General features: G+C 43.8%; 1 protein-coding gene across 1 annotated transcript; it reads right to left on the bottom strand.

Annotated features, from left to right (window-relative positions):
• Positions 1 to 18,348: 18,348 nt before the first annotated feature.
• Positions 18,349 to 64,506, bottom strand: LOC145398300 (protein SSUH2 homolog). Its single transcript, XM_080271188.1, has 7 exons — positions 64,029 to 64,506; positions 61,466 to 61,668; positions 25,566 to 25,727; positions 23,383 to 23,469; positions 21,766 to 21,965; positions 20,800 to 21,007; positions 18,349 to 19,009 (listed from the first exon to the last, which is right to left on the bottom strand). Exons 1-7 carry the CDS (start codon positions 64,504 to 64,506, stop codon positions 18,860 to 18,862), a joined length of 1,488 nt encoding a protein of 495 aa, XP_080127314.1. The 3' UTR covers positions 18,349 to 18,859.
• Between the last annotated feature and the right edge of the window lie 4,149 nt (positions 64,507 to 68,655).

Below are 68,655 nucleotides of genomic sequence, written 5' to 3'. Positions count from 1 at the left end.
GGGGATGGGGAGGGAGAGGAGGAAGAGAAGAAGGGAAAAGGGGAGGGAGAGGAGGAGGAGGAGGAGGAGGAAGTGCAGGAGGGGGAGGATGTGAGGGTATACGGAACAGGAGAAGGTGCAGGAGGAGCGGGAGGAGAAGGTGCGGGAAGAGGAGGAGGAGGAGGAGGAGGAGGAGGAGGAAGTGCAGGAGGGTTAGGATGAGAGGGTATACGGAACAGGAGGAGGAGGACGAGGAGGTGCAGGAGGAGGAAGAGGAGGAAGAGGAGGAGGAGGAGGAGGAGGTGCAGGAGGAGGGGGAGGTGCAGGAGGAAGTGCAGGAGGAGGAGGAGGAGGCTCATGTGAAATGTGAAGAGGGAACAGCAGGCCTAAGTAGCCCTCGTGCTGTCCACCCTCGTCCTTTTGAGGGACAGGGAGGAAACTGAGTACAAAGGAGCACTAAGGAAAGCAAACAGCAACAGACACGCTGTTATGGAGACGGTTGTGACTGTGATATTGGTATCTAATTTATGAGCTGAAGGAAACAAAGCAGGAAGACAGAATAAGTGAAAATGGAAAGATGTTTGTGTATCCAGACAGCTTCACTATCAAGACATTTCGGTGCCATCACGTGAAGGCGTCCCTCTACTTTGCATTCGAAAAATCTCTTCAGAAAGTCTATTCAGAGCTAAATAAAATCGTACGTATTACTCCACTCCACTCACTTTAACTTGGCGCAAAATTTCCATGTCTCCATCTTAAATGTTGAGCTGTGACCAGAGATTAACACGAGAGTATGTTGGTAAATATTATCACAAACGACACAGTATACCAATAGTGGCAGTAATTATCTATGATTATCAATACTCTCTCTCTCACACACACAAACACACACACACACACACACACACACACACACACACATACACCACTACCAAATTACTACTAAAACAATAATTGCCTCTCTCTCTCTCTCTCTCTCTCGCTCTCTCTCTCTCTCTCTTTCAAACAAACGACTCCCAAAAATCTGTCTCCAAAATCTCCCTCTCCAAAAATCTCTCCATTACTTAATAAAATCGTCTGGAAGGTGTATAGAAAAATAATCAGACTGAAGGGGTTAATGAAGGCCACATCTAACCCCCCCAGTGCGAAAAGTCTCCCCTAAGCTGAGAGAGAGAGAGAGAGAGAGAGAGAGAGAGAGAGAGAGAGAGAGAGAGAGAGAGAGAGAGAATGTAGAATGTGGAAAATTACTCGCTAAGAAGGACGAGTTAGGAAGCATACATGAAATCTCACTGGCCCTCATTAGGTTGATTCGTGGCACCTCTTCCTTCGCCATTTATTTTGCATTTCACACTTTCACATTGACATAGCTGGTAACAGACATACGGATACTTGGGTGCAATGTATAAAATAATTCGCAAAGGAAGAGGTGTTGAGTACGAAGATAACACCTGGTTTTATTCTTGCTACCTACATGCCGATACTAAGGTGCAATATATGGGATAATTCGCATAGGAAGAGGTGTTACGTACGAGGCCTCCCTTCTCAATATAAAGCCTGGTTTTGTTCTTGCTACCTACATGCGGATTCTAAGGTGCAATATATGGCATAATTCTCGAAGGAAGAGGTGTTACGTACTAAGCCCATTCTCTTAAAAATTATACTACAGCTCTACCCTACACTCTTTCCACAGCACCTCTTCGTGACTAGTACACTATATTCTAGTGTCAGTAAGTATGCAAAATAGATGACAATTTTGGGCCAAGTTAGAAGAGTATGGCAGTGAAGGGGTTAATGAAAGCTATGGTTCGTATTCTCCTAACATCTCTTCCTTAACGATTTATGTTCCAAGCTACTCATTAACATCCCTTAGTTTGTTTCTTATGTCTTCAGTATCGACATAGATGGCATAACACATAGCTAATGTCGCTTTTTTGTTTTTGTTTTTTCAGATAGCGTTTTCAGAGCCTGGATGTTATTAACCCTTTCATGGTCTAGACAGCTCTTAATACTGTTCTGTGGAAAGGTACTGAATGGTGAGTTGGAGGGAAGGAAACCTGATGGCATAGGACGGAGACATGCATGGAAATTTGTTCACCCCCCTCCCCTTACTAAAGTGTCTGGCTATTGAAAGATATATAGACATAAATTAATGTACTTTTATACGTTCCATAATCGGACGATGAATTTATGAAAAAAGTATGGCAGTAGCAAGAAAAAATGTCACGGTACTGAGAGGGACAAGTCCGGTAAATGTTTTATTACATTGTACTGATTTACTTTTGTTTTAGACTGAGAATGCGAAAACATTTTTCACCAAAGCGGAACTACGAGCGACCGGTCACCATATCTGCAACAACCACCATCGTTAAATCAACCATAACTTATGCCAACCACCGTCACTACGCCAGCCATCATTCTCATCAACCAGAGGTAATAGACTGGCTCCTGGCCTTTGGTTTCTTTTTCCTTGCATAAAAAAAAATATATATGGTGTTAGTCGCGAAGAATGCTATGGAAAGTATGCAATACTGTCTCCCGCTGATGTTATGAGAAATAATCCACAAAAAACAAACCTGTGCCAAGTTACGGTGGATGAACTATATCATTTGAGGATTAGACTTTGAATGAGGAAACGAAAGGCCACTAAGTAAAGGTTTTTGTCTTCAGATGTAAATACCATTTGGTCATTAACCATATAACATTACTTCATCTGACACACGCCCCTGCATCCCAAGTCACCCCTCCACCCTTACCAGATCACAAGCCAATCTCCTCCTTAGTCCCTTCAAAGCTGTATTTCCTATATTCTTGCTGCCACCTGACTGTTTTAAGCTTAACGGAGGGGTCTCGTGTTAAAAGGGTTAATGAAGAATATATTTCCTCCTGTCAGAAATCTCTCCTCGTCTGCTTGTCTTTTCCACTACCAATAAGGTGTCCCAACCCACCATTATAAACTTTCGCACATTAATTCTTGCCACCACCACCTGACTGTCATTTCAACTTAGTCACCAGTAAGTCGTTCATAGCAGTCACTTCATGCCACCATCAGACGTTATATTTCAACTTCGGAGGTCATTCCTCCAGAGGTGTTTAGGTGGTCGCCATTTGCCCATTAACTAGTACGTTTTCATGATTTATGCTGCTGCCAGGCGATTTCATTGAGCTTAATAATAACCCTTACTCTGAAAGTTGTTTACCCAGTTACCATTACCTGATGTAACTTAATGTGGTCACGCAAAGAATAGTTATCCGTCTCCGCATTATCGGCGAGTAGTGCTCTTTTTCCCTATATTCTCTTCCCTACCAGATTTCTGTGTTGAGTCTGACTTTAGAAATGATAATTAGTGATCAAACCTTTACCAACACTTTAGGAGCATAGGGGCCCGTGGCCAGAATACTTATTTCCGACATGTAAGGAGTGATTAATCGCTCGTCCCTAAGTGGCTCTGTAAACACTAAATCTTGAACATTCCTCGGATGTAAAGTCTTGTGGGTCATGTGTTGACATGTGGAGATGCATGGCGTATAGAACTACTGGGCCTTGGAAACAGGCTAGCCCGTACCGAGAGTAGGACATGCACGTGCACACGCACATACAATATGAAAAAAAAAAAAAAAATGGGAGTGCCCTAAGATTAAGACACAAAGCGTCTAGCTGGTTATATGGTTACAGCCCAACGTACATGATTTCCTAGGTAACAGCAGTCAGTTTGACTCTTCACTTATTTTTAGTAAACTGAAGGCTGCATTATATCAAAAATATATTTTGCTTCAGCTCTCTTCTTCAGCAGACTCCTCCCTAAGCAGAGGACGTCTGATGGCAATAAGAATTAAATATAAACGACGCCACTGTATGGAAATGTTGATTTTCTAGTTACCTCCTCACTATGTCCCTAAGCTTAATAAAATCGTCCATCAGAACAAAATACAATAGACGTTAACGGCGATGGAGATTTGAGGGAGACTGTTTCATACTAATTTACCAAACTTCACCCCTAACCTGAGTCAACATTTGTGGCCCAGCATGAATAAAATACGAAAGATGTCGTGGTACTGAAGGAATTAATGGAGAGTTTCCAGTCTCTTGTAAGCTGAACAAAATAGCCTGACATTAGCACGAATGAAGTACCAAAGCTGTAACACTGCAGAAAGGCGTACGATTGTGTCGTCACAAAAATTTAGCGATACCGAATAGATGTTGCGGATTGTACGTTTTTGTCAGTATCTTATGTATCTAAAAGCAACTGATAAATGCTTGGTCAGATTAGATTTGGTACAATGTAAGGATTTTTTATTTTTTTTTCCAGACTGACTTAAGAACAAGATCCTGCCAGAGGTAGTGTTTGGACGCGGCGTCGGAGTAAAATGATCTTACGAGTGACGTGCTAAAACTGTATGGGGTCTAAAAGGACGCACGCAACATACTCATCGCTATTAGTCGAATATTTTTACACCCGAGCGAAAGTATTTTGATAGTGTCTACAAAAAAATAATGATATGCAGTACTTAGTACTGCACTGAAATATATTCCTGCCTATCAGATATTCTATTCAGGCTTCCAGCATATTTTGTAGCGCTGAGGGATATCCTAGTAGCTGAAGGTTTAGCAGTAAATCCATTAGCTCTCATGGATGGGATAACTCGCCAGACGTTTACGTAATATGATTCAGAACGTTAATACTGTGTGTTAACCTTTTCGTGGTCGGGACAATTGTAGGATATTATTTTCCACAATGCACTAGACTGTTTAATTCTGCAATCCTAGAAACCTGAGAATTAATACTGTCACCATTAACCTTTTCATAGTCGAGACAGTTCTAGTAACCAACTTTTTTTTTTTTTTTTTTTTGCCGAATGAAGCCTAAGAGCGTTAGGTTTATCACTGCCATGAACATAAATACTCCATTCAAACACCAGATTAATTTGTTAGGCCGAAATAGGATCCATTATATCAGTCATAGGGTGGTTGTCAAAGTAGCTTTCGTAGCACCTCTTCCACAGTGATTTAAAATAAGTTTTATCTTAACCCCTTCTGCGTTAGTGAGACGAGATTTAGCCATACTAGAATGGCAGCTCAAGAAGATAACGAGGGCGTAAAAGACAGCGTAATACAATAACCAGGGCGCAATATGCACAGGAAATCTCTGAGAAAAGGTGCTGTGAAGTCTACGCCTTCTCGAAAACTGATATGTGCCACGTTTTGTATGTCATAATCGCGAGGATTATCTTGTTAATATATTTTGAACTAGTAATCACTCTGAAGGAATATAATTTATGATTAAAACTGCATTTAATCAGTGTGAAAAATTCAATTACCACCTATCTATTGCCAGACGCCTCAATCCCGTAAGGGGAGGCCACAAGCAAATCGCCTCCATGTCGCCGTCCAATGCCACTTCACTGCCCTTGCTCCCAGCTCAATTACTGCTAATTTGGAATCACCTTCAGTAATTGTAAAACCTTATGTTGATGCAAGTAACTGATAATAAACCAACTTTGAACTGACTGCCATTTATAATTCACTGACTTTGAACTGCTGCTGAGAAACTTGGGGATCGGAAAGTTTCACAGAGGGCTACTGTATAGTTTTTCAGGACTTCGTACGAGGCTGTGTTGAGTTCATATATTGCTTAGAGGATTACTGTCTTTTGAGGGAGGTTACTGAATCTCCTGGAGAACTACAATGTACGGTTTACTTTATTCTGCAGAGGGTTGCTGCACTTCGTAGAGGGTTGCGGTGTTTTCTTTTGTAGAGGTACTATTTTAAAGGGATGTTTCGCGGAGGATCTGTACTGATTCGCAAGTGTGTGTTGGTTTCTTATAGATCTGAGCGATTAAAAAGGGGATCTGGTTACATAAAAGGATCCTGAGGGACTGAATCAGGGTTCTGGTCATATCAAGGGAAATTGTCTCGTAAAAGGCTGTGAAAGGTTTTGTGGCTGTCAGTTTGGAAGATGGTATGAATGTTTTCTTGTTACCGCAAAACTAAGAAATGTTTACTGATAATTTACTACATAATTATTAAACTACCAACTTTTTATCCTTTAGTACAAAACGTTAAACGTTTTACTTCCCTCAATGATCTTGGCTGCTGTATTTATCTCCCGTAGGTGGTGTGAAGACAGCTGGTGCAGAGGGTTGAATCAAGAAGACTGGTTCTAGAGACAAAAGAACTCGTGGCTCTCCGTCAAAAAAGACTGGTTGCTCTTTTATAACTCTTCTGAAATAAATTGTAAATAGTAGCATCCGTTTATCCATATACCAATATCGAGACCATCAACGTTCATATGTCCAGTACAGAAACCTGAGAGTACGTATTTTATAACAATTCTCAAAACTGAACCCTAATTTAATTTCTAGCTGTGCTCATTAACCCCTTTCTAGCCGTTTTCAATAACCCTTTTACACAAGCACCTACAGACTCCAACTTTTACGACGCACACTAAGTTTACAATAAAACCTGCTTCATGACACTGCGAAGGAATTGACCACAACTGTACAGTAAAATAAATTACTGCTGAAGAATTATTAAGATTTCAAGTGATACAATATAAATAACAATCACGAATATACTAAAATCATAATTTATCAATACTATATAGGATGGTGGTCGTTCAGTGATACACCTATATTATAGGCAATGAACAAAACCGCAATACACTAGTGCGTTATACTATGCCACTATACAGCTTGAAAATAACTTTGCCACCGCCACCTGTATCAGCAATCAAGGGACCTACTTCAGAGGTGACTACCAGAAACTACCAACCTAACAAATAATCCAGTCTAACAAATGAAGTGTGATGTCCTGGAAAACGCGAAGAGAAGTACAATACAGAACATAATACTTACCAAAATACTTTTTCTCAACCTCTTCCAGCAACTGCTAGAAAGCTGGTTTTGGCATTTGGTGCAGCATCCAGTCCTTACAAATCATACAAGCCAAATAGGGTTAAAAGAAAACAATCTACATCAGTAATTCACAAGACAATAAGGTGTAACTGATAAATCGCCAAAGAACTGGTGACACGAAGTCACCAATACTAATTAAAATATGGCTCTATGTCAGTGTCCAAGACCCGTATCAATAAAAGATCTTAATCTTTCATATAAAAAAATTTATCAGCAAATTAAACCCAGAAATCGTTTTGCCTCGAAGCATTTTCCACTTTATAATTTTAGTCTTGTTTCGATTCGAAGCTTTGGCAGATTTATTTAGTTACCGCTAAGACATGGACATAAACAAATGAACTTGTACACAACTAAATCTCCAGAAATTAAGACAAAAGCATAAACAAATGATCTTAAGCTCCATAAATTAAGAAAAAAACAGAAATAAATGATCTTAAGCACAACCTTAGCAAGGGTAAATAAATAGCCTTCTACACAATTTATGGGTAAGACACAAGAAAATAAACACAAACCAAGGATCTTATACATAACTTAAACTCACGAAAGTAAAACACATGTACAAATAAACACGAAACAAGGAACTTATACACAACTTAAGCTCACGAAAGTAAGACACATATACAAGCAATCTATCTTAGGTCCACATGAAAACTGATATACAAACAAATTATCTTACAACTTAAGCTGAAGAAATTATGAGACAGAAGAAACACAGGAAAATTATCATAGTACTACATCGTGTGAGTGGATGGTGAGCGCCCCCACCTACCACCAAATTATCACCATTATTATTATCTACAACAACAACTACTACAACTATCTTTATTTTTACACTGTTGAAGCAGGAAGTTGATAAATACATGAACACCAGTTTAACATTTATTCCTTCATGGGTAACCTTAGAAACATAACGCTGAGTGACTCCAGGTTCCTCACCAGTACACGCCACGATAACACCCTCAGTTCGTCAGGCCCTTTTTTATGGTGTATTCTTGCTACCACCAGACGATTTTATGCAGCCTAATTCCTTGAGCCCAGAGACGTAATTAATATTTTCGTTATCATCATACTATATTTTATTAGCCCTACGAAAGATCTATGGTAATGAAAAGGGGTACTGAAGGTTATGAGTACATTTTAAAGTCTATCATTAAATTAATAAAACCGTCTACAAAGAGCAATAATAATAATAATAATAATAATAATAATAATAATAATAATAATAATAATGTATGAAATCAGACTGAAGAAGAGTCTGGGGGTATCTCATTTTGTAGCGGGGTAAATGAAGGCCACATCAAACTTTACAACTCTTAAAACTCTCATAATCTGAAGAAAACCGTCTGGAGTAGCAAGAATATAACTAAAAAAGAGGTCGCCGTACTGAAGGGGTTAATGAGGAGAACAGGGTCGAGGGATGTGGATAAATAAATGTACTGAACATTCTTTCTTAATGATTACCACTGGAAACTTTTTGTGTGGATGGAAAGGAATGTTGGCAATGTTTGAGAGGATGCATTCTTTTTTTAACTGATGGCATATCCAGACGATTTTATTCAGCCTGAGATTTTTGGAACTGAAGGGAGTTCGACACAGCCTTCAGTAACACCTTCCCTACCCGGGGGCTCTCTTCAGTTGAATAAAATGGTCTGGAAGCTGCAAAAAAATGAACTGAAAACTTGCGTCCTAGGAGTGAATTGCGTAATCCATTCAACCTAAGTCGTATTTTTTTCTTGCTGTCTCCAGATGATTTTGTTATGCTTTGGAGAGGCCATTTGTAGCGGAGGGTTACAGTGTCTCCATTAACCCCTTCACAACCTGGCCTCCTCTTAAACTGAATGAAATCGTACGAAGGAGGACGAAATAAAATCAAACTATGTAATGGGCCTGGCAGGGACTAATGGACTTTTTGTACGCGTTCTAATGTGAATAAATCTGATGCACAACGGAATAACTGCTTCAGCATGAGGACGTTGTGTTTTATTTTTGGTGCTATTAGACGATTTTCTTCAACTTAGGAATAAAGCTCTCTTGAGATAAAAAAAATGAAAAAGACTTACTAGTACTGAATTAATTTGCCACTGAGATGGAGTATTTTTATTTTATTCAAGCTACTTCAGATAATTTTATCTCATTAGGGACATGTAGATATCGAGGAGTTTGATATAGACATCATTTACCCCTTCACTAACAGAGGTCCGCTAACCTGAACAGAATCGTCTGGAGGCAACAAGAATTGAATACAAAGAGCGTCGTCGAGTTGAAAGGATTAATTACAGCTTTGGGAAAGTACTGTTTGAAGTGAAGGAGAGGAGTAATGCTGGTGAAGAGTGTGCAGTGGTGGTGGTGGTGGCAATGGTGGTGGAGGGCTGGGCAGAGGGAAGTCCTAAACGTTTGCTGTAGGCTATGGTACTGTGTGTGTGTGTGTGTGTTTGTGTGTGTGTGTGTGTGACAAAGGAAGAGAGAGTGGGAGTGGGGGAGAGAGAAGGGTAATACAGTGAGGAGTATGGTGATTATATATATATATATATACTGAGAAAGAGAGAGAGAGAGAGAGAGAGAGAGAGAGAGAGAGAGAGAGAGCAGACCAAAGCAAACAACAGGAGCGTATGTGTGTTTAGGTGTATATATAATTGCTATTAAATCAGGAGATTGCACATAACACGCCAGAGTTGTGATAAAGTGTTCGACTCCTGGTGTTTCAAGATGGCGTCTCCCCTCTTGGCCTCACATCCTCGTATGGATTAGCTTGAACATAACTGGCACCCTTCCTCGAATCAAATGACGTATTTTACTTATTTATTCCTGCAACCTTCTGACGATTTTATTCATCCTAGCGAGAGATTTTTTGAACTAAACTGAATAACATCGTCAGTAGGCAGTAAGAACAATTCATTAGCATATGGCATCTGATGCAAAGGGATCAAAATATAATACATATCAATTTTGGATTGAGAGGATCACGGATATAAATATCTTTCTCTTCATAATAAGCTAAGATAAACCTTTCCAATAGATTCTATAACATGATTTTTATATATAAGTAAATATATTTGAATTTTGCATCAACATGTAGGAATAATTTTACTATATATACGGTATTTTAATAAATTCTACCTGGGTTTTTATATAGCAATAATGTTTACAACAAAATAATGTGATATATGATGTACATATCAAGTAATTGTAACGTCAGATAGAATACCTATATCCAAACAAATTATAGTACATTAAAATCCCTTCCATTCAATGATGTACTTTTTAGTTTATTCTTGCTACCTTCAGACATTTTTTTTTTCTTACTTCAGAGATAACATTTAGTGTCGAGGTTTGAAACAGCCTCCATTAACCCCATTAGTCTGATTTCTCTCCCTATGCAGAATGAAATCGTCTGAAGAGAGCATGAATAAAAGGAAGAAAAATTTACATCACCGGACTGAATAGGTTAATAATAATCTGTGATAACTCAACAACAGGATGGACACAGCATACAGGTGTCAAATAACAATAATGATAAATGAGGTGACAACAGTAACACCTAGTAACAACCTACAGCACGGACATCGGAAATTAAAAAGCTTATGGCCTCCACACCTTAAGCCAAGAATTATTATTATTATTATTACGACACATAAACTCCTACACGAACAGCATCATTATTTGTACCACTTACAAATACATTTATTATAAAAGAACCTTGCGTTACTTGGTATAAGGGGAACAGGGGGAGGGGCAAAGACCGCTTGCACTATCACGAGACATAGATTGTGGTCACCCTGTACGTCTCTTCCTGGCTGAAAGATAATTTTGATTAGGGTTTCACATCGAACGATGACCCATTCTTGTTGACGGGAAACTTTCCAAACTGCACGTGTAACAATCATCTCAAAATAATCCCCACAAAAAAAGCTTTGAAGTGGTTCATAGCAGTGAACCCGTGTTCACTTTGTAGTGTTAGTGATTAAAACTCCCTTGTCCGTATGTCATACTGTTTCACACCACTAGGATGCTGAATAATTTTAGTGGGTGTTCTTCATGCCATCTGGATGATCTTCGAACTAATTTATCGCTTTAACTGGACAATAGGTCTTCATTCAGTAATAAACCCTGGTTATCACTTACCTCCAACCAGGCTTAGGAACAGAGAGTGGCATAAACTGTGTCTGGCGAGTGTACAAACACCTATGAGACCTACGAAGCTCCGCGGCTGTATGTGGGCTGGTACAAAATCTAGATGGCTTAATGGAAGCTTGAGGCATCCTTCAAAAAAAAAAGTGTGTGTGTGTGTGTGTGTGTGTGTGTGTGTGTGTGTGTGTGTGTGTGTGTGTGTGTGTGTGTGTGAATTTTTACACAGTGGATTGCGGTGTGTGTATATTTATGTGTGTGTGTGTGTGTGTGTGTGTGTGTGTGTGTGTGTGTGTGTGTGTGTGTGTGTGTGTGTGTGTGTGTGTGTGTGTGTGTGTGTGTGTGTGTGTGTGTGTGTGTGTGTGTGTGTGTGTGTGTGTGTGTGTGTGTGTGTGTGTGTGTGTGTGTGTGTGTGTGTGTGTGTGTGTGTGTGTGTGTGTGTGTGTGTGTGTGTGTGTGTGTGTGTGTGTGTGTGTGTGTGTGTGTGTGTGTGTGTGTGTGTGTGTGTGTGTGTGTGTGTGTGTGTGTGTGTGTGTGTGTGTGTGTGTGTGTGTGTGTGTAACACCCCCAGCCTCACCACAGCCACAGCCAATAAAGAAGACCAGCTCTTCAGTTTTGAGACCACACCTAACTGAAAACACTCGCGCCTATCTGTGTGTTTTTCCTGAAATGAGCCGAGTCTGGTATACTAGTGAGCCATGACTTCAAATTACCCCTTATCTTGCCACTCGCAGGGAGAGAGACGTAACCAGGGTCTGACACCGAACGAAAACCCGTAGTCCAGTATTATGGTGGCAGTGGAAAGCTTTGCCAGACCATACGGATAACAGTGTCATAATGAACTCTGCATATAATCTCCTAAGACTTGGAGCCACTACCTTAAAACTGGACGCTGGGTATCTGTTCGGTGTGAAGCTCAGGGTACAACTTCCCTCCAAGTTGTGGTATGTGAAGAGATTTCTGGAAACCAAGGCTCACAAACATACCTGGAGTTGATTATGACGATTGACTGACATGATTTGCGTTCTCTCTACAGCCACGGGCTTAGGCTGGCTGAGGGGGCAGTGTCGGTTGAGTTATGCTATGGAAACTGTCGTACATGTATTGAAACCAGCATGGTATGTACATAATATACAAATGCTTTATATATACTCCTTTATGCAGAAAAGAAAATGGATAATGTGTCTATTACTGGTAGCTTATGAACACCTTAAACAATTTCCCTCATACAAAATGGACACAAGGTAATGGAGTCTTTGTTTTCAAACGAATGAAACTCTTAAGAGTAAATGGCAACTAATATCAGGTTTCGCCACTGGAGTGAAAGCACTGAACAGTATTTCTGAAGTGGAACCGAAATGGATTATAAAAGAATATTAAACCGACACTCACTGCAGCCAATCAGTCATTCGGCAGGAACCGGGAAAGTGGCAGGGCCTGTTCACACTGATGTCGGAATCAGACAAATCCTAACATAAACTATCTGATCGTGTAAAATGGGATGGAACCTGGGAGATGGACAAAGAGTTTTGCTGAACCTCGACTTGGGTAAACTGATGTTCACTACCAGACATAATGTAGGTGACAAAGTGGAATGCCCAGAATGTGACCCGGTGAAATAGGGTGCTCCTATCCCAACTTTTATCCTGACCTAAACGAACGGATAATACGCGTCAGGGCGTGGCCGATTCCGACCTCACTGTGACGAGATCTGTTGATATTGTGTGCATGTGTGAGGAGGAAGTGACTGTTGGACTACAAATTAATGGATCATGCTGAGGAATTCAAATAGAAGGATCAGAAATTTTTTACAGATTTATGGCATGGATTATACTTTTACTCTTAATATATTTGTAAGTCAGTACATGTCATTTAATAATTATAATTCGAACTGACTCATATTATCCACGTCTGCGAACTTGGTAATAGGTAATGTTGAGATCCACTATGAGAATTCCCCGTCTGCAGTGAAATGAAATGAGTGTGTTCAGCGTTATCGCCTTAAGACAGTGCCAGGGAGCAGAAGGAACGAGAACCAGCAGCCTCTTAGGGCCGTTGTCTAAGCTGCAGTGGAGAACAGTAGCACTTCCTTAGCGGTTTATTTTGTATATTTCGCCTTATCATTCATTTATATGCCACTAACACACTTTTAACATCTGCATGATTTGAACCAATGACACATTGGATGAAACCAAGTGTAAAGTGCAAAATAAATCGCTAAAGAAGAAGGGTTACGAGATCTCGAAAGCCACTTAGCATACGACCCTTACTTCAACCAATATCTTATGGCTTACTGGCAAATGGCAATGTGTGTGTGTGTCAAACAGCATTGCCTTTCCTTGGAAATATATGAAGTACAACACAACATCAAACTGTTTTAAAATTTCATATCTCTGCATCTAATATGTATGTATGTATGTATGTATGATGGAATGACATTTTTTACAGCTACCAGAGGCTATGAACACATGGTCACTACCCTTCACATTCAAGCAACGAGCCTCACCTATATGTTCAGTACAATGATGCATATACAATGAATTTGCCCTACAACTTGAAAATCATTTTGTAGTGACTTCAATACTAACAATGATGCATACAACTGCTTCGCCCTAAAACTTGGAAATCAGCTCTGTAGTGTCTTCAAATACTAACAATGATGCATGTCCAATGATTCCACCAGTGAACTTTGAAACTCATTTTGTAGTGACATGAAATACTATTCACTTGACTGTAAAAATGACAAGGATATCAGGCAGAATTCGCAGGGAGCAGCACAATAGGCTACACGGCGTGGCGGGTTAGACTAGCAGATAAAATTTTTGGTAGATCATTACGCAGTGAACCAAACGATTTCTCCAGTTAAAACTATATCGATAACAAACTCTTTAATGGATGTCTAAATGTAAGTCTATCACGTAACTTTCGTATGGTTAAAGCTCTTTTTGACTAATATCCATGTCTTTTGAGTGTTATAATACCAGATAATCGCTAATTCTCACCAGAGGAGTCTATGTCAAAGTCCACCACTGTGTATAAGAAACCGAAGCTGAGAGAACAGTATCCGCGATGATGATGATTTACAACTTTTTTTTTTATATACTGTTTCAGAAATGGAGAAAGGGCGTCAGTATCTGGTTTACGTCCCAGGTTCATTGTTTCATTATACACAGGAGCAATGGAGCGGCTCACGGCCCTTAAACAAAACCATATTGACCTACGTATTTCATGTGTTTCAGAAACCTTGTAAGAAGTGGTCACACAGGGCCATACTGCAGGTAGCACAGGAGATTTCGTAGTAATTTCTTCTTGGCGACTCATTATGCATATTACGCCTTAATATTCTCGAGCATGTTATCTCAATCGCTCTAGTTTTGATATAGCTTGCATCAGCAACGTACAAAGGTATACTGAGGTAAAACGTGAAGAATAAATAGTTAGGATGAAGTCTTACGAAATTTCCGAGGTCAATTTGGGTCGTAATCTTCGCAGCTAAGGAGGCTTCTGAGTAAATCTTCCTTAACGACTTACTGTTCGAACGAAGAGATCTAGCAAGGGCACTTTCACACTCAAAAGTTTGCTCCCAGGTAAGCGGGTGTGGGGCGTAAATTGCGGCATCCTCTAACCGTGCATTAGTGTGGAGATGCTGAAGTTACAGATATGTATGAATTATATCTTTTTAGTTATTTATGAAAAAAAAATAATAATATAACTATGTGATGTAAGCTCTCAACGTTTACAAAAAAAAAAAAAAAAATCCTGAAACTGCCATAACCCTAAACCTATTTTTGAAGTTAGAATTTCTGGGCGTAGTTCATTTTACTGGCCATCCTTATAAACACTGGATACGTCACTTAAGTTATGAAGATTGGTTCACAGATATCGATTTTATGAGAGATTAACTGAGACCGATTTTGGTTAGTGATCTCTGGTACCGCAGTCGCCATACGCAAAGCTCACAAATTAGAGTTATGATGCAGTCACAGGTGGCAACTTGCATTTTTTTTTTTTCTGGTGGGAAACAAACGACAAAATGAAAATCATTTCAGCCAAAGTAAAAGATGAAGTTACAGTGAAAAGTGGTGAATGTGGATAGCATCTATCCTTAATGTCGTTTTCATCAAAAGTTACTTGACTGGAAAACGTTCTTTGGCACGAACATGATCCACACTTGGTGTGGACACCTATTACCAAATTTTACCTGTTTCACCTTAAAACTGTTTTAAGAGCCTTTTTCTTCCTCCATTATTGACATAATCGGCATGGATAACAGACAGGTGAATATCAGCGTGTTATATACTGACAAAAACAGGTAAGGGCGCGGTGCTAGGCCGACGAGAATACAACCCAGAGAGGGTGAGTGGCCAAGCACACACACACACACACAACTGCGAGTAGCTACCAGTAGCCTCATCCACGAGGGGCTCTGGCAACAGCTATACGTACACCACAACCCTATTTACTCGGGGGCATCAGTAAATGCCCCATTTCAAGTGTTATTGTAGACTCCGGAGCACGTTTTTCCTTACCGGTTTATTATCCATTTTACACCATGATATTCGATTGCATGTTATGTATATATTGCCGAAACTGACTTATCTTCCCTCAGGAACATGGAAGAGGATAAAAAGGTGCAATATGAAGAAAATTGCTATGAAAAAAGCGTTACGAAATCTCCTAGGGCAACTTGAAATACGGCCCTAACACCCATGCTAAGGGTTGCAACTCATCTATGCAAATCGATCACAAACTTCTCAGCATTACATATGATTTTGGTGTGGATGGCTATATACATCATATTACATTACAGTATTTAACACTGGGCAATGACAATATAAAACTCTAAATAAAGATGTTGTTATTACACAGGCTGTTTTCTGGGCAAATTACTTCTCACAATCATTTGTAGTCAACATGAAAGTTAACTCAATCTCGGTGAAACGATATATATATGCTGTATATACCGTATATAAACACTATCAAAGATTTCAGGTTACCAGCCCAACATTGCCCCTAGAGCCCTGGCAATAAGACAACAGTGGACTAATGTGGTGTACAGAGCCAACATTAATATCAATTGTGTATTTTTGATTGATGTATTTTCCATCATTATTTATTCCAAGTGTGTATAACAAGTTATCAATATTTACACAATAAATACGGTATATATAAAATGTATATGCATCAATACAACAAATTTAAACGTGTGAACGACATGGTAGTGTTAGGAGAAGCAGTAGGTGAACAGTTGCCAGTGGAGGGGTTGGCTGACTGACAGACCTGTATTCTCGTCTGTTGAGGAGGTTCCCAGCACGGTCTAAGTAAGAACAAATCTGTGCATTTCGGTACGAAAATTGATCCTACTCACACAGACTCGTGACGTAGCATCTCCTCGGCCAGTTGTGCTTCAGCCTCGATCACAGTCATCACCGCTTATCATGATCCTTACTTCCATAACACTATGACTATACCAGGATAAAAGACAGCTGAACAGCTTTTCCAAAGGTGCATTATTTACTGATAATTACCCATTTGTTGATTTTTTCCCCTTAAAATGTATGTACATTTTTAATGTGTACATGGGATGGTCTCCGCGCTAAAGCAAGTTCCTTTCCCCATTCCCTGGTGACGTCTCAGTTTCTCTCCTCACCGGTGCGTGAGTTGGAAGTACACAGACCTGTTTTTATTTAGACCATGCACACAAACACTTCTTTTCCAGCCACATAGTTCTGCATTTTACACATTTTTAACTCTTGCGTGTTATTTACACAGTCTAGACTAACAAAAAAGAAGGCGGAAACAACACACAGGATAGTAATAAAGTGTAAGACGTAACTAACTCGCCAAGGAAGAGGTACTACACGGCCTCATATGCTGATGGGAATACAACCTTGACTGACTCGAGCATGATCACCTCCACTGGCCTTCACATTACTCACACAACAGTCCTCACCTCAAGACATCACCCAGAAAACATTCTTAAATTTTTTTGTGTATTTTCTAAATTTTATATGAAAAACTGACAAAACAGTGCGTCATGACCAATGTTATAGAACTGTCTGAGCTGCACGTCTTGAAGGTGATACTGTTTTATGCTGCTGTGTGTCATCTAGTGATAATGAGAAATGCGAAGAGCATTTTAAATGTTCGTTACACACTTGTCAGTCACAGAAACAGTGATGGGATCAGGATTGTAGACTTTAAAGAATAATGCACAGTATGAGAAATAATTTTGAACAGTAATAACCATGTTGATAATGATGACAATTACACGACGATGGCAGGTAAACAGGTCGGTATTTGAGCATTATTGCTTCCAACTTCCGGCTGACTTGGCGGAGGTTGACGCCCTGGCTCAGGCTGACTAGAAAAAAGTGTATTATGACTAGCAAAATGGGTATGTTTAGCATCTCCCTTTAAGGATTTATGATGAGTTTCACTACCATAAAAATCTTCTTTCTAAAGATGTATTACGTTGACTAGAATGGAGCGACTGCTATGACAGGATGAACAAGATATTATACGGTTTCGTCAAGAGCTCATGAGGCTACCATATATATTAAGTACAATTTTCATAGTCACCCATGGCGAGAGGTGACTGGCTGACTAGTGTAACTCGTACGTAGGTTTTGTGAGAGATGGTATTTATCAGGTTGAACCAAACTGTCATGTAAAAAAATCATGACAAAAAACCGAAATCACATGAATCTCTTGAGTCATATGGTATGTCGATCTGGCTGTACAGTAATTGTGATACATTTTAAATACTGTACATGAATTGACGTATAGTATGTCCTGGAGGAGAGAGTTAATAACTTATTAACTACAAGGGAAGTTGATAATACAGATGCAGAGGAGCTTGTGTGCCCTGACATGTTCATGAGGAAAATGTTCCGTGGATGAGTGTATTACCGTACATCTTTTAAAATTTGTTCTCATCAAACTCTCAGTAGCATTATTTTGCTCAGACCCCCAACAATGGTGCTGTTTTTGTACTGTCCCATTTAAAGTAGTAATTATGCTAATGACCACATTCAAGATCCACTCCTGGGAAAGTTCCAAACTTTCGTGCAGTGGGATATTACCTTTTGCGGAATGAAAGAGCTTTGGAGTGGGTATGTGTCTGGTGCTGGAAGTTTACACCTGATCGCTGCCGTGATTGCTGTCCTACAACTTAACTGTTTATGCAGATTCTTGGCGTTGCTTATTGTATTAGGTTATTACCGCTGTGTGTCACGTCAGCCGTGACTTAAAGTTTTTTATTGTGGGGCATCATACTCCACACACATCGCTTACTTATATTAACACAGGCCCATGGCTACTATTGTGACAATTTTGTTAACTGAAGCGAGGTGAGGCTCCTGGGCTGCCGGCTGACCCGAGGATTAGTGCCGCCAGAGCCGGGGTGAGAAAAGTCTTAATCAAGTGCGAATTTTTTGCTCGCCATGAATTACCAATGCCAAGACTCCTACGACAGTCGAGCCTCGTGGAGCCTTGTAGCTGCCAGGAGCTGACTGGGAGACCAGGCAGGGATCTGACTGAGGACAAGTCTGACCTCGGGGAAGCAAATTGCTCAGTAAAAGCTCTACTACTATCCCTAATGAGCGCACTCTAAGAGGGTCAAGATACAGTTAGTCCCAGACTGGGATATGCCAGCTAAGCAGACACCTGGTGTGGTGGTCATCAGCTGAAGACCACAGAAAGGAAGAACTGAATTCTTGAGTCATGGTTTTGGCTCCCAATGAAATGCCTCATATCGTGAAGGGGAGAAGAGGATGCCTCGGAGAAGTGCGAGCCTTGTGATGCTTCTTGAGAAGATGGGATGAGAATGTTGGCGATGCCTTTACATGACGCAGCAGCAGCCCCAGCAGCAGGTGTGCGGGTAATCGGGGCAATACACTTTGTTCTCGTACCCGTATACCCAGAACTTCCCCGGACCGCCCTTGAACCCGTACTCCACCTCAGCCACCGGCACGATGCGAACCTGGTGCCTCTGCAAAGATGAGATGGGGTCGGCATATCTCGTAATCATATAGGAAGTCACATATCCTGCAGAATAATTACCTGGTGCCTCTGCAATAGTGAGAGGGGGTCAGCGTATCTCGTATGCATACAGGTACTTAAGATATTCAGAAATGTATAATTTACTAACTCTCCTCATATACATGGGAGAGAGGATATCAGCGTATCTTATCAGCATACAGTCACTTGGACATTAGGCAGAACATATTTTACCGCCTCACCTTACAAACTGGTTATAACTGTTTTAACATAGCTTCTAGGGTCGGTCTATTATTACCTCCCCTCCCCACGAAAACATTTCTTCACTCACACCTTCCACTTCTCCAACTTTCCTGTTTAAAGATTTTTCACCGGTTAATGTTGCTCTCGTCTACTGACCGATCTTTCGACTCTCACTCTTTCTCCAATGGGTCCAGCTTTCCTGATAACTGATAACACAGCACCCCTTTCAACTACCACATCCAGCAACTGGCTGAATACTCTCTAAATCTCTCCAATACCCCACGTATTCCATTGACGGTCAACCATTTCTTCCCTTCAATCCTCCACTGGTCTTGCTTCCATCTTAAATTTTCTTAACTTCTTTCCAAATGCAACTTCTTACTTGCTACTTAACAGTCAAACAAACTTGCCAAAACTCTCTTCCGATATCTTGTCACTCTTTTCGCTTCTCTCCTCTTAACCACATACTCCTCCTCTTTCTGTCTGTCGACCTCTTACACCCCTTTGGTTCTCAACCATTCCATATTCCGTGGTCATCTTGTCAGGTTAGAACAAGCTCGCTAACCGTGACACACGTGCAGAGAATTGATTTGCTTCCCTCTGCTAATTATTCTTCTTTATCCTCATACTCATTCAGAGCATCAGGAGATTATTATTTCACCATTTAATCTCCTTCCGCTCTCCTCTCTCCTCTATCTTCATTCAAACTCTAAAGACTCTCCAACAAAGCCACACACTTGTCTACGAGAAGGTCCACATTCTATATTTGAACGCTGCACACACTGCATACATCTCCTCCCATTTCTCTTTCCTCCCTTTATTTTTACCACTCAGTTTTTGTTCCCCTTCCCATCTGACGCCGTTATAACCCGCCTCACTCCCTTTATAAGAAATAAAAAGAGGCAGTCAGTCATATAACTCACATAAGCATTCCACAGTATTAAAAATTTTCCTTACAAGTAATATCGTAAACTGGAAGAACAGGAAATATCATCTTTATGGGGAAAAATGGAGCTTTACTGAATTTCCTCTCGAACTACATCTTTACATCCCACGTTCTCTGTGATTTTCTCATCTTCCATTCTTAGTATTCCTTTAGTACTTTCCTGTCCTCCTGTATTTACTTTCATTCATTCCTCTTATTGTCTTTCATTCGTAGCATAACTTTAGTTCTTTCTTGTTCTCGTGTTTTAATTTCTTTTATTCCTCTTTCCCTCATTTCCTTTTGTTGTCCTGTTCTGTCTTCCATCTCTCGCTCTCGGACAAAGCTAACACCTGACGGAACAAATATTCACTGATGCAATAATCACAGCTGCAGTCATTCTGTCTGTCTGCTCGGTTGTCCCCTCCCCCCGTTACACACACACGCACACCACACACACACACACACACACACACACACACACACACACACACACACACACACACACACACACATTCTAGCAATCATTCACAATCTTCTTTTATTACAAACACACGTGCTGACTCTCTCTCTCTCTCTCTCTCTCTCTCTCTCTCTCTCTCTCCTTACACACTCACTTGTGCATAAATACGCTCGTCAATAAAAGCATTCTTGTGGTTATTAACGAGTTGCGCCGAGGCCAGATTGATGGTGTTGTCCGGAAACTGCGTCAGGGGAAGGATGCGGGTGCCCTCCTCCTCGAAAGCCACCTGACCCGACACCTCCTTCACCAGCGACTCCGGCAGGGCGCCCTTCCTCACGATGTGCTCAGAGGTGTTCACTTTCCTGCAGGAGAGGGGTTGGTTTAGTGTGTGGACTTGGAGGTGTTTATTTTTCTGCTTGTGTGTGTGTGTGTGTGTGTGTGTGTGTGTGTGTGTGTGTGTGTGTGTGTGTGTGTGTGTGTGTGTGTGTGTGTGTGTGTGTGTGTGTGTGTGTGTGTGTGTGTGTGTGTGTGTGTGTGTGTGTGTGTTATGAGGAACTTTTATTATGGTCTGTGATATTAGTAAAATCAATGCAGATATTTGTAACTTCATTTTCCAGAGACAAACACTGAAATCTTATGGTACTGCAGTTACCTTATGACCCAGTCCAGGATCCAGTCAAATTAAAATATTCTGAAGTCATTTGTACGTCTGCTGCTTTAATGATGACGCTAATTTCTCGTTATTAAAGCCGTAAAGTTTTTGAATATTATTTGTGCAGACATGAGGAAAGGCAACATACATTAATTACAGGGAAATATCAAGTCTCTAAATACTGGGAAAAAAAAAAAAAAAGAAACTTAACCATATGACGTCTAGGATTTGTCAGCGGAACAAAATCGTCTGCTTTTAACATGAATAAAATACCTTAGGTTGAACACAGCAGTGAATCAGTTAACCCTCAGTCCTCGGGATGTTCCACGGTGGTGATTATGATCGTCTGTCGCTGGCAGTAGCAGAATAAATGAGTTGTCTCCGGAGGCTTCAGGGTTAAGGGTGCTAAAGTATAGATTAAAACTACCGAAATAACATACTCCGTTACTGAAATACGGACAAGGTTACCATGTGATAGTGAGACGGATGAAGCAGCGAATCTGTCCATAGCTGTCGCAAGGAGGGCAGGCTACACGACCCTTGGCGTTGCACTTGAGGCAGTCCTGGCGACCGTGGCCGTGGGTGGAGGACTGGCAGTAGAAGCAGCGCTCCTTGTACCCGGAAGAGTCCGTGTACCAGCCGTCGCCGTGGCACGACAGGCACCGCGTCTGGAGTGGTTATGTAAAATGAGAGAGGTCACAGGGGCTGTATGTAAGGTCAGAAAGGTCACAGGGCTTTGATGTGAGGTGAGATAGGGTCAGGAAGGCATGGAATAGTTGGTAAGTGAGAAAATGTTCATGTAAGGGCACAGAAAAGGTTGGTTTAAGGTGAGATAGGGTTGATGTGAGGCGAGATAAGGTCAAGAGAGGCAACAGGGTATTACTGGCGGGGAGACAGGGTTAGTAATGCAGGAAACGACTGGTGTGAAGTCAGAAAGAGTGCACGTGAGGCGAGAGAAGGTTCATGTGAAGACCTCGATGTCTTGATGCGAGGTGGAAATGGATTAGTAACACTAGAAACGGTTTATGTGAAGACTATTGAGGGCTGTTGAAAAGAGAGGCAGAGCCAATGTGGCATTAAAATGGTGTGAATTAACAGATGGCTGGTGCGAGGCGACATACAACTTGTGCAGGGTGAGATCAGGGCAACACATACCTAGTGTAAGGTGGCCACTAAGTGATGTAGGCCTACCTAGTGTAAAGCACACCTTGTGTGCGTAAACACAGGTGCTAGTTAAACACATGTGTTAAGTGTGCCCAAGAGACTAGAGGAAAATCTGTAATAGAGAACATCTCAGTTGACAGTGCGAGTAAAGAACTTAAGGGAAAGGGACAATCCGGACCGATTATTCATCACTGAAGCAGATGATAAAGTGAAGTGTACAAAAACAACTTGTGGCTGACGATTTGGGCGGAATGATTGCGTTTATCTTAGGATATGGGACAGAGGCGGGGGTATGGGACAGGAGCTGGTGCGCGGGACACAACAGAAGAATCAGGTTATGAAATTAAAAACTTCAAGAGAACAAAACATTTGTGGAAAGCGCAGCCGGATATGAGAGGCACGCATCACATTCTGACATTATTGCGCATACTCATTCACCTACATCGACGCACAGTTTGGACAAAACATATTCCCACATACACACACAGACACAGCCTTACACATAAAACTAGGGTTACAATATACAGCGATATCAGTATGGTCATGGTGCAATTTTAAACCTTAAAAGCATATGCAAAAAAAAAAAAAAAAAAAAAAGACTGTACTATTTGTGTTTTGTGTATATTCCGGTGTACTTGGAATTAACATATTACCGTTTTTGGAATTTTTTTTTTTTTTAAGCTTGCAGCAACGACAAACAGATCATCGTCATAATCATCATCATTACCTTCATCATTATCATCATCATCATCCCGACACTTATCTCCAAAAGTTGGGTTGAAGTAATGAATACACACACACACACACACACACACACACACACACACACGAGACAAAACGCTTCCCCACCAATACCCCTACAACATCCTTCACACCCACCCAACCCACATACACACCAACACCCCGTCACCCACAACTCACCCATCCCTTGCCGTGGCACTCAGAGCACTGCAGGGAGCCAGTGCCCTTGCACCGGTGGCATTCCTTCACTGACGCCGTGTGGGGCACCTGGGGGAGGAAAGAGGAGGCACGTTTTATCTTAAGTATTTCCCTTGACAGATTTATGCCCGGGAGCGCTTTAACCCCCATGGCTCATAGCAATATATATTTCACCATAAATCCAGCAAATGCCTCACAGAGCAATGTCGTTAGGGAGGAGTGGAATACATTACTTTAATAACAATTTCCTCTGAGGTTAAGTGCAAAACAAGAAAAAAAAATCTTCTCCCACTGAACTTTCTTTTTAATGAAACTTATTTTCTCTCACATTTTCATAAAACCTAAATTCTCTCACAACATTCTCTCTTTTAAAAACTTGACTTCTCTCACTACATTTTCTCTTTAATACCAATTAATTTCTCACTACATTTTCTCTTTAATAAAACCTAACTTCACCCACAACATTTTCTCTTTTAAAACCTTAAGTTTTCCCACTTAATTTTCTCCACAATAAAACCTGCCTATGATTTACCAACATGCAGAACAGCCTGAACTTAGTATACTGACAGATACATATTTTTTTTTTTTTTGTAATGCCTCATCAATTTTTCCCCACACGTGAGTTACTTAAAGCGCTACATTTAATTTCACTTCCAATTCCGCCTTAATGTGAGCGGCCTGAGTCCTTTACAAACGGTGTGTGTTTTCTCTGCACACACCGGCGCCCAGTAAACTAATTGTGCGTGTCGAGGTCGCAGCCCGGGATGGAAAAATTGACTTGGCCTGAACGCGCGTGGGGAGGGAAGGGGTGGTTAGTTGGCCTTCCCCACCTCCAGCACTAGGTTCGCATAGGAGGCTTCGAAGCACCTCTTTCTTAGCGATTTGTTTTGTTTCCTACGTCTTAATATTCTATAGCATGTTACTTCTATCGTTTTAATACCGACACAATTTACATTAACACCACACATGAGGATACTGAGGCGTAATAAGCTGAATAAATCGCTATGGAAGAAGTACTGCGAATTCTTCAAACGTCATTAAGAATACAACCTATAAACTTTCCTGTGGCAGCGCTGACAGAACAAATCATGAAAGAAGTTAACTAATTTTTACTTTAAACAGGTCACCATTGCAGTCAGTTATTTCCTGGGATCAACTGTTTGGTCATATTTTTCATTCTGATATTTACTTCCTGGCTCTGAAGTTGTTGGTAGCAGTGTGAAGAAAGATACAATGATGAATAAGGAATATCGCATGCAACTTAAAGCAACATAATATGCATATAAGCTTCAAGAAAGTTCATACACTCGGCTTCTGTATTCGTGAGAGGTGTTCAGTCAGGCTCCAAAGCCGCCAGCCTAACCTAAACTTTACTTTTCCGAGGTATAACAAGTGAAAAAACCTCCGTCGTTAATATGAGGATTTGAGGCCCCCAGAACGGTAAGGGAGTGGGAGATGAAGAGAAGAGGAAAACTGAGAAGAGAAGAGATGAGAAGAGAAAAGAAAAGAGAACAGAAGAGAGACATGATGAGACAGGTGTTTGGTGATACAAGTGAATGGGTAATAAGTGGACAGGTGAAACGGTTATGATGGGTGAGAGGGAAGATACAGAAATGTGTGGTGTTGACAAGTGTTTGATAATAAAGCTGGCGTGTTGTGATAACAGTTAAGATGAAAGATACAGACAGTGCAAAATGATGAAACAAAGAGGCACGATACGAGACAAGTGTACGATAAGGATGTATGTACGTATGTGTGTATGTATGTACAGTACAGTATGTGTGTATGTATGTACAACCTCGCATTTCATTCTCCCTCCTCTTCCTACCCTCCCTCCCTCTCTCTGGCCCCTCCCTCTCAGCAGTGACTTGCCGCGCATAAGGGAGCCAGCCTGAGACACGGGGAACAGGAGGATAGGTGATTTATTTATGGCCTGTGCATGCGTGCGTATGTGCGTGTGCGTGGGGGATGAGACTGATGAACAGGTGCAGCCATGTGTGGTAATAAAGAACGGATTAATAATAATAATCCTGTAAACTGGTGGAGTCTCACGACCTGGTAAGAAGGTGGGTAATTTTGTAGTGTTTATAACAGGGAGGTGAATACAGACATAATACTTGTAAAGTGTAACGATTTCTTCACTGTCCTGTCTCTCCGTAACTCACCTGCACAACCTTAACCTCGTCGTGGAACATGTGTGCTGGGTGCGCCTCCACGTCCCAGGGCAGCGGGGCGGGGCCGTTGGAGGGGCCGTCCACATCGCCGCCACCATATGGAGTAAACGCCCATGACGTCTCCCGCTTCTCAGTGAACGTCTGCAGCTCATACTGCGGGAAAATGAAAGGTAAGGATGAGGACTGATGGGAAAGAGAGCGTATTGAACGGCACGTGTTTCTTGGCGTCGTATTATCGTAAACTTTGATAACTGATACCTCTTCCCAGTGAGTATTTTTGCAACACTTTATTCTTATGCATGATATTTATGTGTATGGAATGGCGCCATGGAGCCACCATGGCTCTGGGATTATCGTGTTCGTGTCACAAACTGCGGTGTCTTGAGTCTGTAATTAAATATAACATGGTGAAAAATTCAAATGGGTGCTGTTATTACGTCCTTTCATTTGCTAACATATTTTTCTACCCTGTCGGTTCAGACCGATGTCATAATATAGAATCTGACACACAAACGTAGCTATTATATAACACTGACTTTCACAGCCCCTGCTCTAACTAATAATACCCTTTTCCGATTCTTTCTTGCCCAGACTAAGGAAGGGTTAAATCTGGTCATAATCCTCTCTTCGAGGAGACGGTCCGGTCCTGCACTGGACCTCACATACTCGTTGACTGATATACGAGAGAACAACAAGATACTTTCCACAAATGGCATATGACAAAATATGAAGAAGCTGTATGTTACTGTTGTAACATGTCATATAAGCAGGTATACAAACAAATCATCTGATGGACCAGTTAACTTTATCGACCAAATTATGCCTCAAATCCATCTAATTCTGCATTTGCTCCTCCCCGGCGGGCCATGGGACGTGAGGGAGGCGGGCCACGTCCTCGACGGAATGAGTCAAGGGGGACACCGACAGACGAGTGCCATCACTGTCATTCGGGCGCGACGCAAAAATCTGAGTGGGGAAGGCAGTTGAGACACGTGACATGCGGCAGGGAGACGGGAATGTGCCAGGGGTTAGGTGGGGGTAAGGCAACAGTGCGGTAGGCGAGTGACACAGAGGAATGATGCGGTAAGGACATATAACCTTAGCAGGGTAAGGTGGGGATGAGGCTGCAGTGAGGCAGGCAAGTGAAGCAGGGGAATGATGCGGCAGGGAGACAAGGCCATGGCAGAGTTAGATGGGGATAAGACAGGAATATGACAGAGGTAAACTAAGGAAGAGGCAGCGAAGAGGCAGGAAGATGGTAATGATGAAACAAGAGGAAGGTTACTGAAAGCCTGAAATAAATCAGTAACGAGGCAGGGAAGTAGTGCAGGGGACTAATGTGAAAAGGCGACAGAAACGTGGAGGTGGTGAGCCAGAGATGTGCCAAGGATGTGGATGGAATGAAACACAAGTAATGTGGATGTGACTGAGGGGTGAGGGTAGTAGGAGGGAGGTAGAAGGAGAGACAGGAGAATAATAAGGGTAAGGAATGAGGAGGCTGTGATGGGGTGATGAAGGCAGGGTGAGACAGGAAGGTGTGAGAGGGGCAGTAGTCAGATAAGGGTAAGGATGGAGGAAGGCAAGAGTGAGGCAGTAGGGAGGAAGGAGTGGAAGGAAGTGGCAAAGAGGGAAGCAGGGACGAGGCAGGTGGAAGTGGCGGGGCAGGAGGACGGAAGAGGTAAAGCTGGAGGAAGACACGGGCGAGGCTAGAGGAAGGGAGGGGTGAAACAGGAGGAATGTGGGAATGAGGAAAGAGGAAGGAAGGTGTGTGGAATGGACAGCAGGAGACAGAAAGGAATGCTACAAGTGTAACAAATATGTAAGTTGGGTGGGAATTAGGGTTAGAATGATGATGATGCTGAGCTTGCTGCTGTTGCTGATGATGATGTTGGAATGATGCATAGCGACACAAACGAAGAAAAAAAAAGAGAGAGAGAAGAAAGAAAAGTTAACGTCAAGTTTTGAAGACGGATGGACGCAGATATGAGAGGAGAGAGAGAAACAAAGGAGAGATAAAACTGAAAGGGAGAGAGGCAGGATAGGAAGTACTGAGGCGACACAAGGCATAAGCAAAGCTGGAATGAGGAATGAGAAGAGGAAGTGGTAGGAGTGAGGCAAGGATAAGACTACAGTGAAGTTAGAATGAGAATGAATACAGCTAATAAAGAAATAGGCAAGGGCGAGACATAGGCACGAACAGCAGGCAGGAGCAAGGCAGGGCGAGGCAAGGATAAGGCAGGGGCATGGAGGGAGGAACGAGTAAGGTTAGGGAAGGCAGGGGAGAGGAAAAGCCATGGAGCTGGGTATGGTTGAGGTAGGGCGAGGCAGGGGTGTGGCAGGGCAAGTCAGGAACACAGAGGAAGGCTGAAATTAGGCGGGACGAGGCAGGAATTGGAAGAGATTCGACAGTGACTCAGAGCGGGGCAGGAAGATGGAAGCAGGCATACAACAGGAGGCAAACTAAGGCAAATTGAGGCAAGACTGTGGTAAGACGAGGCACAAACACGAGAGAAAGACAGGGTGAGGCAGGGCGAGGCAGGGTCGAAACGGGAATTGGACGAGGCAGGCACACACTAAATCTGCCCGGATCAAAAGCCTCACCAGGCCCTCAGAGTTGCTGGGTGGCGGGAGTCGGGGCAGTATGAGGTGCAGTGTGAAGTAGGAGGGTCAGTGTGTGGGGCAGTGTTAGGGTCAGTGTGAGGGAAGAGGGGCAGTGTGAGGGGAAGTGAGGGAAAGAATGAAAGGGAGGGAGTAAGAGAGAAAGTGTGGGGTCGGTATGAAGGAGGGGCAGTGTGAGGGACGAGGGGCAATATGAAGGGAAGTCTGGGGGACAGTGTGAAGGAGTGGCAGTGTGATGGGTTACGCGCGGGACAATATAAGGGAGGAGGGGCAGTACATGGGACAGTGTGAGGGAAGAAAGTCACTGTAAGAGAGGAGCAGCAGTGCAAGGGACGGTGTGAAGGGCAGAGTGAGGGAGGAGGGGCTATGAGACAATGTGGGAAAATGTGAGGGGCAGTGTTAGAGGCAGTGTGAAGTGCAGCATGAGAAGTAGGGTTAAGGACAATGTGAGTGGAAATGGGGGGCAGTGTGAGGAAGGAAGAAAGCGCTGTGAGTGGCGATAAGAGGAAGACGGGAGGGCGCATGGTAAGTGAGGGGGCCATGTGATGAGCAGTGTGAGGGAGAAAGGAAGGGTCAGTGTGAAGGGCGGCGTAAGGAGCAACGTGAGGGCAAGAAGGGGAGATAGCAGGATGATGAAGAGGACAGGATGACGGAGAGTGCAATGTAAGGGCAGAGCGAGATAAAGGGCAGGGTGAAGGAGGAGGTAATGTGCATGGTAGTGAGACAATGTTATGGCCAGAGTGAGAGACAGGGCAATGTAGGGGGCAAGGTGAGATAAAGAGCAATCTGAGGGGAGGGGTAGTGTGAAGGATAGGGTGAGATAAAGGTCAGTGTGAAGGAGGGGGCAGTGTGGGAGGTAGTGACAGGGCAATGTAAGAGAAAGGGCAGTGTGAGGAAGGGGGTAATGTAAGAAGGCAATGGGAGGGAGGGTGAGAGTGTGACAGGCAATGTGAGGGAGAAGGAGTTAATATGAGGAAGAAAATATAGTGTGTAATGAATGAGGGTTAGTGTAAAGGGTATGAAGGGTATTATGAAGCAAGGATTATGTGTCATTGTGGCTTGGGAATCATATTAACGTGACGGGAGGTGGAGGTGGAGGGAGGCACGGAACCAGAATAGTTTGTGAAGTGCGGCATGGCAAGGAGAATAGTTTGACTGATGTGACACGAGACGATGCGATGGGATGGAAGTGAGGCAGCCTGAGATACAATGAGAGCAAGGCGGTGTGATGAAGCTGGTATGAAACAGGTGGTGTGAAGGAGGCCACGCAGGACGAAGAAGCACGATAGATTAGGCGTGAGAGAGGCACTGGATAGGGTGACAGAGGTGGTGATACAATGAAAGATCTGTGATAAAGATGGTATTAGGACACGGGTGGTGTGAGGCAGGTCATGGAGATCAACGTGTGATGGACATGGTGATTAGGAGGAGTTGGCACAATCAGGGAGACGGTGTCACAGTACACTAAAAACTTTGTTGACTAGAGTGATGGGTTGGTTGGGCGATAGTCTATATGAGGAAGGTTATGGGGAAATAGGGGATGAGATGGACTGGGTGAAAGAGAGATAAGTCAGGGCAATAAGTATTTTCATGAGATTGGGTGACTACATACATGGGAAGTTGAAACTTCCGCGACATAAAATAAATAAGTGAAGACTGGTTATTTTTAGCAACCGATGTTTTTAAAAATCTTCGGGAAAAGTGGATAAGATCAATGATTCCCTGACTGTGCTAGGAAGGAGAGACGGTGATACAATGAAGGCAGGGTAGAGTGATGAAGCGGGCATGAGGGAAGAGACGGGAAAGAGATGGCTATGAGAGAGATCAGGGTGAATGAACGATGGGCTTGGGATGGACTGGGTGTGAGGGAGGCGATGGCAAAATGAATGCATGGTAGCCCGCTGGTTAACATCATCTAAAGGTCACAACTGTTGCATACCTGACCTTCACATGTTGTGAGCTTGCATACACCATATTGTGGTCTTCTCAGTGTTAGAAATATGGCCTAGTTTTTGACATCAAGACAGAGTTATAAAATTAAAAAAAAATAAAAAGCATCCCTTGTGAATTTATACATAGGTCACGCAACCCTCCTTAGCTCTAGCACGTCCTTTTTACTGCGTTCTTATCACCGCCAGACGATTTTATTCAATTCAAGAGATCACCTAAAGCTAAAGGAGATCGTGAAGACTTTGTCCCCTTCAGTCAGGTATATCTCCTCTAAGATTAATAAAATCGTCTAGCTGTAACAAGACTAATATTTAAGAAGACACCACTGTTTTGAAAGATTTGGCCAACAGGAATTGATAAAAGATTAGAATTAATTTAGACTTCGACACTAGAGAGCAGGCTATCCTCAGCTTTGGAATTAGCATTTACTGTTAATTTTCACTGGGGAAATTTAGCTTGTGAAGTAGTTTTAAGTGATTAAGTAAAATTAGACAGCTTTGTGGGTGGGTAAATTGGCAGGTAATGACAGAGGAAGTGGATGGCTCTCCGTCTTCATCAGTCACTCCACCCCCGCCACATAAACCACAGCAAACACAAGCTGAATAAAACACACACGCACACCCATACCACTAAAACGCTTCACTCCACCGGCTCCCTCCTCACCCTCATCCCCCTCCGTCTCACACCACCACTACTCATGTTTACAGCGCCACATTTTAAACCGATAGCGGGAAAATTGTGGAGGTATATAACGCGAATATTGTGTGGTGGGAAACGGATGACGCGATACCCATGCAGACTTATAGCCCAGCGATAATGAAAGGCTTACAACGCACTGCCACTTCCTGGTGTTTGAGAAATGGATGATCACTACTGGAGCTCAGACGCAAACACAGAGATGAGTAAAATATTGGTGTGTGTGTGTGTGTGTACCCGACTCTGGTTATAGACAAAACAGACTTTTTAAGACTCAGCGATTATCATACGAGCAACGAGTTTCACCACCTGGGCGTTAATATCCACCATCCGTACTGAACACTCAGAAGTGGTGTGGCGATGGTAACGAGAATAATTTTTATGACATCGGGGGGTCTTGTAGAAGATTAGTTGAACCTCCTTTAACGATAATCAAACCCTAAAACCGTTCCCTGCCCCATCCTGGTACCAAACTCCTTTTCATTCTGTCAGCAGTCCACTACTCACCCACTTGGCCACTAACTACCCCACGGTATTAGGTCAATGCCATGAAAATTTCGGATTGTATTTTCATTAGCTAAGGAGGCTCTGTTGCTATTTATAACTTTTCCATATATTTTCCATATTACTCGTTAACTTTTACCTGTATCCGCTTCACATCATTTTAATATCGAGACTTCTCATTAACAAAACTGATCTATCTCTAGGTAGCGCCTTAATCCTGAAAGGGATGGCCACAAACAAATCGCCACCACGTTGTCCTGTCCTTTGCCAATCGACCGTCCTCCTTCCTACTCATATCTCCCTCTCGAACATCTCTCCAATCTATCCTTTCACCTCATCCTTGGTCTTCACCTTTCCCTCTACCCCTCCATCCCACTCACACACACTCTTCTAGTTAGTCTCTCATTCTCCATCCTCTCCACATGGCCAAACCAACTCAGAGTATTTCTCGTAACGTTCTCAGTCACATCTAAATCATTACAAACGAATATCAAGTTGTCAGGTGCAGAGAGAAGCTTGTAAGGAACATGTGCCTAAAGATACCTAAGCTGACGAGAATGTTGACCTTTGAATGGGACGTGGTCAGTGCTGGAAGGTCAGGAGTCAAGTTTGAGAAGTGGAGGTTATAATATACTTAAGGTGTGCACGAGGAGGTAGCCTATTTGGGGAGACAGGTGGACGATTTTATTCAGTGGCAGATGATTTTAGACAGGGACAGACGATTCCATTCAGGGGCCGACGGTTTTATTCAGGAGAAGACGACTTCATTCAATGGAAACTTTTTTTTTTTCATGGGCAGACGATTTTATTCAGAGGCAGACGATTATATTCAGGGAAGACGAATTTATTCAGGAGCTGATGATTTTATTTTGAGGCAGACGACTTCATTCAGGACAGACGGTTTTATTCAGAAGTACGATTTTATTCAGGGGCAGACGATTTTACTCAGATCCAAACGATTTTATTCAGACAGACGATTTTATTCGGGAGTCAAGTGTCGTTAACGTTATGGAAGGGTTATTTATCCAAGCACCAGTGACTCTACCCTCTATGCTGACACCAAGTATATTAGTCCTTGCTAGCACCAGACGATTTTTTCTACTGGAAGACAGAGTGTTGTCAGGGGGTTATAAGGGTGCTCCAATAACGTTTCCACTACGACATGCCTCCTGTAAGTTGAATAAAATCGTCTGGTAACAAAATTGCATAGAGGTGTCATCGTACTGAATGGTAACTGTCCCAAAAATAGACATGCACAGATTTCAAGTAGCTTTCACTTTCAATCTAGGACATGTGACAGGGGGGGGGGGAGAGAGAGAGAGAGAGAGAGAGAGAGAGAGAGAGAGAGAGAGTGTATCGAAAGTGTATAAAAAACCTCAGAGTCGGATAATTGTAACAGGGGTGAAAGAGAGCACAGAGGGTAAAGGGCAGAGGCCAGAAAGCTTTTAAAAGAACACCTCCCGACCCAGCCCCACACACCTTTGCTGATAAAACAGTCACCTGGGTCGAGAGACACATGGCCTCACGCCGGGTCAACAGAGGTCAGGCGGCGGGGGAGGCAGGGGAAGGTGGCAGAGGGATAGGTTAGGTGACAGGGGAGGAAACGAAGGTGATGCCACATCGCCATTCTCCATTAAGGGGATAGAAAGTGAGTTGAGGGACGTTTGCATAACCAGAAAGTGGGGCCACCGGGTCATATCAGTGCCACCACGTGAAGACCCCCTCTCTCCGGTGCCAATGACTGGTTTACTGTGAAGCCTATGATACGTGTGAGTGACAGCAAAAGTAAAAACAAGGAATTTAATACATGATTTGAGCTCAAGAAAGTTTGTCATTATGGAACCAGAGCCAGTGTGGAATGAGTGCAACTGGAGGGAGGAAAAGTGAAGGAAGGATGAGATGGAATAGGAGAAAGTGAAGGAGGTAGGAGGCAGAACTAAAGGAGGAACATGACTGATGGAAAATGAGTACAGTGAAGGAAGGATGAGGTAGAAGAGAAGAACGTGAAGGAACGATGAGGTAGAGGAGAAGAAGAAAACAGAGGAGGACTCCAGTAGAAAAGAGAAGGAAAGAAGGAAGAGACAGAAGCGGTGGAGACAAGGTAAGAAGGAAAGAAAAGAGTAAAGGAGAGGAAGATAGGAAGGAGGGACAAGGCATAGCGAAATGGCACGAGGCTAGTGACATGTCCGGGCAGAAAAACTTTATAAGCATAAGGCAAATTGGGAGGTGAGGATAACAAGGGGAGGAAGGGATCTAGGAATAACGGAGTACACGGAGGGGAGAAATAGGGGAGAGGGAGAGGAGAGACAGGGATGGATAATAGGTTGGGAAGGGGAACAGGGAGAGAGAATAACAGAGAGGAAGGAAGCTTGGAGAGGGAGTGTGAGAGTGGAGGCAACAGCAGGAAGGGGATGGGGCAGAGAAGGGCAAAGGAGTGAACAGACAGGATTTGAGGAGTGAGAAGAGCTAGAGAACTTGACAAGGACAGAGAAAAAGTCAGAAGGTAGATGATAAGTATAGGGGAGAAACAAGAACAGAGAACAGGGAGGGAGAGAAGGTAAGGAATGGGGACACGAGAGAGAGAGAGAGAGAGAGAGAGAGAGAGAGAGAGAGAGAGAGAGAGAAAGGAAGTGATAACTAAATAGGGGGGATAAGGAAAACAGAGGAAAAGGAGGGAAAAATAAAAAAGTGTTGAGCTGCACCAGTGAAAGGGTAGCATGAGAAGGAGAGCTGGCAAGGGGAGGGAGGCCAGGGAGAGAAAGCAGGATGAGAGAATGGGGCGAGATCTGGGAGAAAAGCAAAGGGTAGGGGTGAAATGAGCTAATAACGAGAGGGAGAGGTGAAGGCAGAGAAAAATATCATATGGCTAAGGGGTGCTGGTGAACAGGGAGGACGAAACGAAGAAGAGTGTAAGGGGTGAAAGGGTATTGAAAAAAAAAAAACAGAAAAAAAAAAAGGGGACGGGGATGTGTATGGGCGAGAGATGTGTAGAAGGGGTGGCTGTGAGAGATCTGCAGAGCAAGAAAAGGGAAGAAAAAGATGAGTAAAAGAGACAGGAATGGGGGTGCAGGACGAGAGGAGGGGAAGTAATGAAGAAGAGATAAAAATATGGAGGGATGAGTAAGAGGAATGGAGAAAAGAAAGGGAGAAAGTAAGAGACAAGAGAAAAGAGAAAGTGGAAGAGGTAAAAAGGGTGAAAAGGATAAGAAAAGAGGACGAAAGAAGGAATGGAAGAGGACAAATAAGAGGGAGGGGGTTACAAGTGGGAGGAAGGGTGGAAAGAGAGAGTAGGAGACAAGGGAAAAGAGAAAGAATGACAGGATGAGGATAAAAACGTGGAAAGGACAAAAAGGCAGGACGAGAGGTACAAGCAATGAGAGGGCAATGAAACAACATGAAAGACTGTGTGTGTGTGTGTGTGTGTGTGTGTGTGTGTGTGTGTGTTGTGTGGGGGGGGGGGCAGGAGGACGGGGCTATGGTGGGTGTAAGACGGCAAGGATGAGACGATGGGAAGGAAGAGAGATGGACGATGACATGAAACAAAAAGAAGAGGAGAAAAAAAGGGGGGAAAGTGGACAGAGAACGAAAAATGAGAGGAGGAGACGAGAAGGAGTGGAAATGGGGGACGAAGAAGTGAGGTGATATTAGCGTGGGTAAGGAGCGAGAAGAAGAAAATTAGAAGGGAAAAGGCAGGGAAAGGAAAAGAGTGAGATGGACCCAAAAAGAGAGGGCAAAGGGTGAGAGAGTGATGGAATGGGAAGAGGAATGGATGTGGCTGGAGTGGTGTGTGGATGGGGTGATTGTGAAAGCGATGGATGAGAAACGGGGACGAGTAAGGGAAGGAGACGAGAAAGAAAGGAAAGGGAGACAAGACAAGATAGAAAGAAAAAGGGTGATGGGAGAGGAAGAAAGATTGAAAGGGACAAGAACGTGGGGGAATGGAGGCAGGGGAGAGTGATAAGGTAAAGGGTGAGAAGAGAGAGAGAGAGAGAGAGAGAGAGAGAGAGAGAGAGAGAGAGAGAGAGAGAGAGAGAGAGAGAGAGAGAGAGAGAGAGAGAATTAAGGAAAAAAAGGAGTAGAGAGAGGAGAAAAGATGAAAGGATAAAGAAAACAAGAGGATGGAACAAGTGGGCTGAAGTGGTGTGTGCACTGGATGGCTGTGTGAGGTTAGGAGGAGAGAAGGAAAGACTGAGATGAAATGGAGACAGAAGAGAGGGGAGTGGACGGGAAAAGGGAACAAGAGTGTGAGAGAAAGGTCCAAGGGAGAGGAAAAAGGATGGGGGAACGGAAAGGAAGAGAAAGATGACGGGAAAAATTCGGTAAAGAAGGGAAAAGAGGATAGTCAGAGGAAATGAAAAGGCGTGGAGAGGAGAGAAGGAAACAATGCGGAAGGAAAAGGATGAAAGGGCAGAGAAAGAAACGAGGATGGTGGACTGGTTGTGAAAGGCGATGGTAGGAAAATGTGACGAATTTTGAGAGAGTGAGGAAACGAAGAAGAGAGAGAACGAAAAATAGGGAGACAAGTGATACAAGGGGACGAAAAACCGACAGGGGAATACAAGAATGACGGTGGAGGGGTATGAGGCAAGTGGCAGTTTAGGAGGTGAAAAGGAGACGAAAGAGTGAAAGGATGAGACAAGCGAGTTAAAAGATGACAGGGAGAGAAGAAAGAGGATAAAGGGTGAGAGAGAAAAGAAACAAGAGGAAGAGGTGGGTGTATGGAAGAGCGGTGTGGGGAGGAGTGGTATATGGAAGGGATGGTTCTGGGGGGCTGGCGTTGGGACGTTCGGGTTAGAAAAGACTGATATGAAAGGGAGATAAGAAAGGGGAGAAAGGACGAGAAAATGAACTAGAGCTGAGAGGAAGGAACAAAAAAGAAGGAAAAGCATGAGAGGACGAAAGGAAACAGAAAAGAGAAGAGACGAGAGACAAGAATGGAAGAAAAGGACGATCAGCAGGGAACAATAACAAGACAGAGACGATGATGAAGAGGGAAGAAGATGGGAGGGCAAAGAAACACGAGGCGCAAAAGGGTATTGGTCGGAGTGGTGTGTAGATTAGGTGGTTGTGAGAGGCGAGGATGAGAAAAGGGGACGACAATCAGTGGACCAGACAAGAGAGATGGTTTAGGAAAAAATGAAGGGATGGAAAAAGAGAGGAAAAGGTGACCAGAATGGACGAAAACAGACATGGGGAAACAAGACTGAGGGATAAGAGGTTTGGAAAGAGTGACAGGGTAAAAGGTTAAAAGAGAAAACGAAGAGTGAAAATGACAAGCGAGGGGAAAGAGTCACAGCGTAAAAGGTGAGAAAGGGAAACGAAAGCGTGATAAAGACGGGAAAAAGTGAGAAGAGAGGACAATAAAGAGGGAAAAAGATGTGAGGGCAAAGGAACAAGGGGCTGAAATGAGTGTGGGCCGGAGAGGTGTGTGGACGGGGTGGTTGAGAGAGGCGAGGGACTGGTTGGGTACATAAGTGATGGCGGGGGGAGCTGTCACCCAATGAGCTGCTTGATGGGAGCCGGAGGGAGACTGACAAAAATGGAGGGATGTAGAGAGGGAGAGGGAGGAAGCGATAGGGTGAAAGAAAGAGAGAGAGGGAGGAAGAGGAACAGGAAGTGGGAGAAAAACTAACATAAATGCGCAGTTCACAGATTTTGCGTTTCCAGTGACGTGGACTGGTTTTAATACTTAGGAGAAAGCATACTGTTTTTGCAGTGTGTGTGTGTGTGTGTGTGTGTGTGTGTGTGTGTGTGTGTGTGTGTGTGTGTGTGTGTGTGTGTGTGTGTGTGTGTGTGTGTGTGTGTGTGTGTGTGTGTGTGTGTGTGTGTGTGTGTGTGTGTGTGTGTGTGTGTGTGTGTGTGTGTGTGTGTGTGTGTGTGTGTGTGTGTGTGTGTGTGTGTGTGTGTGTGTGTGTGTGTGTGTGTGTGTGTGTGTGTGTGTGTGTGTGTGTGTGTGTGTGTGTGTGTGTGTGTGTGTGTGTGTGTGTGTGTGTGTGTGTGTGTGTGTGTGTGTGTGTGTGTGTGTGTGTGTGTGTGTGTGTGTGTGTGTGTGTGTGTGTGTGTGTGTGTGTGTGTGTGTGTGTGTGTGTGTGTGTGTGTGTGTGTGTGTGTGTGTGTGTGTGTGTGTGTGTGTGTGTGTGTGTGTGTGTGTGTGTGTGTGTGTGTGTGTGTGTGTGTGTGTGTGTGTGTGTGTGTGTGTGTGTGTGTGTGTGTGTGTGTGTGTGTGTGTGTGTGTGTGTGGAAAGGGTACAGCGAGGGTCAGGAGGCTAGAAAAAGGTTGGAATGACCTAGAAGACAGAGAAAGGGTATGGGCGTGAAGGGCGAATGGAACGATTGAGGAAGTGACGAAAAAAGGGTAAGGGACTGAGAAAGATGATTGAGGCGGTAAGTGAAGAGAAAGTGGAGGCCTTGGAGAAGGTGGAAAAAAGGGGCCAGAGAAAAGGAAAAGATAGGTTTAAAAGAGGGTGGAAGATTTTGAGAGACGGTGGAGAAAAGGTAGAGGGATAGGAGGAAGGGCAGAGAGGATGGATTGAGGGTGGGAGTGTGGAGGTGGTGGCTAGTAAGTGGAGTAAAAGGGGATGGAGTGGATAGTGGAAGGACTGGTGAGAGAATGGTTGGATGGAGAGGGGGAGAGTAGGGGGTGAATGGACTGGAGGGACCAGAGGAGAGAAGGAGGAAAGGAGGGTAAGGGGGATGGGAGCACACAGATTCCCTCCGTGAGTGGGTCGGGTCCCCAGAGGCAGGGCAAAGGACGTGACCACCGGGATGACTCCACCTTCAACACTCACCCTCAGACTCTCTTCATCTCTCTCCTCTCACCTCTCCTCTCTGCAGTTTCTCCCATACCTCTGCCCTTTCCACTTTCCCTCTCCTCTCCTCTCCTGTGCATCTTCTTCCATACCCCTGCCCTTTCTAATTTCTCCTCTCCGCTCATTCCTTCTTCCCTTCACCTCTGATTTTGTTTTTTCTTTCCTCTCACATTCCTCCAACCTCCCCCTTTCCTTTCTTTAGCTCCTCACCTCTCACCCTCTTAACCATTTCCCCTATCTTCCTCCTCCCCCATCTTTTCTCCCCTCCATTCCCCTCTTTTCTCCCTTTCTCTGTCTTTTCACCTCTCCTCCAACCCGCTACTCTTCTCTGATTCTCCCTCTCTCATACCGTCACCACTCCTCTCCCTCCCCCTCTCTAATACCCCTCATCTCTCCTCTCGCCCCCCTCATCTCCGCTCCCTCCTCTTCCTTCCTCTACCCTCATTTTCCTCTCCTTTCCTCTCACCTGTTTCACTTTCACCTACACTCTTGTTTACTTCCCCTTCCCTTTCCCCTTCCTTTCTCTTCTCCCTCATCTCTCCAATCCCTCTCCTATTCCCTTCCCCATGCTCCTCGCTTTCCAGTCATCTCCTCATTCTCCTCTCTCTTCTTTTCTTTTTTTCTCTTCTCTCATTCTCCTATTTTTTCTCCTCCTCTTTCCCATAATCATCCTTCTCCCTCCCTCCCCCTCTCTCCTCTCACTTTTCCATCTCCTATTTTAGCTCCTGCCATTCACCCCCTCCCCCTTCCACAACTCTCCCATGATCTTCCTTTTCCTCACCACCCCAACTTCCTCCACACCCTTCCCTGCTTCCTCCTCCCCTTGTTAGCTTTCTTCTCTTCTTCTCCTCCTCACGTCCATCTCTCTCTCTCTCTCTCTCTCTCTCTCTCTCTCTCTCTCCACCTCTGACCCACCCCTTCCACTAGCCCTCTGGCCCTCCACTCTTTTTCCCTTCCTCCCTCCGTCTTTCCTCCCTTTCCTCTCCAACCCCCCTACACTCCCTCTCCTGTCTCCCTCCATCTTTCCTCCCTTTCCTCTCCAACCCCCCTACACTCCCTCTCCTGTCTCCCTCCATCCCGTCTCCAATCCGTCTTTCCTTAATCCCTTTTCCCCGTCTCCGTCTATTTCCCTCCCTTCTTGACTCCCTATCTCCCCTCCCTCTGCATCGCCTCCTTCCATCCTCTTGCCTTTTTCCTCCTTCAGACCCCCTCCCCAACCCCTACTTAGCTGAGATGGGCCATTCGAGCAACGACCCCTCCCCCACACACAGATCCGACCGACCACCCCTCACCCCCACTCTTGACCGTGATGGTGGGGCTGGTGTCATATTCATAAAGAATATTAACTTACACGATAAACAAGTCTCCGATGTACTCAAGCATTTTTTCTTACTTTTCTACTACTAATACAAATTTCCACTACTAATACAAAGATTTGGGCGACAATTAAGGCCAATTAACCTTTATAATCCGCTGACGTCCTTTTTTTTGTTACTTTATTTTCGTTTTTCTCCAGGTGATTAAATAAAAACTTACAGCAAGATACTTTTCTAGTGGAGAGATTAGACAGAACATTCATTAATCCCTTCTCTACCTCGGGGTTCTAAGCTGAATAAAATCTGGTACCTGTAGCAATTAGGAAAAAAAAAAAAACTGCCACCAGACTCAAGGGGTTAATACGGTGACGTCTCTTAGTTTATTCTTGTTTGATCTAGATGAGCTGTCCAGTTTAAGAGAAGCCGCCAGAGACGTCTTAAAAACACATCTAGGCTCTGGGTAAACTTGTGAATATATTCCGTACGATAATCTCTGACCCTTGTCTCTTGGGGGGAAGGGGGAGGGAGTCGCAATTATTTTCCCCTCACACTCTCCAATGTTGGGCTTACAGAATAAGATATGATTTTAGTCTGATCAACAAATCTATTAGGGTTCATTGTAAAAAAATCATACACTCCAGTATACATAAACCAGTATGCTAGGAAGGATTTATTACTGTCTGCGGTTCCTCCTTATCCTTGACTAAGTTGGTGAGTTAAGAGGACACCAGTGGTGTGGGGTTAAGGGCTCCCTGGATGAGACGGCCCTGCGGCTCCCTAGTGGTGGTCGTGTTGATGAAAACTATATTTAACCTCTCCAGCTTGAAAATATCTCCTGTGATGAATTGAACAGTTTAATATTACCCAGAATAGAATTTTAAAGAGACGTCACTGTAATAGATGAATTAACGTAACAAATCGGCAGGTTACGCAGAGGGCCCAGGGTTGAACTGACGTCACTGCTGGAGACTAACAATACTTCCCTTCTTCCTCCCTCCCGCCTAATTGGCCCGCTGTGAGTGTGGCCTTTCCAAAGCTGGGGGAGAACTAAGAGGTTTGACCAGAGCACTTGTCACTCTCCCACGTCCTCTCATGGCCGTCCCACACCCAACATGCCGATTCGTTGGTACAGTGGATTTGGTTGCATCTCAGCGAAGAAAACTAAGAGGTGTGAACAGAGCACTTGTCATCTTCCTATCCACTTCTTCCCACACTTACTCACAGAGTTTGGTTGCCTCCACAATGGCTGCCTTTTGTTACGATATTAACTAACGAGACCTTTAGTTCTCTGTTTCCACTGCCACATTTGCAGTTACCTGTTACGATGCTAACCAATCAAACTATCACTATTCTTATTTCCGTAACTCACAGTCACTGCCAATGTTGTGACAATAATCAATTAAATCTTCACTACTCTGCTTCCGCTTCCACGTTTTTTTTTTTTTTTTTTTTTTGCTATGATGCTGCCCAGCAAGACCTCCTCTCCTCTGTTTCCACTTTCAGAGTCACCTTTGGCAGTGATGCTGGAGAGGCACGAACCACTAACACGAGCATTAGTGGCATTTGGAATTGTTAGGTTCCACATCTATCCACTGACAAACACACACACACACACACACACACACACACACACACACACACACACACACACACACACACACAGAATCCGCTAAAATTCTCTCGCTTTGCACCTCTCGTGGATAATCTCTCACCTTTACTCTAGCCCACAAAACCCTCTGAGACACACACACACACACACACACACACACACACACACACACACTCTCCCCTAAATCCACGCCATAATTCTCCCCACTCTCATACATTCACCTGAACACCTACTTAGTATTTACAATTCCATTTTAGTCTCACTTCTTACAGACAATTTTATTTAACTGCAGTAGCAAATGAATCCTCCAGTTCGAAAAGTCACTCCAAAGCTGAATAACATTTTCTGGAGACAGTACGAATGCCACAAAGATGCCGCCATAGTACTGAAGAGGCTAACATATACAAGTTTTAAGAGCCTCAAAATAAAGACAAAAAACAACTCGAAAAATCCAACCTAAACCGAATATAACTGTCTCGAAATGGCTAGAGGAAGAAAAATCATGGTACTGAAACTTTTTAACACATTCTGCAGCTCCAAAATAAATACAGGAGGAGGCAAGAAGAAAATATGTATCCTTGAAACAGCCTGGGCCACTTTGACTCAAGACTGCAGTGTGTCGCCCCCAAAGCTCTGGCCGGACCCTGCATTGCCCTTCAAGTTTTTATGCCGGTGTAGCTTATTCACAGTGTTGATGCAGAACTTCCTAGCCGGCTCAACTGCTGGCGAAGAGGCACAATAATAAACACAGACATAATACACAATATAGTAGCAACGACACTAGGAACAGAAGGCAAATTAATCTGGCTTCTTGTTCGCATTCGCCATTGTTTTACCAGCTTCCATAAAAAATAAATCCAAACCCTGCACTCTGTAAGCAATTGCGGTGTCAAAAGAAAAAGAAAGAAAAAAAAGTGAAATTGACGAAATCTCTTTCTAAATCTCCGAAATCTGGAATCCATATTTTTTTTTTACATTCAACACAAGCCTTTTCCAATTTCCGGTGTAGTTTTCTAAGACTCTGGGAAAGCTTTGTGATATAAACGTGTGAAGCAATGCAAATATTCTGAAGTAATTTTACACGCCGTTCAAGATTAAAATCTGTGTGTGTGTGTGTGTGTGTGTGTGTGTGTGTGTGTGTGTGTGTGTGTGTGTGTGTGTGTGTGTGTGTGTGTGTGTGTGTGTGTGTGTGTGTGTGTGTGTGTGTGTGTGTGTGTGTGTGCCTGCCAAAATATCTTCAAAAGTTGTTGACAAATTTTGACCAAAACTTCAGGAAACAGCAATTATGTGGATGCGAAGAAGCCAATTACTTTTGGTGAGGATTTGATCAAAGTCGACTGAATCCCAGCCGCCTTATGGTTTAAAAATATAGATTGGCTCTTTGTGAAACGCGGTGACTAAATTTCACAGAGTTTTGTTAGTTTTCTTCAAATTTGGTCTGTAGGCAACTTGTACCTTAGCTTACAGCAAATTCTGGCGGGTGATAAGCATTCGGACCCCTAATGCTTTTGTTTCATTACAGCCTGTTTCTAGAGTCACTTCAGTACCACGTATTCTCGTTTTCACCTTTTCTTATTTTTCCATTTGTAGTAGTAATAGTTGTAGACCCAAGTTTATCTGCAACGTGAACCCGGTGGACTGCAGGCTGAATTTGCTCTTTGCCGGCAGTCTATCTTCTTCCTTTCAGAGACAGGGAGGGGCGTGAGGTATGTTTATATAACCAGGCGGAGGAACCGCTCGGTTATATCGGTGCCACGATATGTGTATATATTTTTTCGGTGGTCCTGCAGGGCACACTGCAATACTGAGTAACAGAATTATGTAATATACTGCACACCTAACCTCTGCAGTTTGGCTCAGTGCAGGCCACACATTTTCTTTTTTACCCGTGGAGGCCCCGCCTTATAGCGACTGACCTAACCTATCTATCGGTGGGACAAAATTCTAAATTATTTCACATAGCTCTGTGGCAGCAAAAGGCAATACTACAGCTCTGCATCCTTTTCATACCATTTCTTCGTGACTAGCAACACATTCCAGTGTTAATCTACTGTTACAACTAGGGTACACATTCACGAAAGAGAGACGGCAATCTTTGGACAAGCTAGAAAAAAAAGGGCATAATAATATTTCATGTGATTCACGGGCTGGTGGTGTAGAAAAGAATATTCAGGGGTTTTCAGAGTCATGGACACACACGCAGGGCAGAGTGGTGGAAAGTATGAGGGTCTTGGTTTGGCTCGACATCACTGCTGGCTGGGTCGCTTCATACCACACTAACGCAGTTAAGGCAGAGTAATACATGAGAGTGCTGCAAAACTCTCATGCTCACCACTATTGTTGTCTCGCCTGCTGTTTTAGGTACAATTTGGCGAAAAGATATGATGATCTTATTTCTGATTTTCCATAAACTAACTCTGCTTTAATTGCTAACTTTGTCACCCCTAAAAGGTCTCCCATAATTTCAAGAAAATCGTCTGAGCGTTACATAGAATAAATAGTCTGGTATTTGGCAGACCAAATGCAGAGTGTCCTCGTCCTCGCTTGTCTCGTTTAACACCAGGAAAGGATTACAGTAGGGTCGAAACGGTCATACCTATGCAGAAAGTAGTTTGGTATGATTTTTTTTCCTCCTTACAGATAAAAAGTCCCTCATTTCACCTGTTCTGCTTCTGGGTTTCCTGTGATGGCTAATATTCTTAAGCTGAGAGGGGTTTAATATTTCTATATCGCAGAAAAAAAAAAAAAAAGCCTAATATATCGCCTGTACTTCTTATGTTCCTCCACAGGCTAATATTTCTAAGCTGAGAGAAGTTTCGTGTGATTCTTCCCATAACTGACTCTCTTAGATATGATGCGATGATGCGTCAGGAAGGAAAGTGGCAGATATACTGAAAAGTGTGAAGTAGACGCCGGGGAATAATGTCATGATTGCACATGACAGGGACTACAAGCATACAAGGATAACACGCGTTTTTTTTTTTTTTTTTACCTGACATTCTCCCGAGCGGCTCCACCCGACAGGAATGAATGCAGGGCTTTGCGAATGGCAAAGCTCGCGGGATAAAGCCGAGAATATCGAAAGGTTCAGTGGTCAGCGAATATATATGTGTGTGTGTGTGTGTGTGTGTGTGTGTGTGTGTGTGTGTGTGTGTGTGTGTGTGTGTGTGTGTGTGTGTGTGTGTGTGTGTGTGTGTGTGTGTGTGTGTGTGTGTGTGTGTGTGTGTGTGTGTGTGTGTGTGTGTGTGTGTGTGTGTGTGTGTGTGTGTGTGTGTGTGTGTGTGTGTGTGTGTGTGTGTGTGTGTGTGTGTGTGTCCACACTAGCCCTCGAGCATATCCTGGCAACACCGCTATCAACATGCTGGATTACACAACGGCAACACTTATTGGACAATTGTTCGCCAACGTGTCAGCAAAATTTTCCTAAGCTTCGTGTTGGTAGCTTCTTGACAGCTTGTTCGTGAGTGGGTTTAACACGCTACCAACCTAGGCTATGTTCACGGGCAAGTGTGGACGCACACTCAGTGGCTGTACTAAAGTGTGATTTTTTTTTTTTTTATAACAGTGTGTGTATCAGAAGCTGAGGAACTAGGCACACAATCGCGAATAAAAATATCGATTCACTTCCTTAACGATAAATAATGACAAGGTGAGCAATTAATTTTGAAATACAGTATACCCCAGCAAACTTTCCGGAACTGTTTGCATGTTTCATATTATTTGGATATAAGTGGAGCGATATTCTTGTACAAAACTGCACCTGCACGAAGGAGTAGTAGTAGCAGTAGCAGCGATTGCTGTTGTTGCAGGAGTGGTAGTAGTCACAACCCCAGGCTCATCTGAACTTGAACACAGTGGACTGCAAACTCAAGTTCTTTTCCTCCTGCAGCTCTCCATCCTCCTTTTCGAGATGATGGGGAGCTGAGGGACGTTAGTATATCCGGGCATTGGAGCGGCTTGGCTACATCGGTGCCACCACATGAAGGCGTCACCTCTCCAGCACCAGATGTACCAGTACCAGGGAGGCGTACCAGTGTGAGAGTTGCTGACTACATCACGTTTGTGGTCACTCATTGTCGAAGTCACGCGTCTCCCCCCACCTCCCCAACAACCCCTCCCCCTCCTCACAGCCTCTCCCTCCTTCCCTGAGTCTTTCCCCTTGCTGACAAGTCTAAATGCGGACTGGTTCCTCATCTCTACCTTGCTTTATCTTTGCGTGTTTATGTAATTAAATGATATCGCATACAGTATCTATACGACCGACAAGTCGATTATTCAGGGTAACTAATAATTTAGTCTGATTTATGGTGTGTCTGACTGCCTTTACTCTAATATGCTGTCTGAAAAAAGTAACAACAAGCACTTCACGAACTTGGACTATGAGGAGGTACCAAAATTAAACTACATAATGTTAAAAACGACAAAAAAATAAGGATTAGCATTATTTTATAGCTATATATAATGATACTACACGGCACTCGTTTCAGCACAAAACGGATGATTATGTTGATAAGTTACAGGTTGTGCTCATAATATACTTCATAATTAATGCACAACAAATGGCACATATTAAAGCAATTGGAGTTAATACATGAATGTATAACCCTAATATATCTGAATGAGTTTGGTCGACATGCAGATCGTAAACTGAGACTCTGAACTGAAGGATGGCATTAAAGTGATCCAGTCTGTATGATCTCTCTCAGACGTCATTCTATAATTTAATGATGCCCACTGAAGATAATGAACCTCAACTTATTTTCTCCTATGTGGATGACGAGGTTGCTGCCTCTCGATTTCGTATCGCCTATTTCACTCTATGACGCGTCTCCAGGAAAAGGTAAGAGGAGTAAAAGACAGATTACTGAGAAGGTAGAAAGGAAGGATGAAGGTGGAGGACAAATTGCTGCAGGTCAGACGAAGGAAATTATGAAGGTCATCTTGTGTACGTGTGGCATAATGAAGGAAAGAGATACAGAACAATTAAAATAATGTTCTGTAATCGCAATGGGCAGAAAGTCGAGGTGAGGAAACGGTTTATGTTGGGCTAGTGAATCAGTATTTTTGCATGTACTGGTACCTGCAGTAGTTGTTGTAGCCTAAGTCCATATGAAACGCATACCCAGGGGACTACAGGTCCAAATTGCCTCTCTGCAGTCCACCATCCTCCTTTCAGGGGTTTGGGAAGTAGTTGAGAGACGTTTGTATACCCAATGTCACTACGAGAAGGCATCCTCTTCCATCACCTTGCATGTGTTAACTGAAGGTAAATCACACAGAAAAATGTTCATCCACGTGGAAGAGAAAAAAATTCAAGTGTTTAAGTGATGTCAAAATGCCAACGAATAAAATCTTGGATTATGTAACAACACCGCAAACGCACGTCTCCATAAATAAGGGAAAATTGGCCTGTACATGCGTCCGTCTGTGTGTCAGTCAGCGTGTCAGTCGGTGTTATCCTTTATGCACGACCAAACCCAAAGCACTCAAAGAGCCGAAACTTTTCATGGGTTCGTGTAATGACTCCAAGCAACAACCTGTGTGAGTGGAGTTGATCTTCGAATCCTTCCCAGGTTGTTCGCGGCCCTTTTTCCTGACGAATTTAGTGGGTTTCGTGGGGGTGGTGGGGGTGGGGGTGGGGGGAACCTTCTTGCTTTGTTATCCTTATCTTTAGCCCACGAAATATCACAGTCATTGATCTTCTCTGTAACAAACAGCCCCCAAAGGACCATTAGGTATGTTGCTATTTGCTTTCCCTTGTACTTTTTGTACTTTTTTTGATCAGAGGATAATTCAGCAGTTACACAAAAAACTCTATGATCTAACAATCCCCAATTTCATTCTATTCCCTCCTCATACCCCCTCCAAGCCAAACCCCTGTGAAGTCTATCATTTCGCAATATATCCTTGTCATGCATCGGTGTTCAGCAGAATATCCGAATATCAGCATACATCAAACATATGTCGTACCCAGCAATGCCTGAGCGTGACTGACAAGGAATGCACCCAAATATACATCAGACTATGACATGTACCTGTCGATTAACGGTCTACACGTAGGTATTATAATATTAAATGAGGACACGGAGAACACGACTCCATATTCCTGGTGCTGCAGAGGGACGCCTTAATGTGGTGGCACTGATATAACTGGACGGCTCAACTGTCTGGCTGTACAAACGTCACTCAGTTACTTCCCTATACCCAAAAAGAAGAAAAATGGACTGAGGGAGAAAAGTGAGTCTGCAGTCCACCGGGTTCACGTTACAGATGAGACTGAGGCCACAACAATAACATCTATTTATTCCTGTTAAGTGTGTGCTAGCTAACCCGCTGATGTAAATGGACGCATATTATTTCTTATTCTTGCTACTTTCACATGATTTTATTCAACTTAGGAAAGATCTCTTCCTAAGCCGGTTGAAAAAGCCTGTAGCTATATAATCCTTCCAGTTCGAAAAGTGTTGGGAGATATGAATGAGAGTCTGGGGATGGCAACAACAATATAAAGACGTCTTCGTAGTGAATGGGTTAAGGTGATGGTGTTCGTTGTTTGTACACCTTAAAGAAGCAGTATATGCCTACATTTACCTTGCGATTTATTTTTAATATTCTCTGGCTCCTATAACCACTCTCAACTATACAAAATCGCCTGGCGTTAGCTGGAGTGGAGTATTAATTATCCCGACAAGAGAGGGTTTATGGTGAGGTATTATCACTTAAGCCCCCATAGCTTACTCTCAGCTGAAAAAAAATCGTCTAGCTTAAACTGGAATGGAATAATGGATCCGTCACAATCACAAAATGTTAGTGGTAACGGTGCTGTCGCTTTCAGGATCCTGAGATTCAATTTCAGCTGAGTACTATCATTTATTTTTTGCTGAAATGGGGGTAAGGAATTCCTGCTGGTCTACCCCTACCTTTAGCTCATACTTTTGTTAGCTATAATCTTCCCTGTAAGAAACGGCCTCGGAACGACCAACAGGACTTTTGTTGTTCGCTTTCCTCTGCACTCCTTTCCCTCCATCTTCCCCTCTCTCCATCTCCTCCCCGTTCCTCCGCCTCCTCTTCCTATTCCATTCCTTTCTCCTTCCTCTCCCTTTCCCTCCTCCTCCCCTCTCTTCCACTCTCTCTATTTCTCCAATCTTTTCCTTTTTCCTCCCCCCCCCACCCTCCATCCGTTCCTCCTCTGTCCAGTCCCCTGTCTCTACTTCCCTTCTTTCATCCTCCTGCCCCATTATCTTTCCATTCCTCCTTCTCCTTCCCCACCATTTTCCACTTTTCCTCCTCCTTCCCCCTCTCTCCCTCCCCCCTCCTCTCAGTCACCTCCTTCTTCCTGCTCCCCTTTTTCTTCCATCCCTCCCCCACCCCTTCCCTCCTTCCTTTCTTCTCCCCCCACCCCCCCGGCTTGCTGTGTACCTCTTCATTTTTCTCGTCTTTGTCTTGTTGCATGTGCTTCGAGGCGCTTGTGCATGCCCCCTGCCTCTTGTCTCTGCCTCTGTCCTCTTGCTTGTTTTTCTCCCTTAATTGCTTGCTTTTTCTTATTTTTAATTGTCCTTGTTGCTTGGTTACTTGACACTGCTTGCTTGTACTTATTCTTGCCTGTCTTTGTTGCTTGGTTCCTCGGCACTGCTTGCTTTTCCTTCTTATATTTGCTTGTCATTCCCTCTGTTTTCTTGCTTGTTTTACCTGCCTCATTGACATGCTTAATCTTGCTTATTATTACATGTCCTTGTTGCCTGTTTGCTTATCATACCTTGCTTGGCTGCATGCTTAGCCTTGATTATTATTCTCTGTTGTTGCTTGTTGGTTGCTCGTCATTGCTTGTTTATCCTTGCTTATTTTTCCTTTTCCTTGTTGTTTGGTTGCTTGACAATGCTTGCTTATCCATGCTTATTAATATTTGTCTTTACATATTATCCTGCCTATTTATTACGTGTCTCTGTGTGTCTTCTTGCATGTTTTGCTTGCGTTAAGTGCTTGCTTGTCTTGCTTAATATTGCTTGTCCTGGCTTGCTTTGTTACATATCGTTATTTGATTTGGCAGCAACTTATCACTGTTTATTTCTTGTTTGTGCTAGCTTCGTTGCTTGTCACTGTTTGCTTAGTCGCTTGAAGTTGCCTATTCAGTTGCTTGTCAGTGGTAGTGGATTGCATATTGCTCTTGCTTACCGGGTTGCGATGGCTGCTTGCCATTGCCTGGTGCTTGCTGGGTTTTTTATTCTTGCTTGTTTAGTTGCTTGTTACTTGCTTGGCTGCTTGTCATAACTTGCTTGGTTGCTTGTCAGCGCCTACTCTGTTGCTCACCGTTGCTTGTTCGGCTTGCTTGGTTGCCCTGTCATTACTCGCTTTAGTTGCTTGTCACTGCTTGCACGGTTGTTTTGTTACATACGCGGTTGTCTGCCGCTGCTTGCACGGTGGCAGGTTAGTGCTTGCTCAGTTGTGTGTGTGTGTGTGTGTGTGTGTGTGAGAGAGAGAGAGAGAGAGAGACCCACCCACACACACACACACACACACACGGACAGCAGCTGGCCTGGTCTGCCTAATAGTAATAACGCCCCTCACTGGCATTCATTTACTGCACGGACAGAGAGGCTGAGGGCGACACTGTGGCCATCCTAGGTCTCTCTCTCTCTCTCTCTCTCTCTCTCACACACACACACACACACACACACACACACACAAAGAAGGTCAGGAGTTAATTACAGCCTTCATCACCCCTTTCACAACCAGAAGTCTCTCCAATTCGGTACAAATCGACCGACGGTGGTAAGAATATAATCTGCTACAAAAAAGACGACCTCTAAGTTGTAATACCTAACCGACCCCACCAAACACTACAATACTCAAAAATGTCTACATAGGTGTCTATATACAGGTAAGTCGCCAAGGAAAAGGTACTAACAAAGGCTCCTGTTCCACCCAGCTCAGGATCTAACGCTGCAAAGGGATAATGGGGTGTAATATGCAGCATAAATCGCAAAGGAACAGGTGTCAAGAAGCCTCCATTGCCGCCTCAGTACGGATCAGGGTCAAGCTCAAACGCACCTAACGACTCTGCTTCCCTTTGCTCGCCTAGCATCAGACAGCAGCGCCTCTGATAGAAATTCGTCTGTGGAGCTGTGCACTTTAGGCTTCGTGCTCTCCAATATTTAATTAGAGATCTGTTCACGTCACTTCCGGTTCCTGTCTCCTGTCACGATGCTTTGCTCGTAATTTATGGATGTTGTTAGATTTTACTTCCACTATTTACCGGTATTTGTTTATTTATTTATAGAAATGGGATAATAGGAGCGAATGGAGTGACACTGGAGATAGAATGAGGTGCAGGTGGTGACTGTGGCTTGTTTGATTATTGCAGTAGTGATGACGTGTGTTGTAAGGCACACTGGTGGAGTATGCCACGTGGAGTATTGGCAGTGGAGCAGATGGAGCGAAGAAGTAGGAGTAAGCACTACATGAACTACGATGATCTCCAGCTATACTCTGCTCACCCTAACTAGGTGGAAATCTGGCATCTCTCCGTCTTGAATGTGGAGTCATCAAAAGAGATTAACACTAGAATACTGTGTTAGTCACGAAGGAGTGTCATGAAAAGTTTGCAGAATCGTAATACAGGTTCACTCTGTCACTAAGCTATGGGAATTAAGCTACAGGACAAAAATCTACATCTGATAAAAGTGAATGAATTACAGGTATAAGTGATGCCATTATATGTTCTCTCCATTCCACAAGAACTTAGAGACGAGTGCTTGTTCCTGGGTATGATGTCGCAATTTTGGCACACAGACTATGCTTAATTCGAATGATGTGCCAAAATTACTGACAGCATTCGTGTGCCAGGGGAAAATATTACTCAGCATAGCAACAATACTCGATGTTATGTGTCTGCTTCCCGAATGACATCAATGGCTAATTTGTTCCCGAGATGATGATGTCAATGCTTTTCCGTATCGGTCTCCAGGCGTATAAACTAGACTGCTATCTTCTACCATGGAAAAAACTACCAAGAATTGTTAATATGACTGTGTACATTTTTGTATGAAAAAGTCTGCCTAGAAGTGCCAATATTAACATAATTAGTATGTGAAGGGGAAACAGTACTCATCCTAACGGTACTCGATGCTATGTGACTAGTTCCTGAGCGACATCATTATTTGTGCCGCTGACCCATTAGTACTGGAGTGTAATTGGTGGCGGACCGCTGTGAGGTACGACCTACCCCAGCAACACATCAGAGATAATTGGTTACCCCGGCGTGTCGTCATGGCTTGTGTCTCGTTATATTCGTATGTACAGTACTATCGCCAGCAAAGGTTCTCCCACAAGCCCCTCGCAGCATGGTGTCCTGCTTGCCAAACTTTTCAGTCATCTTCCAATTGTCAGACAGTATCCCTGCTCTTCATCTCTTCATCTCATGCTTTTTGTCGTGTGCTTCATACTATCACACAAAAATAATTCATGATATACCTTCCATTACCAGAGCCAGCAGATAAGTGTCGGCGAGTTTTTTATCGTGAAAGTACATACTTACGACACTTTTCTTCGTATTCTCGTTGGCAGACACGACTTCGTAAAATTTATTACTCAGCGACTGATTATCCATATTACACTTTTTTTTTTTTTTTTTTTGGGGGGGGGAGGGCTATGTTGTAGATACGAGCATGCTCTTAATAATCGAACTGTTTGCATTAGGAACATTCAAAATAATATTAAGGTGGTGTTTCGGTAGGCAAAATTAGCGCTTAGGATGAAGTGTCACAATATATAAACTAATGGGAATAAGGCTCTTTTATCAAATATGGCTACCGTAAGATTTAACATTATACCATCTTGGACGGAAATAGCTCATCGTAGTGAGGAATATCCATTTTCTTTGCTGAATTTCTTCGTTCAACAGCACATATATCCCAAAGGAGCAAACCATACTCACTTTTTTCGCCTAGTTTCGTAGCATATATAGTAGATGGCAGAAACATATACGCATCGTTCTAGCTACATTTCTTCGTCTGACTGCATAAAGAGCAAACAGTACTAGAGTATATGTGTCCTCTTCTTTAATTTACTATGTCTAACAGCGCATAGAGCAGACAGTAGTGGAAGCATATGCATTTTTTTGGCTATATTACTTCATCTACTTCCTCTAGCGGTAATGCTCTACTCTGGGTGCCATTAATCCCACGTGGACAGTCGTTAGCCATTACCACAACTCCCTCCCTCAGGCTTTGTTTAGTTCCCTTGATTTATGGCTTAATTCCGGCCGCAGTTTTAATGAAATGGCGTGCTATTGACCAGCATATGTAAGGGTGGGAGTGGGGCTGGGGCGGGGTGGGACGGGGCGGGGTGAGGAACATATATTCCTACCATAACCCATTTAAGCATAATGCACTTTGTTCTTTACACAGCCCAATAATCTAACCAACTAAACTACGCCTAACTTAATTCTATGACCCTTGTCTAATCTAACCTAACCCAACCTACCCTAGGTCTTCCCGGACGAGAAAAAGTACCCAAACTGATTACAATTCAGGAAATTTGCGGCCGGGGTAGCTGAGGTGGGGAGTGAAGATACGGGAAGGGATGGGAAAGAAAGGTACTAAATTATACTTGCCGATGTGCGGTGGTGCTGGGCAGGGCTATGGGATGAGTTGAGCAGGCTACTGGGGGGAGGAGGAGTGAGAAGGCTACGGGGTGGGGCGGCTCACTGGCTGCCTGGATAATGTGCTGGTATGAGTGTTGCCGGGCTGACGAGGGGCTGAGGGTAGGGGGCCACTCTTAATGTCACACCCTAATGTACAATACAAAACCATACCAGCATCGACTCTCTTGTTACTTTTTCCTCCCCTCGCTCGTAGTTCTCCTCTCCTGAGTTCTTTTGTTTGGTTCATCATTATCTTGGCCACACGTCAGTTCAAAATGATACACAGTAAGCCATAATGAAATGGAGATAATAAACTGAAACGGTAACTGTAGAATCCAACAACTTTCGGGAACTGCCATGCATGTGTGGTGAATAGTCATTATGCGTTAAATGTGTGCACTGTGCAGTATATTAAAAAAAAAAAAAATCATCAGAATGAACTGGAACTGAAATATGCTTAAATCGTAATTCTCAACCTTTTTTTTTTACTAAAGGGATAAATGATGGACATGTATAATCTCGCCAGTGCAAAAGATCTCTCCTGACCTGAACAAAATTGTCTGAGGGTAGAAAATGTGAAATTAAAGATACAGTATGTGACAGGAGTGAGGCGGCCAACCAGTTGTTTAGACAACTCCAGACAAATTAAACAATGCTCTCTCAATAACTGTATACCTTTATCTAAGCTTTTACTGTAAAATGCTTAGGCGGGACATTTTTCCTTTCTCCTCTCACAAAATGCTTGGCCAGACATTTTTTCTGGTTCCATTTTGTAAAATGCTTAAATGAGATATTTTTCTGCCCCCCCTCTCACAAAATACTAAGGCGGGACATAAATCTGTTTCCATCTTGCCAAATATTTAGGCGAGGCATTTTTCTGGTTCTCTTCCATTGTGCTAAAGTGAGACATTTTTCTGTTTCCCTCACGCAAAATGTCTAACGGGATTTTTTCTGCTCCCCCCTCACAAAATGCTTAAGTATTACATTTTTCTGCTCCACTCTCACAAAATGTTTAAGTGAGACATTTTTCTGCTGTCCTTTCATAAAACGCAGTGTAGGCCGCAGCTCACTAATGTCAGCCGATGTTGCAGCTAAGTTTGTGCCATCTTGCAAAGTGAAACGCTCTAATCCTTTTTGCAGCGCTCTGCTTTGTTGAAAAAAGTGTCATAAACAATTTTCTGAGTGTAATATACTTTTTCATGCCCCCGGTTATACTAATTTACTGCGTTCTCTCTCTCTCTCTCTCTCTCTCTCTCTCTCTCTCTCTCTCTCTCGCTCGCTCTCTCTCTCTCTCTCTCTCTCTCTCTCTCTCTCTCAAAAATATGATTCCTTGAATATACTTGTTTTTACTCACACAGCTACCAAGCCCTTCCCAATCGGAGTGGATATTAAAGAGACAAAATACGACAAACATAACTACCTGTGATAATCATTAATTGTTACGGAGACTTGTTAATACTGTAATTTGGTCTAAATTATTTATCATTACGCCGTAGTGTTCTCACTAAAGCATGAACGAAGTGGGCTGTCAATCTCGTCGAGGGGTGGAGTGGAGAGGCAGATTGATGAGGGTGGTGTGAGTCAGAGGAGGAGTAATCTGATGGCGGAGGGCAGAGACACGGAAGCGACTGGTTTGTGGTCACCCCCTTCGGGATTAAGGCGTCTAGTTACAGGCAGATAGAGTGGCTGGTAAATAGACAGAGATAGACTGATAGACAGGTTGACAGATACATACAGATAGATAGATAGACAGACAGCAATAACCAAAGATCTGATGTAAACAGACTGACAGCTAGACAGACAGATAAACAAATAAACAGACAGACAGGTAGACAGACAGATAGACAGACAGTTAGATAGATAGACAAATACTGTAGATAGATAGCCAGCGTACACTTATAGGTGATGGACTCGGGTGTTTCCTCACTGAAAAACTGTGGGGTCCAGGAAGGGATGCGTCGCCTCCCCACATCGCCTCATTAGTTATTGAGGGGACAGCTTGGCGCGGGAGGAACCCGTCTATTATTCTCACACTGGCCGAAGGGGGAGCCTTGGTGCAGCAGGTAATCTCACCTGCTCATCAAGCGGTGTGCGACGCCACTGGACCGCTCAGTGATCACAAGGGTTTGTATCCGAGGAGTGGTTGGGGTTTAGTGCTCATATACTGCAGGTCAGGGAGGAACGACTGGTCATTCCTGCATTAAATGAATGGAATAGGTAGTGTGACGTTAGCTGGTGATTCCAGCTAACGTCACACTATTTTATTCAGCCGTGAGTGAGTAAGTGTGACTGAGAGAGTTAATGTTGATTTCATTAACCCTCTTTTGATTGCAACAATTCCAATATTAATGTCTGCAAACGCCGGACGATTGTGTTCTACCGAGGGACAGTGTACTGCAAAGTAGAGTAACAGATACTCTTTCTTTGGCCAGCAGAGAAGGCATCGTAGCATTTCTTTCTTAGCGATTTATTTGGGGTATTACATCTTACCGCTCTCTTACATCTTCTTTATGTCGCATTAATATGGACGTAGTCTGCATCAAAAGCACACAAGAGAATACCGAGGTATGATATTCAAAATAAATCACTGAGGGAGAGGTGCTACAAGGCCCCCTATGAACAATCTACGAATGTAAAACATGGTAGAGCATAACAGTGGATGGGGAAGCATGACTCGGGTGGGGTTGGAAGAACACGATATGTCTGTCTGTTTATCCTTAGAACACAATGCGGGATGAGGCCCAGAATCCCACCCACCTATTCCACCCCCCCAAAAAAAAAAAAAAAAAAAAAAAAAAAATGTTACGAGAGGAATTTTATCATGTCACACACAAACACACACACACACACACACACACACACACACACACACACACACACACACACACACACACACACACACACACACACAATGAATATATACAGTATGTATACGGTATGTATATAATTATATAAAGAAAGACAACGACAAGAGACTAGAGAATCTTCGTAGTCTTCAGTTTTCTTGCAATAGCAAATCAAAGTTAAGACATGAAATCGATCGTAAATATGTCTGTGAATCCCTAGGGCCCCAAGTTGCCTACCAATTTTCAGCCTCACCACACGACACGGTTCCTGCCAGCCGTAACTAGACCATATGCGACGCCTCATGCTTCCCTATTTGTCTTTTTTTATTCATCCCGCCTCACTGCCATCTCGTCACTGATGGATGCCTACGCTTAAACACAAAATAAAATAACTAACAAAATAAAATAACTAACAAATACTAATACTAATACTAATATTAATACTACTATTGCAAAGTAATAATAAATATACATAAGAAATAGAAACCGTATAACACCTAAGGAATGTTGTACCTGACACCTACGTGGGACTCTACTTTTTAAACGTTTCACAAGTTAGTGACAAGAGAAAGTATGTAACCTTATGTGGGTGTCGTAGTCCCCTAAAGCGTTAATTATGTGAGCAGCTGTGATTTCATGAGGGAAAATAATACATAGTGGACTTGGAGGCAAACCGTGCAACAAAATAAGTTTCTAATTAGCAACAGTTGCCAATTTTTACCATGTGATGACGTGAATCCATTAATGTATAGCTAGAAAAATACCTTCATCTCCTTACATGATTTGTGGGAGGTTGATGGTTCAATTTCTCGCCAGTTAAGTCTCCAGAAACTTGACTTGAAAATATCGTGGAGGGGAAAAAAAGGTGAGAAAAAACAGGCCTCCGTTTCATAAATTCTCCCCCTTGACGTTCCTCCGCCAGAACTATCTTCAGCTCCCGACCCGGAGCCCCATCTTCCCCCATCATTCCTGAAATTCCGGACTCAGCAATTTGAATTTTATGCCGGGAGCTCCGACCATTAATTACATAGTCTGGCGCACCATACAGAGCCGTACCTGCTGTGGGTGAAGGAGGCGTGGAGGACTAATGTATTAACCTGACGTCTTAGTTCCTCCTCCTTTGCCACTACTATACTCTTTTCACCTTAACATGGCCTAAATCTCTCTCCATCTTGAATGCTGAGTCAATAGTAGATTAGTACTAAAATATGGTGCTAGTCACGAAAAAGTGCTAAGGAAAGGATGAAAAGCCGTAGCAATGTCTTATCCTGCCATCGAACTACGGGAAAATAACCTGCAGAAGGACGAAAATCTCGGTCAAATTAAAGTGAAAGAACCGTAATATATCAGCCTGACATCTTCCTTAGCTCCTTCTTTTATGTTTTTACCACACGTGAGATTCAGCGTTTTATTTTCTGTTCGCCACTTACTGCCCTGCGGGACCTGTTTATCAATGGTTTCGTTGTTATTAAGAGATCATGATGACGATGATGATATGATAATGATGATGATATGATGATAAAGATATGACGATGATGATGATGATGATGATGATGATAGGCTGGAGCTGAATGGATTACGTGCTTAGAGTTGTAACTTCGACATGTATCTAATTTTCTAGATGCGATAAACGATCATGTCATGAACTATGCCTACCAGTATCTGTGAAAATAATCGTGCCCTAAATTCGAAGTCGAAGGTATCCGAAGGAAATCAAACGAGAAAGAAAAAAAATCCCTCTTCTCTGTGTGGCAATCAACTTATGTATGACTGCAGGAAAAAATAACGAAGGAATGCTCACGGTTTTTACAATGCACGTTGGACCATACACTGATAAGGACTGGCTTCACTTGTCCTATGGTTAGTAATTAAATGATAAAGAGATTATTAAACGACGATACGACACGGCAGTATGTAACACTACTCACTATTTTACGCCCAAAAATTTAATAAAGGAAGAAGGTAGGCCAGGCAGTATTCTGGTGAGTGAAAGTGGGAAGTGAGAAATTCGGAAACAGAAAATAGACGATATCATAAGAAAGGTGTTAATTACCTCAACAAATTTAACCCCTTCAATGCCAAAACGTTATTATATATTTCATCCATGCTACTGGCGAACGATTTTATCCAACAAAGAGTGAAATTTCTCGTAGCAGAAGAGTTAATGGATTTTGTTTTTTATCCCTTAGAATATTAATGCCCCAAAATAAGCCAGAAAAAAAAAATGTCTGGCGGCAGGCAAGTTTATATATAAAAAACGTGATTTGTTGTAAAGGACCAAGAGCAAAGAGGATACGTCTGTTACAGAAAAAGGGTTCGCTAAGTCTGTTTCTATTCCCTTCAAATACCAGACTTCTAAAAATAAGTAAAAAAAAAAATAATCTTGTGGCAGCCAAGAGGATATATAAAAGACGTGAATAGTGGTGAAGCCTCTAACAAAGGAAGAAGGTAGGGGAGGCAATGTGGTGCGTGGAACAAAGCGGCGTTAATAAGGCGTTGCGGGAGGAACCTGCATAAAAGACTGGCCAAGCACCGCACGCCCGACAAAGAGTAAGGCCACGAAAGAAGTGAGCAGCTGGAAATTTTAAGTTTCAGTAGGAAGAATTGGGAAGAAGAGGAAATGGAGCGAATAGGGGAGCGCATGAGGAAGGGAAGAGTGTAAAGTGGAGAATTGGAGGTGGTTGGAGAGAGAGAGAGGAAAAAAAAAAGACAGAGAGGTGATGGTAGAGAAGCTAGGTGAAGCGTTGGGAAGTGGAGGAAGTGGAGCGAAATGGGAGAAAGAAGAGGGAGAAGAGAGTAAGGTGAAAAATTAAACATCGTTTAAGGTAAGTATAAAAGCATAAAAGTGAAGGCCGAAGAGGTACATGGTAAGGCATTAGGGAAGTGGCGCGAACAGGGGGGGAGCAGAAGGAAGGAAAAAGATTTAAGCGAATTGAATAAAGGAAAAGAAGTGGAGATAGCAAGTTAAGTGATGAGACAGCAGCGTTGAAAGATGGCAGGAATGAAGTGGTAAAATAGCTTGGAATAAGGCAGGTGTCAGAGCAGACAACTACGTGGTGGAACACGACAGGAATGATGGCAGACAAACTCTGTGGTGAGTTGTATCGCGAAGCAAAACTGGAGGTACAAAAGTAAAGTTGGAGATGGAGGATTTTATTTACCTATTTATTTATCTATCTATCTAATGTCATCAGTGAAGGCAGAAAAAAATATGTGGTGATCTAAGAGGAGGGATATAGCAGAGATAAAGAGATAGAAGCTAAATGGAAAGTTGGAGGTGACGCAATAATGGTAATGTGAAAGAAGGGAAGTGAACCGATGGGAATAAAGGGTCGGACATTGAAGAGGTGAGGAGAGAGAAAAGAGATGGAAAAAGAAAGGTGTGTGTGTGTGTGTGTGTGTGTGTGTGTGTGTGTGTGTGTGTGTGTGTGTGTGTGTGTGTGTGTGTGTGTGTGTGTGTGTGTGTGTGTGTGTGTGTGTGTGTGTGTGTGTGTGTGTGTGTGTGTGTGTGTGTGTGTGTGTGTGTGTGTGTGTGTGTGTGTGTGTGTGTGTGTGTGTGTGTGTGTGTGTGTGTGTGTGTGTGTGTGTGTGTGTGTGTGTGTGTGTGTGTGTGTGTGTGTGTGTGTGTGTGTGTGTGTGTGTGTGTGTGTGTGTGTGTGTGTGTGTGTGTGTGTGTGTGTGTGTGTGTGTGTGTGTGTGTGTGTGTGTGTGTGTGTGTGTGTGTGTGTGTGTGTGTGTGTGTGTGTGTGTGTGTGTGTGTGTGTGTGTGTGTGTGTGTGTGTGTGTGTGTGTGTGTGTGTGTGTGTGTGTGTGTGTGTGTGTGTGTGTGTGTGTGTGTGTGTGTGTGTGTGTGTGTGTGTGTGTGTGTGTGTGTGTGTGTGTGTGTGTGTGTGTGTGTGTGTGTGTGTGTGTGTGTGTGTGTGTGTGTGTGTGTGTGTGTGTGTGTGTGTGTGTGTGTGTGTGTGTGTGTGTGTGTGTGTGTGTGTGTGTGTGTGTGTGTGTGTGTGTGTGTGTGACAATACGGAGGTGTGGGGGTGTGGCAGTGTGAGTGGCGGACACTGACTTAATATGGAGGATCTGGCTACGTGCTGAAGAGGCAGGCACCTTCCACAGTCACGGTGGGGCGGGGTGAGGCGTGGTAAAGCACGGTAGGGATGGGGTAAGGCATGGAAGGGCGCGGTGAAGCATAGTGGGGACGGAATGAGGCATGGTAGGGGTGGGATGAGGCATGCAGGGGTGGGGTGAGATATGGCAGAGTTGTGGTGAGGTTGAAGTAAGGTATTGCAGAGGCGGGATGAGGTAGGCATGGTAGTGGCGGAGAGAGGCATGGTAGAGACGGGGTGAGGGTGGGGAGGGCAAAGTAGGGGCAGGGTGACGCAAGGCAGGGCCGATCTGAGCCGTAATAGAAGTGGAGTGAAGCATCATAGAAGCAAAGTGAAGAATGTTACTAGCAGAGTGAGAGTAGGACATGACCACGAGTGAGAGCAGAGTAAGGGCTGGATGGGAGCGGGTTGAAGACAGAGCGAAGGGATGAAGTAGAGCGAGGAAGGAATTGAGGTCAGATGGAGTGAGGGGTGGAGTAAAGTGGAGTAAGGGAGTGGTGAGACAGGGTGTGGCTGGATAGGGGCGGGGTAGGTGGTTCTGCGGATTGGCCAGGGTCATGCTGGGGATGAAGAAAAAGCATGAAGTACGGCAAGGTGGAGGCAAAATGGATAGGATAGGGTGGGATGGGGACTGTATACTCGTATTTAGGGTAGGCAGCGATAGTGTCAGGGGGAAGAATGGAGGGGGGGATAGTGGCAAAGTTTGGGATGGGAGAGACAGGGTGGAATAAGGAAAGAAGGGAATATAAAGGAAAGAAGGGGCACAGTAAAGTACGACACTGGAAATATGGAGTCAGAAGGAAGGATGTAGTGGTGGAAGGAAGATGTGATGGAAGTAGCGGGGAGAGGGAAGGTAGGGGCGGGACAAGAGGGACAAAGAAGAGAGGAGAAGGATGGGGTAGGGTGGGAGACGGGCCGGGAGTAGGGAAAGGACAGGAAGAGGCAGGCGAGGACTGTAGTTTAAGAAACGATGAGAAAGAAGAGGGTAGAGGTGGGAGTACAGGGATAATAGGTCGCGGAAAGAGAGATGGGGAGGGGCGGATGAAAGGTGTGAGTAAGAGAAGGATGGGACGGGTGGGAGACAGGTGGGGTAAGGTAAGAACGGGACAGGGTGGGAGAAAGGCCATGGCAGGGAAAGGATGGGGTGGGGCAGGAAGAGTGAGAGTAGGAGGAAAAGGCATGGAGGGGAGAGAAAAGAAACAGGAAAGCAGCTGGTAAAGGGATATGGGACTGAATAAGGAGGCTGCCAGAGATCGAGCAGTATCGACAGCCGCCATTAGGTGATCAAGGTCGGCGCATGCAAGCATGTTGGAGCCTTTATAAAATAAACGAAACGAACGAACATATAACTTTTGGGGACCCCACATAACACGTTGCCCTGGTTAGTAACGTGGATCAGAAACATGGCACAGAGATAAAAGAGATGTGCTACAGGGAAACGGACCCGTCAGGCAAGGCCACAACATGGGCGCGTCGAGGAATAACACTCGCATACAAGAATGTTGTTTGGTGGGGGGGGGAGGGTATAAATGTTTCCATTTGCACAGTTCACAATACTTCGAAATCAAGACATATCGAGTTTTTTTTTTTTTTTGTGCGCAATACTCACGTGGAAGGCAGAGTCGCCGATAATCTCAGCTCTATAATGTGTACATCTTTTTATCAGCCACACACCACAGCAGTTTATCAGTTAATGACATGGGTTGATCTGTACGCCACGATAGATAACTGATAAACAGATAGTCGGTCCTGACAGTAGAAACACATCAAGAAAACTGTATCTGTGTCTGGTACTCACGTGGAAGGCAGAGTCATAGTTGATTTTAGCTATGGTCATCTTCTTGGCGGCCCCGGAGCCCCAGCAACAGCGGTCAGCGACGTGAGCCAGGAGCGCCGCACGAGCCTGGTGGACCGTGATTTGCGGTCCGGGTGGCAGCGGTCCGCGCGTCTCCGTCCGACCGCGATCCTCTTCCACCCCTCCATCGGGCGGCGGCACCGACACTGTAGGGTAAAGAGTGGTAAGGTTAGCACAGGTTGGGTTGGCTCTGGTTAGGTATGGTTTGAGAGGGTTAGGCTAGGCTATGGTATATGGGTGCGGAAAATGCAGAGGTCAGGGGAAGTGTGCTGATGAAATATTGGGAAGAAAGGGTGTGCCAGAACTTTTACCAGTTCACTGCCATGATCATTTTGTATTATAATCGTCTCTAGCACCAATACTGCATACCAGGACAGCTCCGCCGGTTATAGTTTACGAACGTTCCTCAGTTCCTACCCAATCCCCTGAATAGTATGTGTGATATATTACAGACTGCAGAAGAAGGGCGTCTTCGGCCTGCAGTCCACCGGATTCACTTGTAAACGAGTCTAGGGCCACAACTGTAATATATATTCACTACCATTAAATTTTCATTCACCATGGAAGGAACGTCACTTAGTGAAGGGTTAGTAGAGGCTAAATATAACCGTTTAAAGTTCGAACTATCTCTCCAGAATGGAATAATATCACCTAATAGATACAAGAAATAATGTAAGATGACGTCGTCAGGCTAAAAAAGAATTAAGCCTGAGGACGCCCTTTCTACTTTACTCTTGCATTTGCCAGACGATTATACTGACCATAAGAAAGCACTCCATTACTTAATGGTAAAATGAAAGCTATGTCTAACCCTTCCAGTTCGAAGTTTCTTTCCTTAGTAAAATGATACAGTGTGCTGGTAACAGTATTAAGACACGTCCCGTCATTGGAATAGGGAAGGAGGATCAGTATGTTCGTGCTGAATATTAAGGAAATTTTGTGAACTGGAGAAGAATACTGAAATAAAGGTAATAACTGCCGTATTCTTAAAACTGAAATCGTGAAAGGGTAGTACAGCGTGTTGTCATGGCCTCTCAGTGTCTCTGCTACCTCCAGAGCGTCACTTGGGATGCAGGCTAATTACACCCAATGCTCATAGGAATTTCACAGACGTCTGTCAGAAATTAAAAGCTTTCCTTACCCTTCACGATTCAGGCTTTAAGTATTCGGCCGTGTGATGGAAATTTTACGCAGGTTTCATTATGGAATACGGGAGGACACTGTGAGGGTTTGGAGAGGAGATGATACACTCTACATACGGGAAATTGATCTGTATGTCCTAAATTAAGGTGTGCCAGAAGGGATGGAACAAATGACGATGTTTTGTATGGAAAAGGGAAACGCTGGAGGGAATGGTACGTGAAGAGAGGGATGGGTGAAATAAGTGCGAAACAAACGGACGTGGGCAACATTAAAACATTATTATTATTAGAGAGAGAGAGAGAGAGAGAGAGAAAGGTGGATAAAGGTGGAGACTACGGTAGCGCCACTTTATGACAGGTGAGACTTTAGCTTTGTTCTTCACCGCCCAGCTTGGATATGATTAACTAGTCATGTTATTGTGAATTTTTTGTCATTATTTTTCTTTATTCTTTAGCAAGCTGTCAACAGAACTAACTGGTACCTAAAACTTACTCACCAATGAAGTTGCACCAAAACACCAAGAACAATGTTAGCAAGAACTTTTAATCGTCAAAAAAATGTGAACTAGAGAGAGAATCAACTATGCTCACATGAAGCTTAATTTTTCAGTCAGTAAGGAGGAGGGGAGATAACCTGTATATCGATTGTAATAAAGTGGCACTACTGGTCTCCACTGATGCCGAGGGGGATATACTGAGATATACCGAGACGGGTATGTGTGTTTGGTAGGAGGGACACAAATATAATTTATTATGAGAAACTTACATGATGTATGCAGAAAGTGAGAAAGATGTGACTAGAAGCTAGTAGCGTACTGCAAAAGGTATAAAAGTTAATATATAAACTATAGTATTCTTAACACAGGAAATAACACAAAATACTTTCACACTCGCTTCACACTGCATAACACTGACACACACTAGGTACTCTCACTTGCAATACCTGTACATATAACTACTGTGGGGCAATGATCAAAGAGGGTCTGCAGCTAAGCTTGTGTGACACCTAGGCCTACTGGCTGGGTAATTGCTAATGGGTATAGGCTACTAATTTGGTTTTTACGTCAACTTTGCATGTATGCGATTTCAGAGCTTATTGATCTCATGACTGATTCCGGATGTAGTTACTTTACCCTGGTATCACCTAGCCTCATTTGACCTAATTAAAACTGACATGGCCTAACCTAACGCTGCAGTTATGATTATGTAATTGCATGCCGAGAGTCATTAGATGCAGCAGCAACATGCGAGCGCCTCCCGCCCTGCCGACCGACCCTGCGTGTCGGCTGGGAGGGCCGGGCGCTCGCTGCTCTGAAATCGTCTACACCGAGTGGACATGCCTGGTGGCGGCCGCGGTGACTCACTGTTGACGTCGTAGAGGTCATTCTCACACACGGGGTAATTCTTGAGGTGAAGAGAGGAAGCCACCAGGTCCAGGTCGCAGAGCAGGTGCTGAAAAGTGGGCAAGTAGGGGTCGAGGACGGTGGGTCTCGTGCGGGGGGAGGGATTAGGCTCGGAGTCAATGAAGTCCTTGTCTCGACGTGTGTAGCGATGTACCCTCGTAGGGCCACGAGCTCCCCTCCAGTTGATAATGGTGCCTGACCCGTCCTCAACCGCAGAGAGACCAAGACTTGGATAATTCTCTATCAGCTCGAAGGTAAACTCTCCGCCCGCCTCGGCCGTGAGCGGTCCTGTGATGCGGCCGCCGCGCGGGTCCACAAGCACTGCACGGCGCGGCGGAGGCGGGGCGCTGTTGGCGCTGCTACTAGTCGCCGTGGTGGTGGTGGTGGCGGCCACGTGCACACGCACCACTTCTTCCTGGTGCACCACCCGCCCGTTCATGGCCGCCCCCCGCCCCTGAGCCGCCCAGCCGGCGTGGGCGAGCAGGTCCGGGGCCCCTGGGGGCGGCCGGGGGGTGTCCCTGGGGCCCGTGCCGGGGGCCCTCACACCCTCACGTCCTCCGACGGCACACAGTTCAGTTCATGTCCGGGTCGCACGAGTCACCGCGGCGGCGACCGCGGCGGCCGGGTGGGCTGCGGGGCGGGGCAGCTGGAGCACCACATGCCGCCCTACGCCCTCACCATCACCGGCGCCGCAAGTTACCTTCTGGCGGACCACCAGCACCGCGCCTCCCGCCACCCACAGCCACCCACCACCATCACAGGGGGCCGCCGCCACACCGTGCGTCCCTTCGCTTCCCTCCGCGCCAAGGCGGCCACCTGCTCTGCCACCTTCCCGCCCCTCCCTGCCTCGCCCCGCTCACCCACACCCGCCACCGTCCTCATTCACGCCATGTCTGCCGCACCAGGCTGGCCAGCTGAGGGGCAGAGACGGTGCTGGTCGGCGGTGTGAGGTGACCACTTCAGGCTGCCGGCTGGTGGACTTGGCTTCTGTAATGTGTGGAGTGGCGAGGCGGGGTGCTGCGGGGTGGGGTGGGGAAGCTGGCGTGGTGTGGTGTGCTAGGGCAGAGTCCGGAGACTGGGTCGGGCTCCTCACGCTGCCTGTGTTGTCCTGGGGCACAATACACCATTACTGCCTGACGGTTCGGGTCTTCCACTCGTTGAATATCATTTTCAAATCTCTTGATACCCCATAACCTTCCATACCCACCACCCCCATACACTGCCTCCAAGTATCACCCATTATCCACTGCCTCCAATTACATAACACCCCATATACATTGCCTCCAAGCCTAATGTACAGTGCACAAACCCCTTCCTTTACTTTCCATCTCATTATACCTTCTGGCATCATTGTAGTGTTCCTTACTTAACCTGCCTAGTTGCCTCCAATTACATAACACCCCATATACATTGCCTCCAAGCCTAATGTACAGTGCACAAACCCCTTCCTTTACTTCCCATCTCATTATACCTTCTGGCATCATTGTAGTGTTCCTTACTTAACCTGCCTAGTTGCTTTATATCGTTTAGTAAGTTACTGTTCCTTCGCACATACAGCGATCCTTTTACACTTACCGTTTCTCTTATTCTTCAGTGTCATTTACGAAACTGTACCGTATCATTTAAGTTTTTTTATCCCATCCCAAATAAATTATCTCATTCTAGTAGTTCAGTTAGGCTACTCTTCTAGGAGCTGCCTAGCATGGGCCAACCGGCCTACTGCAGCTATCCACTCTTCTTATGTTATCATCATCATCATCATCATATACATCGCTTCCCGCACCACATCATCCGTATCTTTCCCACACCCTTCCTGTTGCTTCGATACCCTTTTATGGTTTCCATACCCAATCTAAGCTTCAAAACCTTTACATAGCTTCCATACCATTTTTGTACAAACCACACCCTTCATGTAACTTTCACATCTTGTATGTTACTTCCACACCAAGCTTCCACATCTTTTGTATCACTTTCAAACCTTTTATATCTCTTCCACATGATTTCAATCGTTTCCATGCACTTTTTTCGCTTCCACACCCTTTCTGTGGCTTCTACATTCTTTATATCGCTTCCACACCTTTCATATCGCTTCTAAGCACTTATTGGGCTTTCACATCCTTTATAGTGCTTCCACACTCTTCTTGTCACTTACACATCCTTTATATCATTTCCATAGCCTCTATATTGCTTCCACACTCTTGATATCACTTCCACATTCCTTATAATTTTTCCACACTCTTCATATCGCTTCCACTCCCTCTATATAGCTTTCACATCCTTTATATCGCTTTCATATCCTTTATATCACTTCCATACCCTTTATCTCGTTGCCACATCCTCTATTTCACCTCCAAGCCTTAGATATCGCTTCCACATCCTGTACTTTGCTGCCAAATTTTCAATATCACCTCTCTACCCTTCATATCGTTTCGAAAGATTTCACTTCCATTTCTACCTCCTTCGTCTCATCTTCATCTGAGAGAGAGAGAGAGAGAGAGAGAGAGAGAGAGGGAGCGGGGGGGTGGGGGACAGAAACCCCTGGAGACTTCCCTGTAGAAAAATGAAGCGTCTTTAAAATATTATGGCATCCATCTCTCTCCTGGCCCAACCACAATTCCTATGTCAGTGGGCTTTTATTTCCTCTCTTTACGTTATCATCGTTTCTCTCTCTCTCTCTCCCTCGTCTTCTCAATTTTCCTTTCCTTTCCCCTTTCTCAAATTTTACTTCCTTCAATTCACTCCTTCTTCCCTCATTCTTCGTATTTCTTCTCTCCCCCATCTCTTCGCCTCTTTCCTTTCATCTGATACTTCCTCTACTTCTCATTATTTTCTTCAAATAGTTCTTTACCCTGCCACTTTCATCAAGAACTTTTATTCTGTCTTTCGCCCTTCTTAGCCTTTCTACAAGGTCATACTTTTCACTTCTCTCCTTCCGTCTTCATGCATTACTCAGAACGTAGAGCGAGTGTGAAATGAAGTTCAGAGAAGCGTGCCATACATTCCTTTCTCACTGAACCCATCATCATCATCTCTCCTGTCTCTGCTACCACGCCCCTCATTCCTCCTACCCTTCACATCACCTTCATCATCATCACTGATCCTCTTCCCCGCCTAAGGATGGAGTGAGGAGGGATGGATAAACATGAAGAAAAAGAGACGGTAAAAAAAAATGGGAGAAGCACAGGCATTACGCACTCACGCATATACTTATATATACGTCATTTGTGCGGTCTTCTATCACCAGTACGTCCAATAGTCTATGTAACTTAAAAAACAAAAACTTGACTAATTGTCGTCATTATTTGTTTGGCTTCGTCTGGACTCATCAAGTTTGGTTTTATCGCAAGAAAGAAAGAAATTACCAACTTCTGGCTCTTACATTCAGAGGGGATTTACCTGCCTCCTCAATCACCTTCCCCATCCCCATCATTCCTCAAAACTTTCTTCATGCGTCTCTCCCTTCAACATCATCATCATCATCATCATTATATTCCATTTTTCCAAGCCGTAGGTAGGTAATGCCCAGAAACTAGAGAAAAGTAGGCCAGTAGAAGGAGCTATCAACAGAATGTCCAACGAAATGGCCATCCGTCCATTACCTCCCATGGCCTTTGGAATGCTCAGCCACAACCATCAACATCAAGTACTCACAAGCCATTCCCTAGCCTTTCCCAGCTCTCTTGACAATTCATCTTCTATTCACGGCTGCCTTTAACACATTTCTACATATTTTCCCTTTTATTTCATATGCTAGTCAAAGGCCCATACTCTCCTCAGGTGAAGAGTTTCCCTAGCACCTATCATTTACTCATTTATTTTTTTTTATATAGCAGGTTGACGTTCTCTTACAAGCCATTCGTGTAAACCGAACCCATAATAAAATGATTCAGATAACATATACGAGAAAGTCAAGGTGAAATATATAAAATGAATCGTCAAGAAATATGTGCTAAGGAGCCTTCTATACCAGAGAAAATGCGACCCTTGGGCTAGTATTCTCGTTACTTTAGGAGGCTTTCTAACACCTCGTCTTTGGTGATTGATTTTGCATAATACTCTAAAATGCTGCTTTATTTGTTTTAATTGTCTTTTTGTAACATAAATGAAAATAACAACTACATATGCAGAAATAAACTGGAATGACAGAGGTGATAGGACGTCTGTTGAGCCCATGGGAATATATGTCATACACCCCCAACCCCATCATTTTCCTTAGTATCACCATCCCCATACTTTCCATTGACAGTCAACACTTCCCCCACCATTTTCCATTGACACTAACTCCTTGAATTTTTATGATGAATTCCTGTTTTGTTCTTGCGATCGCCAGACGATTTTACGCTGCTTAGGAGTGACTTTTCAAACTAGTCAGGGTTAGATACAGCCTTCATTAACCTCTTTGCCACTAAGGCGCTCCTTTAACCTTAAGACATCGTTTGGAATCCGCAAGAAATAAATTAAAATGACATAATTCGGCTTTCAGACTTCAAACACCTCGCTAGTCATCGTCCTCGTTACTGTCTACCTTCTTTCTATCACTTTTGAAAGTGCATCATCCCTCCACACCCCCATTATCATTCACAGTCTC

Source organism: Coenobita brevimanus, chromosome 45 (genome assembly GCF_032717465.1).
Source record: "Coenobita brevimanus isolate Jiangsu-jjx chromosome 45, ASM3271746v2, whole genome shotgun sequence".
NCBI lineage: Eukaryota > Metazoa > Arthropoda > Malacostraca > Decapoda > Coenobitidae > Coenobita > Coenobita brevimanus.
This window is presented reverse-complemented; position numbering and strand designations above follow the sequence as displayed.

Coding starts and splice junctions, on each gene's coding strand:
- LOC145398300 (XM_080271188.1), bottom strand. CDS start 64,506: ATGAACGGGCGGGTGGTGCACCAGGAAGAAGTGGTGCGTGTGCACGTG. Junction 25,728..61,465: donor ACTATGACTCTGCCTTCCAC/GTGAGTACCAGA, acceptor ATTTTCCCGCAG/TATGAGCTGCAGACGTTCAC. Junction 23,470..25,565: donor ACGAGGTTAAGGTTGTGCAG/GTGAGTTACGGA, acceptor TTCCTCCCCCAG/GTGCCCCACACGGCGTCAGT.